This window comes from Antechinus flavipes, chromosome 4 (assembly GCF_016432865.1).
Source record: "Antechinus flavipes isolate AdamAnt ecotype Samford, QLD, Australia chromosome 4, AdamAnt_v2, whole genome shotgun sequence".
Taxonomy (NCBI): Eukaryota; Metazoa; Chordata; class Mammalia; order Dasyuromorphia; family Dasyuridae; genus Antechinus; species Antechinus flavipes.
The window spans coordinates 132,853,584-132,914,531 of NC_067401.1; the positions used below are offsets into that span (position 1 = coordinate 132,853,584).

General features: G+C 34.7%; 2 protein-coding genes across 2 annotated transcripts; both read left to right on the forward strand.

Annotated features, from left to right (window-relative positions):
- The first annotated feature begins 25,700 nt into the window (after positions 1-25,700).
- Positions 25,701-43,075, forward strand: KRT20 (keratin 20). Its single transcript, XM_051994532.1, has 8 exons — positions 25,701-26,153; positions 31,027-31,109; positions 34,708-34,864; positions 35,063-35,224; positions 35,320-35,445; positions 37,560-37,780; positions 39,371-39,408; positions 41,812-43,075. Exons 1-8 carry the CDS (start codon positions 25,755-25,757, stop codon positions 41,907-41,909), a joined length of 1,284 nt encoding a protein of 427 aa, XP_051850492.1. The 5' UTR covers positions 25,701-25,754; the 3' UTR covers positions 41,910-43,075.
- Positions 43,076-48,541: 5,466 nt separating this feature from the next.
- Positions 48,542-60,510, forward strand: KRT12 (keratin 12). Its single transcript, XM_051996625.1, has 8 exons — positions 48,542-49,162; positions 51,384-51,466; positions 52,239-52,395; positions 54,211-54,372; positions 54,453-54,578; positions 54,928-55,148; positions 59,161-59,231; positions 60,407-60,510. The coding sequence occupies exons 1-8, from the start codon at positions 48,542-48,544 to the stop codon at positions 60,508-60,510; spliced, it is 1,545 nt and encodes a 514-aa protein (XP_051852585.1).
- The last annotated feature ends 438 nt before the right edge of the window (positions 60,511-60,948 follow it).

Genomic DNA, 60,948 nt, shown 5'->3' on the forward strand with positions numbered 1-60,948 from the left:
GTACTAAAGAAAAGAAATTGAGAAAAAGAATAACTCAATTATTTTTTTTAAAAAAACAGATTAGTAGAAATTTTACAAGAGTTGATACAACTTTCTAAATCTCTGCTTCCTCATAAGTGTTCTCACATCAGAGCTGGAAGCACTTAAACTGCTGGTAGGTGATGACCACTTGAATACAGGGGTAGGTGAGGAGTAAGACGGGAAACACCAGGAAATGTAATATGGACAATGTGTTTGTCAGTTGAATTCTTGGGACCTTGCATACAGAAGTGGATAGTATGAAGGACATAACTAAACCTCTGGTATCCAGTGAACTTCAGGGTTCATGCATGTATTGGACAAGAAGTGACCGCTATCACTAGATGAACAAAAAAGATAATAATTCTCCAGCATTTATTGACTTTTTTACATATCCTCTGTAAATTTAATTTTGCACAATGGAGGTATGCCTGGTAATTGTCCTTTGAAAACAGCTTTTAAGTATGTCTATTCTTTCAGCGGAAGTGAAGAACTCAGATCTTCAAGAGTAGTTGTAACCACGGAGAAGGGGAGATTTCAGACCTTCAGCAGATGAATAATGCTTAGAAGTTTTAATGTTTTATGCTTTGTTCTCAATTTCATTCTATAAATTCTCTATATGTGAGTGTGTAATTCATGCAAGTCATAAGAGGTAGGAAAGAGTGGAATCTCAAGAAGAATCAAGGCAACTGAGACAAAGAATTTTATAATAATCTTTATATCATCATTTATATAGAGAGGCAAGATAGATGTTGGGTCACATCATTAGAAAGCTAGAATTCAAGTCACTCCCGTTAGCTCAGTGGGTTAGATAGTAGCATTGGGAATCGAAGAGAACGAGATGGGGTCCTATCACTTGAGCAAAGGTCCAGGCTGGCAAGCCATGGATGCATTGCCATGTGTGACAAGGACTCAGTATTCTTCCTCATCCATCTCCTTTTCTGATTTTTGTGCCATATATAAGACCCAACTTCTTGTATGAGAATTTCCACACAATTCATGAAGTAAATATAAGTTATGATGTCATGTGATAATCTAATATGAGAATTACAACCATAGTTTTATGAGACATGGAGAGAAAAAGAGACCATTTATAGCCGGGAAGTTACAAAAAGGATTTATGGAGAAGAAGAGCCTGAACTGGGCCACGAAAAAAGGGAAGTATTTCTTTTCCTTTTAAAAATATTTTTATTTTTGTTATTATTCTGGACTTGACAAGCATAAACATAAACACTTGCATATACAAAGAAACATAGAAAAAAAGGATTGTATATAATACCAGGAATATCCATCACATACACTTTGATTTTTTGAAGTATTGAATAAATTTTGCACATTAATTTCAGAGCTATCTTGTTTGTCTGGGTCTCCTAAAGACCTTCCAGGAAAAGAAGGATTTCAGAAAGTAAAGATATGAAGGGAGAGCATTCCAAACATTTGGTACAGAATCTGCAAAAGCATAGGTGAATTAATCAAAGTATTAAACCTACTATGTGCTTTGGATTGGTCTACATACTGGGAACATGAAGATAAAAGTAAAACAGTCCCTGACTTAAGGAAGTTTAATTATGTGAAGGAAACAATCTATCTTTATCCAGGAATACTGTTGAAAGGGGGCAAAATTAAATCAGATAAATTAAACCAGTTCATTTGGCTGCAATATAGAGATTCTTAAGAACAGTATATAATAAAGAGTATAATGAGCATCCAGATGGCACAAGGAATAGAGTGCTGGGTCTGAAGTCCAAAAGAGTTATCTCACTGATTTCAAATCTAGTCTGAGACATGTAGAAGGTATGTGAACCTGGACAAGTCATCTAATTCTGTTTGCCTCACTTCCTCATCTATAAAATGAGCAAATTACAAAGTACTTCAGTGTCTTTGTTAAGAAAACTTCAAATGGACACAGAAAGAGTTGAATATAACTGAACAACAAAAATAGTATATAATAATAGTAATAGTACATAATAAGACTGGAAATTTGGAAACATATTGAGGGGGTCTTGAATGCCAAGTTGTAGGGATTTAATTCATACTGTATCAGAAGGATAGAATTTGTACTTTTCTTTGTTATCGTAGACTAGATGAGATTTAAATTGTATCACTTTTCTTGTCCTTGCAGCAACAACTCAGTGTCATCTAAGAGAAAATAAACAGAACTTAACATAGAAAATTAGGCACTTCTCTGATGTCAGGTTAAATATGTAGAATAAATGCAATTTGAGATTAAATCACATACTACATAAAATATTACACCTTTTTAAATGCCACCAGGGAAATCTTTAATAATAGTCACACACAAGAAAGAGAAAAATGAAGAATGAATATTAAGGAAGAAATTCCACTAAGAAAGTGAATTATGATCAGGAATTATATAATTAATTTTCTTAGTGGATTTTTTCCCCTAGACATAAGTTTACAGACTTAAATTATGTGAATGGGCTATGTTCGTTCTGGATCATAATTCACTTTCTTAGTGGATTTTTTTTCCCTTTGACACAACACACTAAATGAATTATTGGCATAGACCAAGCTACTCAGAAACACCTTGGACAAAAATTGATGTTGTTTCTACAGAGCCAATATAACTTTGTCTCAGTGTCTGTAACAGACTTTTAAAAGTATCATTCTGGTTGACAGCTTATTATGAAAAGATACGTTTGCTCTGTATAAATGGACTTTATCCTATTCCTCCAGCACAGTTAGTCAGGAATTCTTATCTTTTTTTTTTTTTTTTATCATGAGCAGCCATTTAATTCATTCATTTTTTTTATTTCTTTAAGTTTTAGCTATGCTTTTTTATTTTTTCACTATAGTCATTTTTTGATATTTTGACACACCCCCCACACACCCTTAAGCATTCCTTTTGACAGAGTAAAACAGTTAAGCAAAACAAGCAACACAGAGAATTATCTGAACACAAATGCAATATACCTATAACCCTCTACCTCTCTTTGCAGTGTTGGGCCTAAATTTGGTTATTACAATTAATCCAGGTTCTGATTTCACTGTTTTCATTTATATTATTGTAGATTTTTTGTAGATCATTCTCCTTGTTCTACTGACTTCACCCTGCATCAATTCATATATACTTTCCCAAGATTTCCAAAATCCTCATATTTGTCATTTCCTACAGTACAATGCTATTACATTAAATTCATATATGGTAATTTGTTCACCTATTCCCCCCACTGATAAATACCCACTTTGATAAGCACAAGCTATTATTAACACATAAAGTATTGGAAGGGTAACCAGATAGTGCAGTGGATAAAGCACCAAGTCTAGAATTCAAATCCTTCCTCAGATATTTATTATATAACCCTAGGCAAGTGACTAAACCCTGTTTGTTTCAGTTTCCTCATCTGTAAAAGGAACTGGAAAAGAAAATATCAAACTCCTCTAGGATCTTTGCCAAGAAAATTCCAAATGGGTTTATAAAGTGACTGAATAATGTCTGAACAACAAAGGTACAGGGAATCAATTTTGGAAGAAACGAGCCCTTTCTATATGTCAAGGCTTAGAACTCATCCAATCAATAAAAAATGACTTCTTTCTAATTTTCATTCATGGCTTTTACATGCGCATATGTTTTACCTTCTTGAAGGACTCTAATCTTGAAGCATTTAGGAGACTAATGATAACGCTAAAGCAGTAGAAATCTTGGTGAAACTATGAATGCTGTCAAAGAAAAGAAAAAAGAACAAAGAAAAGTTGTGTGTTTGTATGTGTGTGTGTTCAAACTGTACTCTGTGGCATAAGTCTGCCTAGCATACTTTAAAAATTAATTTTATTACTCTGAATTCAAGCATTGTTCTATTTGATGTCTTGATACTCAAAAAAATTAAATCAAGTCTCGATTTGTAGCATTTGCCATTTCTAAGGTGTAAATGATTACACTGAAAATTTAACAACCAGTTCTCTCTAGCTAGCATATATCTGTCAGAGCCTACAAATATAAATAAGCAATCATAATAATAACAAAAGTGGTTAGCATTTATATAATGCTTTAAGGCTTCTTAAACACTTCACAAATATTATTTCTTTTTATCCTTATAAAAAACTTTAGGAGTTAGGTACTATAGCTTTCCTTATTTTATAAATAAGGAAATTGGGTCACACAGCTAATAAGTATCAAATGGGGACATATACATATGTATTCATATATATATATATTCAAATGTGTGTATGTATATGTACTTACATGGTACTTTGCAAAACTCCAACTACTCAATGAGTAAATGACAGACAGTTATTATTAGCTTTCCCTCTATTTTGCATTGTATTTTCCTGTGTCCATATCTTCCCACACTGCCTTCCCTGTTCATCATGAAATATAAGTAATCTTCTTGAGGGCAATGACAGTGCCAATTTTTTTTTAAATTCTACACTCCTTGTACTTAGCACAGTCCCCTGCACACAGTTGGTGTTTAATGAATGTGAATCAAGGTGAATTGAATTGAATGCTACAAAATGCTATATTAATTCAAAAGAAGGGAGAGATTGTTTCAGCCTAAGCTTATCATAAGTTTGTAGATGTGGAGCATGAAGGAACTTCCAAGGCCCTCTGATAATGGTATCATGGATTTTGAAGGATGGATAGTATAATTCATAAGAGGAGAGACAGTGTAGTCTCAGAGAAGGAATCAGAATGGGGAAAGTATACAAACACTGAATGCAATCAGGTTCATATTTATTGAACATCTGCCAAGAATATTTAACTTTAATCATGAGAATGCAGGATGCTTAGAGAAAATTAGTGAGAAAGTTGGAAAAATAAATGAGAAGTCCCTAGAGGTTTTTAAATATTCTGTGAATAAAGGAATAAGGACTATTCAGTCAAGAGTATAAAACCATTGACAGCTTTTTAAACAAAAGAATTGTGTGACCAGGGACTAGGTTCTGACTTCAATCATTAATTCATTCATTTGCCTATTTTTTCTATTCCAAACTCATGATTCCAGCTCTATTTGGCATTGTTAGCTCATCATTATTTGTGCCTAGTTCATAACTAGTATGAAGTTTATAAATACTCATCCTGAAGCCTATGTTTCACTTCACTATTCAAAATTAAAAGTTAAATGAAGCGTCTTTTTTCACCATTAATTGCATTATAAGTTCTATCAGTCCCTTGCAGCAATCTTTGCATATGTGTCTAGTGCTCTTGCTTCAACCAATACCATGTTTTATGTATTTCATCGATGGATATTTCTTACTTAAATGTGTGAGTATTAAAATATAATGAAGTAACATTCAACAGGCCTAAAAAAAGAATCTGTAGATATGCGTGCATTTATGTTTGGAAGCTGAAATTAATAAAACATTTCTTCTACTCTTTTCATGTATTTTAACACATGGTGTTTTACCACATAAAATATTCTGACACTATTATTTGAGTCCATACACTTTTACCAGAGGGAAACTATGAGTATACTGCTGGGGATAAAAAAGAAAGAGCATGTCCTTAGCTCCAGGGTAGAACATAAATCACATATGTTTTGTATGTTAGCTTTTTTTCCCCCAGCAGCTACTTATTCTAATTGTTGTCCTCTTTCAACACAATAATGATATTAAAGCTACAGTATTGATTTCCTGGGTCATAAAAAATTGATTGAAATGCACTTTGGACAGCAAATATTACATTAATCAGAAATTAGTATACCCAGTATCATTGTTTGAAGAGTTAAATAAACCTTTGGATCTCAATATCCAGAAATGCATGAAGCAAGGAAATGTATGCCCTCCAAAGATGTTCACTACTGTTGCAGAATCCAAACGAAAGAGAAAATTTTTATATCTTTTTTGTGACAAGTATTCCATTGACAGTCTAGTGAAATTTACAGACCTCTTAGCAGAATGTTTTCAAATGAATAAAACAAAACACATAAGATTACAAAGGAAACCAACTTATTTATAATATCAAATTATTTTTAAAAAGTTGATAGGCTCCAAATTAAGAATCCTTGCTAAAGGTTGCTGAGATCTTTCAGATGCTTTTATTTATATTGTGTATTATGTTGATTACATTAAGCCCTAGATCACAAGGTTTTTTCATTAAGAACAATTCAAAAGAGTTCAGATAAACAGTCTTCACAAAAAAAGGATGAGCAATATCTACTGTCCCATCTTATATACATTTTGGTGCATATTCCATTGAGTTGCTCTACCAACATGAGTATCTTTGACAGTTATTAAAGAAAAGCAGGGGAGATAGATGATAGAGTGCCAGCACTGGAATCAGGAAGACTCATCTTCATGAATTCAAATCCAGCCTTGGACACTTATTAATTATATAACTCTGGGTAAATCACTTAATCCCATTTGATTCAGTTTCTTCTTCTGTAAAATAAACTGGAAAAGTAAATATCAAACTATTTCAGTATGTCTGCCAAGAAAACCCTAAGTTGGGGCACAAAAAGTTGAACATAACTGAAATGACTAAACAACAAAGAAAACCAGTGAGTTGTAATACAATAAATGAATAGAAAATCAAATATGTTGGATCACATATGAGAAATTATAAAATGCTTTAAACAATTCCAAGTAGCTGTCTGACCCAAAAGAGCCAACTTTTAAAACACCAATATTCTCCCAATGATGCTACAGAGGACCAAATCATGAAGTACTTTGATTCTTAAAGGATCCTAGATAAACTCAAAGGACAATGGAAAAATAGATAGTAGAAAAAGCTAGACTGCAGACTATAGTCAACGATAACTTGTGCTCAAGAAAAATACTATATCCAGAAAATGTGAAATCATAAGAGAATAAAGACTAGTCATGAAACAAGATAAAGAAAAAATAAATGGTCACAAATGCTATGCTGAGTCAGAATATTTAAAGATCTAGAAGATTTCAATCAATCAACTAACAAGAATATTAAGTAGCAAGTAGATGAGAGGAAAAAGCATGTTGTCTAGAAAAAGAATCCTACAGAAGAGATAATCAGCCCCAAAGCCAAGACACAAAACAGGAGCGGTCTGGTGGTGCTATCTGACCAACAGAGATGTTATGTTCAAGGGCAGCCATGTGTGAACACTATGAGAAGAAAAAGGAGCCCTACCCCACCACAGATGTGATTTTTCCTTCCTCATGAGTCTTCCCTAAGGTGTGGCTTTCCAAAAGAATGTTCTATATATGCCTACTCTTCCCACTAATTCTGTATGTGTTTGGGGAAGACTATAATTTAGGTTTATGAGGGAACTGGTTTTTAACACTTCTTACTTTGCCATTTCACTAAATAACTTTGGTTAGAGTTAACTCTGAAGTTATTAAAGTTAAATTTGTTGGTTTTTTTAAAGAAAAAAATTAAAAGTTGATTTTTAAGTTCTAGTTTTAGGAGTGAATATTCAATTCCTGAACCTGAGACAGCTGAAGACCAAATATGCAAATGGCAAATGGGAGAGGGTTAGCCACAGAGAAAGAAAGCTATATGCAAGTTACGATACAAATATAATTACTGATAAGGTTATTCACCATTTTGATCCTCTAGGAATCATTCTAGCACCTAGGAAGATCATAAAATTCCTCATATATAAAGTAGCACTGTCTAAGTCTTGAAAGAAACTGAGTCTAGGAGGCAAAATCAAAAAAGACAGGACAAAGGCACAGAGATGGGAGAGAGCCATATATAAATAAGAGGACAAAGCTCAAAAGGTTGGTTGGGATTAGTTTATGAAGTGGTATAAATGTCAAACAAATCAATTTCTGTCTAGTTCTAGAGGCAATAAGGAATCATTTAAGTTTATTGAATTGCAGAGTAACATGATTTCATTTATCTTTCAGGAAAATGCCTTTGATAAATATGTGCAAGATATGAAACCTAAGACTTTAAATAAGGGTGGGAGAGTGCATGTTTGGGTAAAAAGAAGAAATGATATATGAAATGACAGGACTTGAAAACTTATTGGAAGTATAGAGAGAATGAAAGGAAAGAGCCCAGGATTAAACTGAAGCTATGAACCTGGTTTACTGGAAGGAAGATAGCACTCTCAACATTAATATGGATTTCACTTTCATGGGGAAGATAATGAATTTTATTTTGAACATGTTGAGTTTAGATGCCTACAGAACATCAAATTTGTAATTCCAAATAGTCCATGTGTAAAAATGCCCGGGAGATCAAAAAAGAAAATAGAGTGGCATATAAGTTAAAGATTATAAAAAGAAGATAGTAGATGCAATTAATTGTAGGAGATGGGAGGCATTGAGGGTGATATGTTGCAAGTTCAGTCTTGGTAAAAAGGAAGGCCATCCCTTCAACAGAGATTATAATGTGTGAATAAGAGATGATATTAAAAGCCTTTGAGATAAAGAGAAGGGAGAAGAGGGAGCTAATGGTTAATAGCTTCAATATTGCCAGTAAAAAATTAAGTAGAGCTAAATTCCTCAGCTAAAAGGGAAAAGGTATGGCTTGAAAAAAAAAACAAAGAGTTAAGAGAAAACAAAGTTTGGAAGTTCCTCAATGGAGAGTGAGGTAGAGGAATAATTAGGAATAATAGAATAGCCTTCATTTATTTCAATCTCTGATATTAAGGTGCCCCTTCCCTTGCAAAGAATTAGCCTTCTCTATAAATGTTCCTGATCTTATCCCTTCCCATCCCCTCTAGCAGACTGACACTCTCAATCATCCTTCCTTGCTAATCTTTCCTAAATATTGGATCCTTTTCCTACTACCTTTAAGTAAATTTTTGCCATCTTAAAAAAAAAAAAAAAAACCTCTATCTCGATCTGTCCCTCCTTTCAAGCTGTTGACCTATATTTCTCCTTCTTCTACTGGAAATACAATAAGCTTTAGAAGAAAAAGACCTCATAATTCTTGAGATCTTTTCTTTATACATCCTAAACATTTCCCAATGTATTCCTTTTCTCTCCCTCAAGAGAGGAGAAAAATAGGGGCAGCTAGGTGGTGCAGTGGCTAGAGCACCAGCCCTGAAATCAGGAGGACCTGAGTTCAAATCTGATCTTACTTACTTATACTTACTAGCTGTGTGACCCTGGGCAAATCACTCGATCCCAATTTCCTCAGGCAGAAAAAAGAGAGAGAGAGAGGAGAAAAATAACAGCAAAACTAGCAAATATATCTCCTCCAAAATTCCAATATTTTATGCAATACCATAGTCACCTCCTTACCTCTGGGAAGATGCATGTCCTTTTTCTGGAATCAAGCTAGGTCATTATAATTCACAACATTAGTTTTGGTTTTCTGCTGTTGTTCTTTCCATTTATATTATTACCCTGGTTCTGCTCACTTCATTTTTTATGTTCATATAAATCTTCTCATAATTTCCTGTATTCATCACAGTCATCATTTCTTACATCACAATTCACTTATATATGTATAGTTTTATTGTCCTTTGAGCATAGTTCCAGATGGCTCTCCAGAATGGTTGGATCTTTTAAAAACTCCACCAACAAGCCATTAGTGTCCCAGTTTTTCCATGCCTCCTCCAATATTCATCATTAATTTTTCCTATCATCTTAGCCAATCTGAGAGATGTGAGGTAGTACCTCAGAGTTGTTCTAATTTGCATTTCTCTAATCAATAGTGATTTAGAGCATTTTTTCATATAACTATAGATGGCTTTAATTTCAAAATCTGAAAATTGTTTGTTCATATACTTTTACCATTTCTCAATTGAGGAATGACTTGTATTCCTATAAGTTTGACATAGTTCTTAATATATTTTAGAAATGAGACCTTTATCAGAAACATTGGCTGAAAAGATTTCTCCCCAGCTTTGTACTTCCCTTTTAATCTTGTTTCTGTTGGTTTTGTTTGTGCAATTTTTAAATTTAAGGTAATCAAAGTGGTCCATTGTGCCTTTCACAATGTTCTCTAGTTCTTCTTTAATCATAAATTCCTCCCTTCTCCTTCCCCTCTCCTAATTTGTTTATGGTATCATCCTTTATGCCTAATCATATACCTATTTTGACCTTATTTTGGTATGGGATGTGAGATGTAAGTCTATGCTGAGTTTCTGACATATTATTTTCTAATTTCCCCAGCAATTTTTGTCAAATAGCGAGTTCTAATTCCAAAAGCCGGAGTTCGGGAATTTATCAAATACTAGATTATTACAGGCCTTAATTATTGTGTTATATGCATCTAATCTATTCCACTGATCCACCATTCTATTTCTTAGCCAGTACCAAATGGTTTTGATGACTTATGTTTTATAATCTAGTTTTAGATTTAGTACTGCTAAGCCATCATTTTTTGTATTTTTTCATCAATTCCCTTAATATTCTTGAACTTTTGTTCTTCCAGTTTTTTTCTAGTTCTCTAAAATAATTTTTGGCATTTTTATTGATATGGCACTGAAGAAGTAGAATAATGTAAGTAGAATTGTTGTTTTTATTATATTAGTTTGTACTACCCATGAGCAACTAATATTTTTCCAATTATTTATTTGACTTTATTTGTATGAGAAGTGTTTTGTAATTGTGTTTATATAGTTCTTAAGTTTGTCTTGGCAGGTAGACCCCCAGTATTTTATTTTGTCTATAGTTAAATGGAATTTCTCTTTCTATCTCTTGCTAATGGGTTTTGTCAATAATATGTAAAAATACTGATGATTTTGTGAGTTTATTTTATATCCTGAAACTTTGTTAAAGCTGTGAATCATTTTCAGTAAGTTTTTGGATGACTTTCTCGGATTTTCTAAGTATACCAGAATATCATCTGTAAAGAGTAATTTTATTTCCTCATTGCCTATTCTAATTCCTTTAATTTCTTTTTCTTTTTTTTTATTGCTAAAGCCAACATTTCTAGTACAATATTGAATAATAGTGGTGACAATGGGCAGCATTGTTTCAGCCCAGATTTTATTGGGAATGCATCCAGTTTCTCTCCATTACAAATAATGCTTGCTGTTGGTTTTAAGTAGACATGGCTTATTATTTTAAGGAAATCTCCCTTTATCTCTATGCTCTCTAGTGTTTTTAATAGGAATGGGTGCTATATTTTGTCAAAAGCTATTTCTGAATCCATTGAGATTATTATATGATTATTGTTGGTTTTGTTATCGATATGGTGGATAATGGTAAAACTTTTCCTGATATTGAACCAGCACTGCACTCTTGGTATAAATCCCACTTGGTCATAGTGTATCATCTTGCTGATAAGTTGCTGTAATCTCTTGCTAATATTTTATTTAAAATTTTTACATCAACATTCAACACGGAGATTGATCTGTAATTTTCTTTCTCTACTTTGGCTCTTCCTGATTTAGGTATCAGTACTATATTTGTGTCATGGAAAAATTTTGTTCTTTAAATGTTTGATTCACTTGTGAATCCATCTTCCAAGAGAGAGTTCATTAATGGCTTGTTCAATTTCTTTTTCTAAAATGGGACTATTTGAGTGATTTATTTCCTCTTCTGTTAATCCAGGCAATTTATATTTTTTGGTAAATATTCATCCATTTCAGTTAAATTGTCATACATATATCAATTGGACAAAATAGGTCCTAATTATTGCTTTAATTTCTTTTTCATTGGTGGTAAGTTCACCTTTTTCATTTTTGATACTGGTGTTTTGGTTTTTTCCTTCCTTTTTCTAATCAAATTAACCAAAGGTTGATCTATTTCTCTGTTTTTTTTTTAAATAAAACCAACTCTTAATTTTATTAATTAGTTCAATAGTAGTAAGTGTTTTTTCTTTGTTCTTTTCATTTTAATTTTTTTTCCATTTCACACTATTCTGCTCAGTAGATAAAAAGTTGACTTAAAGTTAGGAAGACCTGGATTCAAGTCCTTCTTTGCTGCACACTGACTGTCGAATTTGGGTCAAGTTGCTTAACTTTTCAATGTTTTAGGCAGCTAAGAATGAAAAGAAAGCACTTACCTGCATCGGGAAAGAAAATTGCCTCATTCTAAAGTTCCTTGTTCCCTCCAGACCCAATTCCAGTGATTATTTCATTCATAATTTTGAAAAAGGAAAAAATAGTTACCTCCAGTATTTGGGGAGGAGGGGGCTTGTCCCTTCTCATTAGAAGGAAGGAAACAGACATTTATCAAATCACTATGTGCTTAATATATTTTCTCACTTGATTCTTATAACAATCATGAGAAATTCTTATCCCCAATTTACAGATGAGAAAACTGAGAGAAGTAGAGGGTAATTGATTTATACAAAATCATACAATTAGAAAGTGTCTAAGAGTGTTGTTATTACTCTTCATTGTGTCTAACTCTTCTTGATCCTATAGGGGTTTTCTGAAGTGGTTTGCCATTTCCTTCTCAAGCTCATTTTACAGATGAGAAAACTGAGGCTAACAGGATTAAGGGGATTTGCCCAAGATCACATGATTAGAAAGTATCTGAGGCCAGATTTGGACTCAGAAAAAGAATTCTTTCTGATTTTGGCTGGATACTCTATCCATTGTACTACCCAGCCCAAGTGTCTAAGAATATCTGAATTCAAGTCTTCCTGATTCAAGGCCGAGGACTCTACTATGTTACTTAGGAATCCAAATTCATCCTAATTCATGAGAAGGTTAGACCAGTTGGTCTCTAAGGGTCCTTCCAGCTCTGTCAGTCTCATAAACTTAAAGTTAATTACTATTCAGATGGAATCTTAATATCTCTGTTATAGATTATGGTACTTTAATAGAGTATCCCTAGATAATATTTTCCACAACCTTTTAGAACTTGTCAATGAATCCTTAAAACATTAAGAATGGTCAGAATAATTATATGATCACAAATAAGGCAGCACTAATGGATTTAATAATGACAAAGTGGTCTGGAGAAAGGCAGCCAAGAGACTTGGATTTGATTATAATCTGCTCTATATATCCTTGGTCCCAATCAGTTAATCACTGAGGAACTTGGTTCCTTTCTTGAAAATATGAGGAGTTTGATTCTAGATTTGTGGCACACATATAAAGAATATTAGAAATGTGATAATGATTTATACATGAGGGATCATGGGAGAGTAAAAGATACTAGAATTAGGCCTAGAGTTCAAATCCAGCCTCAGACACTAATTTACCAGCTATATGTCTCCAGGAAAGTTACTTAATATTTGTTATAATCCACTGGAGAAGGAAATGGCAAATCACTCCAGTATCTTTGCAAAGAGAATCCCATTGACAATAAGGTCCATGAGGTCATAAAGAATCTAACATGACTGAATAAATGAAGAGTAACAAGAAAAGAACAACAGAAATCTCACACATTTCACTCTTCCCTTTGCCTTCTCTCTCTCTCTCTCTCTCTCTCTCTCTCTCTCTCTCTCGCTCTCGCTCTCGCTCTCGCTCTCGCTCTTTCTCTCTCTCCCCTGGGTCTGTGATTCTCTTGGTGGTTCTCTTGAGAAGAGTAAATGCTTGAATTCAAATCACTAACAATTCTGACATAATTACAACTGAGGAGATGGCAGGCTCTTGCAATGAACTATTGGGAGAGTCTCAATATTATATTTTATCATCTTTCTATTTCTTATGGTAAAGAGAAACTGGTGGTACAGTGGTTAGAGAACTGAACTTAGAATCATGCAGTCTCATCTTCATGAGTTCAAATCTGGCCTTAGATATTTACTAGTTATGTAACAGGACAAGTCATTTAATCGTGTTTGCCTCAGTTTCCTTATCTGTAAAATGAGCCAGAGAAGGAAATAGAAAACCATCCTAAATCTTTGCCAAGAAAGTCCCAAATAGGATCACATACTGAGAGATAAAATGACTTGGTGGCTAATACTAGGTTAATACTAGGTCAGAGACAGGTGTTCCTCACACCATGGTCACTTTATTCTTGTACATGAGGTTTCTTCTTCCCCACCTGAAAAGCATTTTAGCATAGATTTAGAGCTGGAAGAGGCTTGATAGGCCACATTTTACAGATGCATAAACTGAGGTATAGGGAGACACACAAATAATGACCATAAGAGGCAAGATTTGAATTTATAACTAGAGTTCTCTTTCCATGCATTCATGCCGCCTTCTCTTATGAGTAAGGATTAATCAAATATGGATATTTGTTGTTGTTCAACTCTTCATGACCCCATTTGTGGGTTTTTTGGGCAAATATACTGAAGAAATTCACCATTTCCTTCTCCAGCTCATTTGACAGATAAGGAAACTGAGGCAAACAGGATTAAGGGATTTATCCAGGGTCACATGGCTAGCAAGTATCTGAGACTAGATTTGAACTCAGGAAGCTGAATCTTTCTGACCTCAAATCTAGCATTGTATCCACCACACCATCTAGATGCCCCAATATTGTGTACAATCTCATTTAAATTAATTCCTTAAAATAAAAAACTTTCCCAAAATTGAGCTTGACTTACTTTGATATTTCAATGGATCTAGATCTTAATCAAACTATATACTCCCTCTACTAATATAGATTGTAATCCAGCACTTTCTCATTTATGCAGTTCTTATCCATGATTTTTCCTGAATGCTCTAGAGTTGCTCTACCTAGAATGATGGACATCTTTCTTATTTTGTGGGTTGTCTAGTGGAGATTAGTAATCCATTATAGACTGTGCTTGTTCATCTATTGTTATTTTCATCTTTACCAAATGATGAACTCTTTGTGACTTTTTTTTGCTTATTTTATGGAATTAAAAATTATTTATAGAATAAAAAGGAATCTTCATAACAGTATAATGAAAAAGATGGTTGCACATGAAACTGAAAATTTATTATTTTCCACTTGCTATTCCTTTTAAATATATAATAAAGCTATGTAAATTCCTTTTCTTCTTCCTTCCCCCCAGACATGACTACTATCCTACATAAGTTATTCTATACATACTTCCATTTATCTTGTGATAAATATGTAACTTTCTAGTAATTATCTTAGATGTTTTTAACACCATTTCTCATTTGCAAGTCATGTTGTCCTCTACATATGCATTATTTGCATGAGTCTTCCTATAGTCTTTTAGGTCTTCTGAAATTCTGATTCCTAGATTCTAAATTTCCATAATTCATGGTCATATGGCATGATGCTAGTGGATAGAGTTGTCCTTAGGACTACCAGTATAGGTCAAAATTTCTTTGTAACATATAGATTCAAAGAGATATTTAGAGCATAGGTTATCTAAGTGCCTTACCCATCCACAGCCAGTATATATCAGGGATGTGTCTGGAATCCAGCACAATAACAGCAAGAATCTATTAAGAATTTATTAAGTCCTGGGCATTGTGCTAAGCAGTGGGAATACAAAGGGGAGCTTATATAACAGTTCTTATTCTCATGGAGCTTCCTGCCTAATGAGAGAAATAACACAAATAACTATGTATAAACAAGATAAAATAGAGAAAATTTCAGAAGAAAGACACTAGTGTAAGGAGGATCAGTAAAGACTTCTCACAGAAAGTAGGAGTTTAATAATTGAACTAGAAGGAAGTGAGCAGACCAGAGACAGTTGAGGAGGGAAAGAATTCTAGCTATAGGAGATCATCAGTGAAAATGTAGAGAGTACAGAGATGGATTGGCTTGAGAGAAAAAGAGAAAGGATGTCAATGTCATTTGATCACAGAGTTGGGGGGATAACATGTAAGATCAGAAGAGAGGGTGAATTATAAAGGATTTTGAATGTCAAACAGTAATAATTTGATTTCTAGTGGTGATGAGAAATCTCTGGGATTTATGAATAGAGTATAGGGATGGGAAAAGTGACATGATCAGAATTCGGTCAGATTTCTTTAGTAGCTGAACATAATGGGAAGAGACAAGACAGGCAGAGTCCACAACTGGTTACTGCAATTATTCAGGTGTAAAGTGAGAAGGGTCTACAACAGGATGGTGAGTGTCAGAGCAGAGAAAAAGGCCTGAATAAGAAACATTACAAAGGTAAAATTTTAAAAATTATTTAGTTTAATCTTATCCTCCTAATTATTTCTGGGCCCAGATCATTTTCCACTTGAAAATACCTATTCAAGATAGGAGTTTTGATGGGCTAAGTCAATGGGCTGCCAATCTACTACATGTCAACAATTTTTAAAGCAACTATTTCCAGATACAAAGAAAAATGATTATAGGTGAGACTGAATTTCTATTATGCATTGTTTAGTTTAATTATATGATAAACTCAGCATGTTACTTTCAAAGCTATAATAATCAGTCCTGCTTCACATAAATCCAATTTACTTTCAAGTCAAGACATAAGTCAATGTCATTGGTTCTTCTCAAGAATGAAGGACAAGCAACAACAATAATAGACACAATGCATTAAAGTTTGCAAAATTCTTTACAACAATTATCTCATTTGATCCTTACAAAAATCCTAAGAGGAAGGTACAGCTATTATGCCCATTTTACAGAAGAGGAAATTGAGTCAAGATCATCATCCCAAACCTCCTATTTTATAATTGAGGGAACTGAGCCCTAGAGAGAAGTGAGTTGCTCAGGACCATATAAGTAGTAAAATGGAAATGTCTTGATTTCAACTCAGGTCATCTGTCTCCATTGCATTTTCCACTATATTGTGCCACACAGAAGTGACCAATCATTCATTTAAATATTATTTATGAAGTCTTGATAATGAGCATCACACCCAGCAAGGCAATGAATAAGGATCCTCCCAACACAACCACTCCCACAATTCCCTCTCTATGGCAGGCACTGTTAAAACCAGAACAAGACAGTTTGCATCTGATGATGTTAAATTCAACTCCACTGAGAACGTATGAAAGGGAAGTGTCAGGTCAAAAAGCACTCAAAATTATTGGTAATTCTTGATTTTCTCCTCAACTATTTTGTAAAAGATTTATCAGGATATTCTCCTAGTTCTAGTATTTGGTAGAACACATGTTATCATTCTTAGTGAGTCACACAGCATCCTAGTTAATTCTCTAAGATTCTACACTTTAGAGAATATGATAACTTGCAAATGGTAGAAGGCATTTCCTCTCCAGGAAATACTCCATATCAATAAAATCACAAGTTCAATCTCCATTTCTCTCATGTTTACTGATGTTTTTAATATTTGATGACTAGGAAAATGGCCCTTAGGGATATGGAGTAGTTAGGATAGAAAATGGATTATGGACTATGAATTACTATCATACTCATAGTAATTACCAATATGAGTTAGAGAAAGAAATTAGAAAGTGCTGAGAATACCATGCTGAGAGAACGAAAGTCAATTCATGTACATGTGTCTGGGGAGAATCTGTCAATTTGACAATTTATGGATATGTCCATATATGAATCCCCAGAAGTTTTGAAAAGGTAAAGATCCCCAATATATTGTGTTTATTTGGAAGAAAAAGGGGAGAATAGGAATTAGAAGTTATTTTTAGAGTCACTGTAGCTCTCTTTCCTCTATGCATGACAGATGAGGTTAAGTATAAATTAGAACCTGGTGTTTTGTCCATAAAGCAATTCTAATACAAGGTGAGCATGAAACCATGACTGATTGCAAGTGCCTTTTTGAGTTTCTAGGAGCAGTTCCTATGTAGAAAAGAAAGTGACCAGAGATAGCCTATTAGGGTGGATCTGAGAGTGTGTGCATGACTTCCTCAATAAATTTCATATCAGAACTTCATGTGTCATTCTTCTCAATAGATAATAGAAAAGTAACCCACTAAATAAGATAGGAAGGGGAATAGCCCTGACCCTCATGCCCATCCCAGTTCAAAAGGACCAACCTTATTATGAAGCAAAGCAATGAATAGCCCAAAGAAAATGAAAGATTTTAATCTAGCCTGCTTATAATTTCCTACCATATTTGACATTAATCATTAACATGAACAACAAAGTTTACCCTGAAGGTCAAAATACAACTCTATTACTAAGTGCTGTTTTATCTACCTGAAAGATTCAGTAAATATTTATGGAGGTTGGTATCTAAGCAAACAGTAGGAAACTTAGGAGCTCTGAATTCTACCCAAAGTTTTGTGTGTGGTCAGGAAGCAAACAGTAGAGTTCTCAAGGTATGGTTTGCTATTAAGTAATAGTGAACATGGCTTCTTCCCATTCCAATGCCAGAAGACATAAAAATCAAATGAGAAAATAATGTCCTAGAGGTTTCATTAGAAAATATATAGGAACCAAGATGGCAGCAGAAAGATAGGAATTCACCCAACCTCTCCCCCAAACCACTTCAAATTCCTTCAAATAATGACTCTAAATACATTTTATAGTGTCTGAATACTCATTTTCCAGCTGAAGACAATTTAAAAGGTCAGACTGACAAAGCCCTAGCCCCACACAAGTAAAGTAGGAATGAGTCTAGGACTTCTGAATCAGCACTAGTATTGGCAGAAAAAAGTCTGTGAGAGCCCAACCTGCAATTCCAATGCAAGTTACACCAGTGTGACCCCAGTCCCAACCCCAGTAAAGGAGGCTAGATTAAAATTTGTTATTTTCCTTTTGCTATTCATTGTTTTGCTTCATAATTAGGTTGGTCCTTTTGAACTGAAATGGGCATGAATGTAAAGGCTGTTCCCACCCTATTTTGTTAGTGAACTACTTTTCTATTATCTATTGAGAAAATGACCCATAGAGTTCTGATATGAAATTTATTGAGGTTATGCACCCACTCTCAGGCCCACCCTAATAGACTACCTCTGATCCCTCTCTTTTCTATGTGGGAACTGCTTAGATAACTAGATCTTACAGCTACAGTGGGGTGGAGACATTCAAAACACTTCTAGAGCAGAAACGATCCCTAGAAAGACTCTGTAGTTGCGCAAAATCCCTGACGCTTGGAATAGTGCACCCTTCACTCTGGAAACAGCACCCTACTTTAGCAAAGAATTAAAAGCTGAGTAATGGGCTAGGAAAATGAACAGATAAAAATTTCTGACCATAGAAAGTTACTATGGTGACAAGGAAGATCAAAACGAGAATTGATCTGTGGCTATGGAAAAGCTCAAAATAGATTGTGAAAATCGAGCAAGAGAGATAGAGGAAAAATTAGGAAAAGAATTGAGAGTGGAGCAAAAGAAAACACAAAAAGCTAATGAAGAAAAGAATGTCTTAAAAAGCAATGTTGACCAAATGGGAAAGGAAGTATAAAAAGCTCATTAAGAAAAAATAATTCCTTAAAAATTATAATTGAGCAAATGGAAGCTAATGATTTTATGAGAAATCAAGATACAATAAAGCAAAACAAAAAATGGAAAAATATGTGAAATATTTCATGGAAAAACAATTGACCTGGAGAAAAGATCCAGAAGAGATAATTTAAAAATTTTTGGTCTACATAAAAGTCATCATAAAAAAGAATAATAATAACCTGGATATCATCTTTTAGGAAAATATCAAGGAAAATCATCCTGATATTCTAGAACCATATGGTAAAATAGGAATTTTTAAAATTCACCTATCACCTCCTGAAAAAGATTATAAGATAAAAATTCCCAGGAATATTATAGTCAAATTCTGGAACTCACATTCAAAGATAAAATATTGCAAGCATCCAGAAAAAAATAATTCAAGTATAGTGGAACCCCAGTCAGATAGCACATGATTTAACAGCTTTTATCTCAAAGGACTAGAATCTGGCTTGGAATAAGATATTCTAGCGAGAAATGGAGATAGGATTTCAACCAAAAATCACCTACCCAGCAAAACTGAGTATAATTCTTCAGAAGAAAAAACAGGTATTCAATGAAATGTAGGATTTTCAAGCATTCATTATGAAAAGACAAGAGCTGAATGGAAAATTTGATTTTCAAATACAGGACTAGAAGAAGCATCCAAAAGTAATCAAAAAAGGGATATCATAAGGGATTTAATAATATTTATGTTTGCATTCCTACATGGGAAGATTAGACTTGTAACTCATTAGAATTTTCTCATTATTGTGGCAGTTAGAAGGAGTATGTATAGACAGAGAGCATATGAATATGAAGGGATAATATCTTTAAAATGATGAAATTTAAGGGTAAGAGAGTAATGTGCTAGGAGAAAGTGAAAGGGAGAAGTGAGATGGTGTAAATTATCTAAAAAAGAATCAAGGAAAAGCTTTTACAATGAAGGGAAAGAGGGAGAGGAAAGGGTGAATGAGTGAACTTTACTCTTAACAGAATTAGCTCAAAAAGCAAATAACATACACTCAATATAGGTATAGACATCTATCTTACCCTGCAGGAAAAAAGAAGAGGAATGGTTGGAAAGGGGGAAGGGAGCATATTGAGAGAGGGAACACTCAATAGCAAAATACCTTTGAGGAGGGACAAAGTGAAAGGAGAGAAAGAATAAAACAAATGGGGGGAATATAGTTAGCAATAATAATTATAAAAAATAATTTTGAATTAAGTGTCTCTAATAAGGCCTTATTTTTCAAACATAGAGGGAACTGAGTCACTTTTTATAAAAATAAATAAATAAATGAGAGCCATAGACCAATTGATAAGTGCTCAAAAGATATGATCTATATCAAAGGGCAACAAATTCATCCATATCCTTTGATCTAAATACCACTAGTAAGTATGAATACCAAGAAATTTTTTTAAAAGGCAAAGGATCTGTACATACAAAGATATTTGCATATGCTTGCTTCAATAACCCATATACAAAAATATTTGTAGCAGCTCTCTTCTCAGGGCAAAAACTTGGAAATTGAGAGGATGTCCATCAATTGGAGAATGGCTGAATAAATGGTGGTATGTGATTGTCATGGAATACTGCTGTTCTATGGGAAATGATGAGCAAGATGCTCTCAGGAAAAAAAAAAAGCTGGAAAGCCCTCCATGAGCTCAAGTAAAATGAAATGTACTGTATACAAAGTAATAGCAATATTCTGGGATGATCAACTATAAATGACTTTGCTATTCTTAGCAATACAATGATCCTCAACTACTCTGAAGGACTTAGGATGAAAAATTCTATTCATACCCAGAGAAGAAACTGATTGTATCAGAATACAATTAAGGTATACTCTCTCTTTTTTAACTTTATTTTTCAATTAAGGTGGGAAATCTATGTTTGCTTTCATAGTGTGACTTTTATGAAAATGAATTTCACATGTGGTTTCTTAATGGGGATTGAGTATGAGGTTAAGGGAGAGAATCTGAAACTCAAGTTTTAAAAATAAATGTAAAAAATTGTTTTAAATATAACCAGGGAAAATGTTATATAAATAAATATAAAATAAAAAAAGGCAACAAAAACAATTGGGGAAAAAAAGGAAATATGTGAAATCCAGGTGAGATTAGGACTAAAAATGAAGTGAATGAGAGTGGGAAGGAAGAAAAGAATTGATACCCCTCACAAATAATAAGAAAGTCTCTGGCTCATCATAATCCTACCTGCCTCATTCACAATATTATCCACAGAGGGGTCAGTGAGTAGAAGAGCACCACCAAAGAACCTGGAAGACTACATGAAATGTTCATATTACAACATGCTGAGTCATTTGAACAAAAATTATTGAGGATGTGGTTCAATGGAGACTATTTGTATTTCTCTTTCCATGAAGATCAGACCAAGTGGAGCCTTTGTCAAGCACTTATGTGTGACCATATCTTTAAAAAAAAGTCACTATATTTCAAGGACCATAGGCTCTCTGGGTTATCCATCCATTAAATCCCTTTTGAAAAACAATTATTGATTTGTCAATGGACTTTAGGTACTACTGAGTGAATGATTCATTATCCATTATCCATATCCATTATCTAGAATTGTATATTTGGAGTTGGGTAATTCAAGATAAGCCCTCATATAAGAGGGTGAAGGCCTGAACAAGAGATCTGTTGTTAAATGAAAATGGTATTTTCAAGATTATGCTCACCAAGCTCCATCAGGTTTTAGTACTCTTCATTAATGATTCCTCTAAAGGTTGATATCTTTAGTCCAACCCCCAATGCTCTACCTTCTCTACCCCCAATGGGGTAGAGACCAATGGGTCCCTGCCTGTGAAGACCAGGTTCCTAAACTTGCTGTTTTTCCTGCTTCATGCATGACTCTGCCCAATACAAGGTAGACATATGCAACTAGACTTCAGTACTGATTAATTATGCAATAAGGGATACCTTGGGACATAAGGATGCTGGAAAATCTTCTCAGTAGATTGAACATTGAGACCCCATGACTGGCAGGTGAGAGAATCTTAGAGTAAGGTCTTCATCCTTTATCCATACTGATTCCTGATTGGGAGTTATTGGAAGTTATGATATGGAAGTTCTAGGTCCTAGAATAAATGAAACTAGACAATCAGGATCCTTTGGGATCAGGACCAATGGAGAGATCTTCCTGAAGCTTCTTTCCAAATACAGTTGTTTACGGGGTATGTGAGTTCCATCAAAGATATTATATGTTCTCTGCCGAACTGAACAATCCGTTTGACTCCCTTGTGAAAGTAAGAGTTTGGGAAAGTCATCGTTTTCAAATGGATATGGAGCCATGATGCCATGTTATGGTAAGCACAGGACTGGATGACTGCCTAATCAAAGTTGAGGCAGTTACTGCTGCTCAGTGATTCTCCTCATGCTAATCAAAATATTCATCCCCCGAAGACCAGTATTACATAGTGAAAAGGATCTTGAAGAGCATCTAGCCTGATCCATATCCCAATAAGAATCATCACACAACCTAAGAGATGAGTAGTCATTTCACCTTTTCTTAAAGATGTCAAATGCAAGCAGATCCACCACCACTTAAAACAGCCTAATCCACTGTGGGTTCACTCAAATTGTTAAGAAATATTTCCTTACATCAAGATTAAATTGCTCCAGAAAACTGGGAAACAATTTTTACAGTCAGTGTTTCTGATAAAAGCCACACTTCTAAAATATATAGAGAACTGAATCAAATTTATAAGAATATAAGTGATTCTCCAATTGATAAATGGTCAAAGGATATGAATAGGCAATATTCAGATAAAGAAATTAGTCATCTATAGTCATATATAAAAATGCCCTAAATCACTACTGATTAAAGAAATTCAAATTAAAACACCTCTGAGGTACTATCTCACACCTATCAAATTGACTAAGATGACAGGAAAAGATAATCATAAATGTGGAGAGGATGTGGGAAAACTGGGACACTAATGCATTGTTGGTGGAGTTGTGAACTGATCCAACCATTCTGAAGAGCAATGTGGAGCTATATCCAAAGGATTATAAAACTGTGCATGCCCTTTGATGCAGAAGTATCATTACTGGATCTGTATCCCAAAGAGTTCATAAAAAGGGGGAAAGGACTCACATGTACAAAAATGTTAGTAGCAACTCTCTATGTGGTAGCAAAGAATTGGAAAATTTGTGGTTACCCATTAACTGGGGAATGACTATAAATTATGGTAGATGAAAGTAATAGGAATTATTATTCTATAATAAATAATGAATAGGCTAATTTCAGAAAAACCTGGAAAAATTTACATGAACTTATCCTGAGTGAAGCAAGCAGAACCAGGAAAACATTGTACACAGCAACAGCAATGTTAGTTCTTCTCATCAATTCAATGATCCAAAACAATTCCAATAAACTTCAGATAGAAAATGCCATTCACATCTAGAAAGAAAACTATGGGGACTGAATGGAGATGGAAGCATAGTTTTCACCTTTTTTGTCCTTCTGTTTTTCTTTTCTTTCTGTTTTTCCCTTTTGTCCTGGTTTTTCTTTCTCTAAATGATGGAAATATATAAAAACTGAATATACATGTATAACTTAAAAAATTAATTTAAAAAATTGAGTTGAAAAAAAGATTAATTTGCTTCTTTTCATTTTCTGTCATAGTCCCTAATTTTACCCTTTAGGGATAAGAAAAACAAATTCAATCCCTCTCATCTGAAAAACCCTTCAAAAATCTGAAGACAGCTGTTACATCTCACTTCTTCCCAAACATGTCTCTTCCCTAAGATAAACATCCGCAGTTATATCAACCAGTGTTCATTGTGAACTTTGGGAGGAATATAGACCATGCTAATCTGGTGGTTCTCCTGGGAAGAATAAATGCTTGAATTCAAGCCACTGACTATTCTGACATGGTACCTGCAACTGAGGGCTCTGGCAATGAGCCATTGAGAGAGTCAAAATATTATTTCTTATGGTAAAGATATATTGGTGGCACAATGGATAGAGCACCAGACCTAAAGTCAAGCAGATTCAACTTCCTGAGTTCAAATCCGGCCTCAGACATTTAATAGCAAAGTGATACTGTGCAAGTCACTTAACCCAATTTGCCTCAGTTTCCTCATCTGTAAAATGAACTGGAGAAGACAATGGCAAACCACTCCAATAACTTTGCCAAGAAAACACTAAATGGGGTCACACATTGGGGGTAAAATGACTGGCCCTTGGTGACACAGCTAGTAGTACTGAATCAGAGACAGGTCTTCCTGACACCATTGTTAGTTTACTCTTGCATATGAGGCTTCTCCTCCCCATCTGAAAAGCATTGGATCACAGATTTAGAGCTGGAAGGGGCTTCATAGGCCTCATTTTACAGGTAAAATTTGAGGTATAGGGAGGTTCAGTAACTTTACTAAACACCCCAAAATAGGATCCTGAAGTGTTGCACATGGCTGGGGTAAAAAACAAACAAACAATTTGAGTAATAAAAGAGGTTCAGAGGCAGCAAGGCATCTTGGAAACCTGACAGGGAAAGGAAGATTGGAGTTCAGTTCCTCTATCACTGCATATTGATTTGAGTCATCTTCTCTCCAAGACACTTAATTTTTCAGTACCTTAAAGAAGTCCTTGTGCCCCAGGCATTGATTTACCCTGATAAAGAAAGTTTTCTTTTTTCCCCCCAGTGAGTTTTCTTTATTAATGAAATTACAATTCAAAAAATTTAAATGTGTATTAGATTATAATGTCAATGACTTTCCTGTTGGATGACTTGGGGAAAAGAGATAAGTCTTTATGGCAAGTGAAATATGTTATACCTGAGCTCTTTTTAAAGATTGCCTTGTTGTTTTGGAGGGAGCAGGGTAAGTAGTATTATTTGCTTGGATTTTTTTTGCCTTCATTTCCTCAATACTTAGCACAGTGATTGATTTCTATAAAGTACTTAAAATGTTTACTGATTGACTAGAATAAAATAACAGGTGGAAGCAGAAAAAGCCAAACTTGTGATAAGTTTATGAAAAGTTATATGTGAATTACTGTTTCACATTTTTAAAATTCTAAATTGAGCTGAGAGATCTAATCTATGATGAAAACTGCAGAGAGCAGGTGTTTATTGTGCTTAAAGCAATTTCCTAATTATAATCCTATGCAAGTAGAGTAAACTTTCTACTTCCTCTACTCACCTTTACATATAGGAATCAAAACTTCATTATTATAAAATTAATAATAGTTCACATCCACGTAGCACTGTATTTAAAGGTCAGCCTTTTTAAATCACAAACTATTCATGAAACTGGTAAATATGTCCTATCTGTACAGAACAGTAAAAACTCTGCCAAAGCAGGTGCAAGGACAACATCATTCATTGAATAGTTTATGCCTTTAACCAATTTGTTTAAAATGTATATATATATACATATATATATATATATATATATATATATATATATGTATATATATATATATATAATATATATATATATATATATATATATTATATATATATATATTATATATATATATATCCTACCTGGCCCCCACCCCTAGGAGAAGATTGACTGGGGTCATCTCTGAGTTGTTTTGAATTGACAAATTCAGGATACTTGTAAGGAGTGGATCGTGGGGACAACAGGAAGCCAGCTTGTCACAGAGGCGGAGTCCATCCAGTCTATAAAAGTCCTTATCTCCAGGAGGCAGATTTCATTCCACCACCAGAGGTAGCAAGAGGGTCCTGGTGTCTGTCCCCAAAGCCAATCATGGATTTCACTCGTAAAAGCTTCCATAGAAGCAACAGCTCCACTAATCAGCCCGGTTTAGCCATGAGTGGGGTCGCAGTTAGGAAGGGGGTTATGCAAGGTTTCTCTTCTCCCAGTGTCTATGGTGGGGCTGGAGGTCAGGGTACCCGGATTTCAAGCACCAGACATGTGGCTACTTATGGACGTAGTCTCAGTGAAGATTTCTCTGTTGGCAATGAAAAAGTCACAATGCAGAACCTGAATGACCGTCTAGCCAGCTACTTGGAAAGGGTACGGTCTCTGGAGAAGACCAACTCCCAGCTGGAAATACAGATCAGGGAATGGCATGAGAAGAGCTCTCCCATCCTGAGCCGGGACTACAGCTCCTATTTCAAAACAATTGAAGATCTCCGAAAACAGGTGAGAGATGCTGGATGGCTTTTAAAAGAAAAAGCCTCTCCTCTGTTTGTCTGTCTCCCTAAATCAATCAATCTCTCTCTCTCTCTCTCTCTCTCTCTCTCTCTCTCTCTCTCTCTCTCTCTCTCTCTCTCTCTCTCTCTCTCTTTCTTTGTGTGTGTATCTGTCTGTCTCTCTGTCTGTCTCAGTCTCTTTCTGTGTGTGTGTGTCTCTCTCTGTGTCTTATCTTCCCCCTTCTCTTCTCTCTTCTCTCTCTCTCCCATATCTCTGTGTATGTCTGTTTCTATGTCTGTCTGTCTTTCTGTCTCTGTCTCCCTGTCTCTTTCTCTCTCTTCTTCCCTCTTTCTTTCTCTTTCCCTCTCTCTTTCCCACTCTTTCTCTTTCTGTCTCTCCCCCTTTCTCTGTCTCTGTCTCTCTCCCATATCTTCCTGTCTTTGTCTCTCTGTCTCCCCCTTCTCTCTGTCTCTTTCTTCCACATTTCTCTCTCTCTCTTCTCTCTCTCTCTCTCTCTCTCTCTCTCTCTCTCTCTCTCTCTCTCCCCCATATCTCTCTCTGTCTCTGTCTCACCCTCTTCTCTTCTCTCTTTCTGTCTCTCTCCCATATCTCTCTGTATGTCTGTGTCTGTGTCTGTCTGTGTCTGTCTCTCTCTCTCCTTTCTTCCCTTTCTTTCTCTTTCTTCTTCCGTCTCTCTTTCCTACTCTCTCTTTCTGTCTCTCCCCTTCTCTCTGTTTCTGTCACTTTCCCATATCTCTCTCTGGCTCTGTCTCTCTGTCTGCCTCTTCTCTGTCTCTCTCTCATATCTCTGTCTGTCTGTCTGTCTGTGTATCTCCCATATTTTTATCTGTCTGTCTGTCTCTCTCCCATATTTCTGTCTGTCTGTCTCTCAATCACTCAAATAAGGGTTAAGTGACTTGTCCAGGGTCACACAGCTAATAATTGAGGTCCAATTTGAGCTAAGGCCCTCCTGACTCCAAGACCAGCAGTCTATCTTCTTCACCACCTAGATTCCCTGTGGTGACTTTTTAAGGCAAATCAGATCCATGGGATTTCTCAGAGAGATGGATAGAAAGCAATAACAAGAATCATAGATCTAAGACTAGAAGAGACCTCAGAGACCATCTAAATCCAATACTTTCTTTATATAGATGAGGAAATCAAAGTTCAAAAAGTGACTCCTGAATCAACATGTTTTCTACTGTTTCATGCTTTTCTTTTCCTATATTGTCTCTGATAATGACAAGTTAAATTCAATCTATTATTATCTCCCTATTTTGTCAGTAACTTCTTACATGGCTTTAACTCCTTTGGCTTAAATGAATAGGACAATCCTCTCTCGTGGACCTACATTTTGAAAAACATGACAGTAGCTGCCTCTTAATTACCTTGTTCACAATGCTTTCCCCAATAATTTCAGAGGCTTCCTTCATTCTCAGAAACCTTATAAATGAACACCGACACATATTGAATATCCATATACATGAAAACCAATATGTAATGAACATTTATATAAATGAACACCTATATATAATGAATACCCATATATCATGAACACCAAATATATTGAATATTCATATAAATTAATACATGTATATATATATATGAATATCAATATAATGCACCAGATATGAGTTGGGAGAATGGAGAAAAAAAGGATGGATAATGGTTAGCCATTGTTGGAAGAAGACTCAATAATACCTGAATTTATTTTAAGCCTATTATCCTATCCTAGTTACCATTACAGATCTGTTAGGAGTTTTTTCCAGCAATATTAGGTAGGAAGCATTGACTCACAGTGTCTCGAACCTGAGATTCAGATTCAAATCCTATCTCAGATACTTACTGGCTTTATGAATATTAATCAATTATATAATCTCTCTGAGCTCTAGTTTTCTTATCAGTAAAACAAGAATGATGTTCTACTTTACAGGCTTAATTGTGGCAGAAAGTGCTAGATAAACAAATTTTTAATAATAATAAAAATAAACTGTTATTACTATAAATTAATGTTGTATTTTCTCTATTCTTATTTTTTGCTAATATATTAACAGCTCTAGTGTTAGATAAAGCCTCAGAAATCGTATCATCTATATTCATTTTCAAATAGCAAATCTGAGGTCCCATGAAGATAACAATCCCAAGGTTCACACAAGCAGGAAGCTGCAGAAGTAGGATTAACCTCAGCTTTCTGAGTCAATATTTCTTCTACCTATGATATTTCCAAATTCCATCCTCAAAATCTACAGTACACAGGAAAAATGGGGATCTCCCTCTCCTTAAAATCTTCTTTAGATTTTTGTTCAACTTCTTTAGTTGGACAAATAAGTAACTAACTTCTCAGTGGCCCATGGTAACTCTAATTATAGGCATTAAAAAGAAATTGCTGGACTACTTAAGTGGAAGAAACCCTAAAAAGAGCTTGGTCTTGACTAGACCTTCTATAATTCTGGCAGGAAGTCTTTGCCTTTGCAACACTCTATTAGCAAATCAGAAAATTTCCTTTCATTATTTTTTTCCTTTTTGGGAATAATTGTTTCTTATAGCAAAGATTATTTATCAGTGAGTCAGTCGACTTCTCTAAACATATATCTGACATCAGCTAGTTGAGTCACTTGGCCCAAGTATAATAAAAAAGTCCTATGAGAGTCCAGGTGGGGACTCAGGACTCCTCCCATAGCAGGCAAAGGCATTCTTATTTTTGTCTCTACTATCAGGTCACTGTCTCCAGGATTCTTATGAAAGGATACCTTTATTTAAACAATTAGGATAAGGGAAATCATTCATCTCTCCCAAATCCCTCTTTCCATATAATTTTTTGAATGAACTTTGTAGAGAATCCAAATATATAGGCTAACTCTGATCTATAGGACTTTTGGGAGATTAAATTGGATTCCATAAGGAAGGCTAGAGACAGACAGACAGACAGACAGACAGACAAAGACAAAGAGACAGAGACAGAGAGACAGTGACAGAGTGAAACAGAATGACAGAGACAGAGTGAGACAGAGAGACAGAGACAAAGTGAGACAGAGAGAGATTCAGAGTGACAGAGAGACAAAGAGAGATAGAGTGAGACAGAGTGTGATAGAGAGACAGAGACAGAAAGAGACAGAGACAGAGAGAGAGAGAGACAAAGACATAGAAAAAGACACAGAGAGAGGACAGAGAAAGGTACATGGGCAGATTGATAAATATAAATGAAAGATACATGGCAAGTAACAATGGAGAGATATGCATATTTATATGTGTTTATATATGGAGTATCCCAAAAATCTTAGAGAATTTTAATAGTTTAAAACTGTATATGATAGCATAGCATTAAGTATTGTGTGTGTGTGTGTGTGTGTGTGTGTGTGTGTGTGTGTGTGTATAATCTTTGGGGAATAGGGAGTGACCACTAGTGACTTCATTAGTTTATGTAAATTTCTTCTACCTGAGTAGTCCGGCAATTCCTCTTTATTTTATAGTCTTAGAGTTTCCATGGATAACCAAGAAGTTAAGTTATTTATTTGTCCAATTAGCATTCACTGAGTGCCTACTCTGTGCCAGGTACTATCTTAGACACAGGGGTTACAGAAACAGACCCATAGTTACATAGGTAATTTGCATTCTGGATAAGATCTGAGCTCAGGTCTTTGCCAAACTATATCTCCAGCCATTATGGATAGAGATGTGATGGATGGTGGGACAGTCTCATCATCTATCAGAAAATCCTAGGTTCCAGCCCTGCCTCTGATTTACTTAGTTTTATGGACATGAGCTTTTCAGGGCCATTTGGTAAGCCCCAGTGAGTTGCTAATAGTAGGTAATGAAATCTCAGGTTTGGACCAAGATCAATTGACAAGTATTTATTAAGCACTAAGTATGCACCAGACGCTATATTAAGCACTAAGGAATGAACAGAAGGGAAAACATAGCTCCTGCCCTTAAATCTTTTACTTTATAATATGAGACAGCTTGTAAATAACTATCAACATACAAGATATATTCAGAGTAGCTGGAGGAACTGAGACAGACTTCCTGAAGAAGGTAGAATTTAAGCTATCTGGAAAGAAGACCTGGAAACTGGAAGGTGGAGGTAGGGGAAATGAGAAGACCATTGCGAAGGCACGGACAGCCAATGGGGAATCATGTTGGAGGAACTGTTAGGCGGCCACCATGGCTGGACCCTAGTATGCATGGAGGGGAGTTTGAGAAAACTAGAAAGTTAAAGAGTCAGGTTGTCAAGCTTTTTAAATGCCAAAAAAGAGGTGTTTATGTTTGATCGTGGATGTAAATGGGAGCCATTGCATCTCTTTAAGCATTTGAAATAAGGTATATAGCTTTAGGTTTGATATTTTATGATGGGAATTGATGAATTTTCCTAACTCCAGTACTGTGCACTATGGTACCACTTAGCTACCCAAAAACACTGATATATATATATATATATATATATATATATATATATATACACAGACATAGACATAGACATAGACATAGATATAGATATATCTCTATATCTATATCTATATCTATATATCAGAGGCAGAATTTGAATCCAGGTCTTCTTTCTAGCTTTGATGCTAACTATCTACTAGGACACATTACCATTCAATAGTTCAGACCAATTTCCTTTCACTTTTTTTTTTTTGGGGGGGGGGTAAGGCAATTGGGGTTGTGACTTGCCAAGGATCATACAGCTAGTAAGTATTAAGTGTCTGAGGTCAGATTTGAACTCAGATCCTCCTGAGCTGCTCCCAATTATTTTTTTTAAACACTTGATGTGATTATTGTCTCTAAAATAACAGGCTCTAATTTAGGGTAATTATATTTTAAATAAATTTAGCTTTTGGAAGTTTCTAACCACTTGTCTATTTCCCTCTCTTCTTTTTTTCAGATTATAGATGCCCAAAAGGCCAATGCCTTTTGTATCCTGCAGCTTGATAACTCTAAATTGACCTCTGATGATTTCAGAATGAAGTAAGTATGATCACAACTGTGAAACCTTTCTAAAGAATTTTTTTTGAAGCAGTTGAGATTAAGTGATTTGTCCAGTATTACACAACTAATAAGTGTCTGAAACTGGATTTGAACTCAGATCCTCCTGATTCCAGCTCTATCCACTGTACCACTTAACTGTCCCAAGAACTAATTTTTAATGAACAACTGAGCGCATTGGGTTTATGAGAACATTGTGTAGAGTCTGTTTTAATGAAGTTTGTTTCCTCAAACTTTCATACAACTGTTTATCTGAAAAGACAAAATCTGAGTTAGAAGTGACCTTATCCTTCATCTAATCCAATCTTTTACCTATTTCAAAAGCATCTCATATAGTATTCCTGGCAATGGGTTATCGAATTTGTACTCTTAGTAACAGGTCGCTCACTCTCTCAGAAGTGCAACCATTTTCTTAATGGGCAGCTCTAGCTATTAAAAAGTTCTTTTTAAATTATATTAAAAGGTACCTTCTTGTCATTTATACCCAACTGACCACAGTCTAGATTTAAAACTCTTCTCCATCTGTCTAATCCTGACCAAATCATAATCTCAAAGCCTTAAGTTTCTCAAAAGTAAAATAGAGAAAATAATACTTGCTTCATAGAATTATGAGGAAAGATTTCTATGGACCTAAAATATTATCAAATCTGAACTACAAAAGGAGGAAGAATGAGGGAAAAACGTGTACAACTCTTCATGACCTCATTTGGGCAAAGGTACATTTCCTTTGACATTTCCTTTTCCAGCTTATTTGACATATGAGGAAACTGAGGTAAAAGGGTTAAATGATTTATCCATGGGCAGACAGCTGATTTGAACTCAAAAGATGAATTTTCCTAACTCCAGGACTGTGCACTATAGTGCCACTTAGCTACCCAAAAACATTGAGGAAAAAATACTGAATTTCAAACAAGAGAACAAAAGTTCCCCCTAAAAAGGGCAGATTTAAAGATTTAAGAACTAGCTTACAGTTATTGAACATTTAGATTTCCAAAGCACTCTCCTTATAAAAGTAATGCATATGTAATTACCCTCCATTTTTCAAATGAAGAAAGTGACACTCGGAGAAATTAATAACTTTCTAAGAATCACATAGTTACTAAGTATTGGAATCAGGGCTTTCTTTCTACTAGACAGAAAAGCACTATCTAGTGCCTAGCTCTAAAGAAATGCTCTCCCTTCCCTTTTTATTAATTTGAAAGTTGACATTAATTAAAATTTTGCTTTAATGTGGGCCAAATTTATCTCAGAATTATCTTGGAATTATTATTATAGTAATAATATTAATATAATATGATTAATGTAACATTAATTTTATTAATATAATATTAATAACATTGATATTATATTAATATTATTATAAGAAAATAGGACATAGTGGATAGAGAGCTGGCATCAAAACCAGAAAGATATGGGGTTTAAGACCTAACTCTAACATGGACCATTTAAAATGTGACAAGTCATTTAACTTCTCTTTGGGGGCAATAGGCAACTCTCTACAACCATCAGTCACAGAGAAAGTGATAAGCTTCAGTGGTGGAAACAATTTCCTCAGTTGGGAGTTACTTAAACCGCTGAAACCACAAATCTATTCTCTATCCTTGTCCCTAAGAATATTATAAGTATAAATAAGTGACTTAAAAAATATCTTCCAGGACTTTAGAAGTACTAATTGACTTTTTAAAAAATCTGCATATTAGTACAGAACAAATCATTTTTATCTGTTTGTGAAACACATTTAAAGAACTATAGGGCACCAATCCTGACAGCCTTTACCAGTAGAGATTTTACTATAAGCAGTTTGTGAAACTGTATTTCCCTTTTTTATTTTTAATCTAATTTATTTTATTACTTCTATTGTCATGCTATATTATACTATGTGTTATATTATTAATACTATGGTTTTAATTTAATGTTTTAAAATTCTGAACTAATTCCCTCAAAATTAAGTATTCTCCTAAATGTAAAAAAATACAAAAAGAATTCCAAATGAAATCACAGATCTCCATTTCATGCTATTAGCTTTTCTTAAAAGTATATAATAAATTCCACACATTACTTTCAAAATTATGCTGCTTGCCTGAGTTCTCTGCTGAATTTTCTTCCATTATTTTCTGTGTATTTCAAGAAATACCTGAGTAGACCTTCTTTGGGAGTATCAACATTACCAACTGCCCTCTATTTAAAATTGTATTTCTCCTTTAAAAAAAAGTTTTATTTATTTTATTTTTAATTTATAGAATAAAGCAAGTATTTCTATAATGTGGCACAATAAGAAAAGATGACTGCAAATGAAACTATAAACCTATTACATACATCTTGTTATTCCTTTTAAAATATAAGTTATCATGTAACTTTCTTTTTTCCAGAAACATAAAAGAGTTTGTAATTCAGAGATTTTGATATTTGAGATCTTACCTTCCCCAAATAGTTCATATGGGAGAGATTTCGCTATGAAAATCAAACCATCTTTCCTTATTCACATACATCATCAAACCACATTGTATTAGAGATTGTATATTAATATAGTAATACAACTGATTGCCATTAACTTGAAGCCTTATCTGAGAGGCCTTCACAGGGAGGACAGATTAGAAAGTTTTGCTAAAAAAAATGGGTAAAAGTTTCAAAGTGGCAAATTTAACTGAATGTAAGGGAAATTTTCCTTAACAATTATCATTAGCCCAACACAGAATGTTGTCTTGGGAAGTAGAGAATTCCCCCTCACTTAGGGGCTTCAAGCAAAGATGATATGAATGTATATATTAGTGAGAATTCTTTTTCAGGAACAGGTTGGATGAAATGAAAACTAACATAATAATAATAATAACAACAATAATGATTTATAAAGCACTTACTATGTGCCAAGCACTATGCTAAGTATTTTTTAATTCTCTTACCTGATTCTCCACAACACTGGGAGATAAATGCTGTTCTCCCCATTATACAGATAAGGAAACAGAGGCAAATAGAGGTTAAGGGAAATTGCTCAGGTTCACACTGCTAATCAAGTATCTGAGGTGGGCTTAGAACCAGGTCTTCCTAACTTCAGGCCTAATCCACTATCCATTGCACCACACAGATACAGGGGAGCTTCCAAAAATAAAAAGCCTCATTACTTTATAGTTGAATCACAAAGATAATAACCAAAAAAGGAATTGACTTTTGCATAACACTGGTTTTTTTCAGAGCCTTAACTAAGACAAGGCAAGAAGGTCTTTGATTCACAGTACCAAAAATTCAAGGATGTTGAAAGCACCTATACCTTCAACAGGTAGAAACAACTAAGCTCATCAGCAAGAGTAGTTAAAATAGGAAGCTACTATATTTCTACATCCTTCCCCACTTTCCCCTTGCAGTAGCTCTTCATTAGCCTATACCCGTCAGCAATTACTTCACAATCCTCCATGGGTCAATGTCCCTATATTTCTTTCCTGTTGGGACCCAAGGTTTGAAGTCCATCTTTAGTGTCACTTTCCACCATATTCTTCCACTCTCCCTTTCACAATTCTCTTATAAAAGGACAAATCGCTTACCCCAGCTGCCGTAACTGCCGATTACAACTCTGCTTATCTTATAGGTATGAAACTGAGCTTGCAATGAAATTGACTGTGGAGGCTGATGTCAAGGGACTGCATAAAGTCTTTGATAATCTCACCCTACAGAAGTCAGACTTAGAGACACAACTTGAAAATCTGAATGAAGAACTGATTTTCCTTAAAAAAAACCACCAGGAGGTAAGAAAAAGATCAGAAATGTGACCCAACAGAAGAGATATTGGGATCGATAATGTTTCTGTTTCAGTCATTTTGATCCATTTTTAGCTTTACATCTAATGTGATGAGGTCTTTAGGTCACTGGTTATCATCTCAAGCTGGATAGAAGTATAAGAATAAACTTCAGAACAAAATTGATGGAGATATTGTTTCTCTTAGGAGACCGCTAACCTGAAAGGACAATTGGGTAGCACTGTCAATGTGGAAGTGGATGCTGCTCCTGGTCATGACCTTGGAACCATAATGAATGAAATGAGACAGAAATATGAAATCATGGCACAAAAGAATCTTCAGGAGGCCAAAGAACAGTTTGATAAAAGGGTGAGAAAAAAGATCACATTTCCAGGTGGTTCCTCCCCCAAAAAATAGAGCAACTTAAGTGATTTTCTTTTTTTCTTTCTGCTTTTTACTTTTAGATTGAAAGTTTGCAACAAGAGGTCCAAGTGAGTACCAAGGAGATAAAAACCAGTGAGGTTCAAGTGACGGAACTGAAACGCAAGTACCAGACCTTGGAGATAGAGCTCCAGACCCAGTATAGTACGGTAATGTGCATATGACATCATATCATGCAACATAATATAATCTGGTATATACAAGTGACTTATTTTTCTCTATTTTGTTTTTGTTATTTTCATTTCTGGTCTGTTTGTTTGTTTGTTTTTGAGAGGCAAGGGGGATTAAGTCACTTGCCCAGGGTCACACAGCCAATAAGTGCTAAATGTTTGAGGATGGAATTGAACTCAGATCCTCCTCATTCCAGAATTGGTGATCCATCCACAACACCATATAGCTGTCCATAGTAACCTATTTTTGTAGTTATTGTTCCAGACCTATTAAGTCATTAATGTGAGTAACTCCTAGTATGCCCTCCACCAATGCAGGCGGGCAACTCATCTATAATTTAGAGACAGACTTGCTTACCAACAGCTACATGTCAAAGGTAGGGTTTGAACTCAGGTTCTCCTAACTCCAAGACCAGCCCTCTCTCCATTACACCATCCTATCTCTCAGGCTAATAGATAGATAGATATATATGTTTGCATTTGTATACATACATATATATATATATATACACATACATACATATGTATATATTTGTATTTTCTTGGCAAAGATCCAGAGTGATTTGCCATTTCCTCTTCCAGCCACTTTTACAGATGAGGAAACTGAGGCAAATAGGATTTAAATGACTTGCCCAGAGTCACATAGCTAGTAAACATCTGAGGCTGGATTTGAACTCATGAAGATGAGTCTTCCTGATTCCAAGCCCGTGGTCTATTTGCTGTGCCACCCAAATGTCCTATATAATAGATCAGGGCTTCTTAAACTTTTTCCACTTGTGACATCTTTTCCCCCAAGAAATTTTTACATGATGCCAAGTATATACATATAAAAGGTATCCCCCCATTCAGTAACATGATGAAAAATAGGGTAGAGACCCATAGTTGAAAAAGTTTAGATGAGTCATTTATAATTTATAATCTTAGAGTGTTCCTTGAGGCAATGAGAGATTAAATGATTGGCCTATGGCCAGGTACCATATGTCAGAGTCAGCACTTCCTGATTCCCAAGTTCTCTAAACTATATACCCTATCTCTCAAGACATAATATAATATAATATAATATAATATAATATAATATAATATAATATAATATAATATATTGCTTATAAGTACAATCTCTCCTGGCTCATTTTAATGATCTGTATTAGCCCATATCTTCATATTTAACCAATTGAAAGAGGTTTTTATTATTTAAAATATTTATTTTTAAATTACTTTTAAATAAATCTCAATAATAATTAATACCATTGCTGATAATTAAAATAAACAATTTTTGTTATTTTTCAAAAATTAAACTTTTTTAAAAACAAACTTTAAAAAGCCCTCATTCCAAGAACCAAGTCTTATTAAATGAGATCTTAATTTTTTTTAATGTCACAGATCTCTATGGAAGCCTGATAAAACCTACCAACCCTGAGAGTTTGCCAATTATATCACACAAACATCTATAGATAGGAAGACTGAAATCATGTGAGCAATTACTCCCTCACTTAAATCTAACTCACTTGCATGTAATAGCATTACCTCCCTGATGTCATGGTTCTTACAACAACAAGAAATGGGTCTAATAAACACAGTAATTTCAAAGTAGTGATGAGGATAAATGATATTTTGAGATATTTTCAATAACTATAACATGATATGAAAATATTTGTGATTTCTACTGGTGACAAAATCAGAGATTGTTTTTAGAACAATACAGTATACTACACAACACACACAATAGTGGTTTGTTGCCTACATTCATAACTGAAGGAAGCACTAGTCTCAGTTAGAGGTTAATGAATATAAAAATGTATTTTTTTTTCATCCAACTTCACAGACCCTCTGAAATTTATTCAGATCCCTCTGTGGATCCCATGAGGAAAAAGTATTGGCAATAATCAAGAGATCTAGATTAGAATCCTAACACTGTGATTACTGATTATGTGACCAAGGGAATTAACTTTCTTTGTGCTGCCCAACTGCCCCATAGCATAGATCAGGGCTGCATAAGCTACTTTACAGCCTTATTGTGCAGAAAGGGCTTTGTCAACCTTAAAGTGCCAAGTATGTTATTTGGATTAAATCCTTTATTTCTCCATTGATTGTAGAGAGCATCTTTTGAGCACGCCCTAGAAGAGACCAATGCTCGTTATGGTGCACAGCTGACTCAGATTCAAGCATTAATAAGCTCTGTAGAGGCTCAGCTGATGCAAGTTCGGTCTGACATGGAACGACAAAACGAAGACTATAACGCCCTTCTTGATATCAAGACCCACCTGGAAATGGAAATTGCCACTTATCGCCGCCTCCTGGAAGGAGAGGATGTCAGGTTAGTCATCACATCTGGAATCAATATCCTCTGTAGCAAAGGAAACTGTCTTGAAGTAGCTGTACTTAAAAGGCAAGGAAGAGGACTTCCACTGACTTAAAGTCTTGTCAGACCCAGCACAATTTGGGACATAGATGTCTTAAAGCTCAGTTCTGAGGAAAACTGAGTATCTTGGAAAATTTAACACAAACCATTTTCAAGAAAACTATTGTATCTAAAAGCAAAAGAACTATTGAAAAGACATTAAAACCAATAGTCTCCTATCCCTGCCCCTTTACAGATCCCTGTTATACTCTCACTTTCTCTCCCAATTTTCTTCCCCCTTTCTCTATCCCTTTCCCTTTTTCTTCCTCTTCTCTTCCCTTTCCTTTTTTTCTTCCTCCTCCCCCTTCCTTTTCTTCTTTTCCCCCTTTCCTTTTCCCTTTTCCACCTTTCCCCTTTCCCACTTTTGCTCCCCCCTTTCCTCTCCCTCCCTCTTGCTTTCCCCTTATTTTCACCCTTTCCCCTATACCTCACCTCTTCTTCTTCCTCCCTCTCCTTTCCCTTTTCTCTCCCCTTCCTTGCTTCCCCCTTTCATCTCCCCCTTCTCCCTTTTTCTCACCTCTTCTTCCCCCTTTTCTCCTTTTCCTTTTCTTCCTTCCCATCCCTTTCCTCCTCCCCCTCTCTTTCCCTTCCTCCTCTTCCTTCTCCTCCCCCATTTTCTTCCTGCTCCTCCTCTTCCTCTCCCTTCTTCCTCTTTTTCTTTGTCCTCTTCTTCTTCCTGCTCTTCCTTTTTCTCCCTCTCTTCTTCCTCCTCCTTCACCTTTGATTCCTCCTCCTCTTCCTCTTCTTCCTTCTTCTCCTTTTTTCTCCTTCTTCCCCTTCTTCTTGTTATTGTTGTTGTTGTTGTTATTGTTCTTCTCCTCTTCCTCTTTCTCCTCCTCCTCCTCCTCCCTTTCTTCCTCTTCTTCTTTTCTTCCTCTTCCTCCTTTTCCTCCTCCTTCTCCTCTCTCCCTCCTTTTCCCTCTCTCTCTCCCTTTCCCTCTTCTTCCCTCCCTCCTTCCCTCTCCCCCTCTTTCTCTCCCTCTCTCTTTGTCCCCCCGCCCTTTCTCTTTTACACATCCACACCCACATATACAATTTAAAGTCTTGGAAAATATTGCTAAATTAACATCCTAAACCAGGGATTATGAAATTTTAAGTGTGTCACAGACTCCTTTTAGCAGTCTAATGGAGGCTAGGAACTCCTCAGAATAATGTTTTAAATGCATCAAATAAAATACATACGATTATAAACAATTTTATTGAGGAAGAAATATGATTTATGTTACTCATCCAAGTTCACAGACCCCCCCAAAAATCTATTTGAAAACATATTATGACTCTGTGGACCCAACTTCAGAAATGCTGTCTTAAAGAAAGGTCATCAATATGACATTCTGTTTAGGACAGAGCAAAATGTGTTTATAAAATTAGGATTAGTGTAGGGGAACATCATATCTGGGGTTACTTAAAAATATTCAATAATTTCAAATGTAAAGGGTAAAAGAAGAATCCATTGTATGGATGATGCTAAACTTGTTTTTATTTCTTTTTATTTCTTCCAAAAAGATCTGAGAATTTCCAGTTAGCCACTATGGATGAAAAAGGTAATTATTCTACATTCTACTTTTTACATGCATTACCTGTAACATTGAATTCTAAAAGGAAAACTATCCTAGGGCAATTAGGACTTTTACTTTATCTGGGTTGAATTAGCCATGGTAGTCCTCTGGTCTTCAGGACCTGTGTAATACTATATTACCCTAAGGTCTGGCCCCGGCACAGAGCTCTGCCTTTCTCTACCCTGTACTCGCTGTTTGCAACAGCCTTTACCTTGCCTCTTCCCAAGGTCTGAAGGATAGAGTCGCAAAATTCATTGGAATCTGTAGCCAAACTCTAAAGGAAATGGGCCATCTCCTCTCTCAGTGAAAGTCCTATCAATCAGAAAAGATTATCCTCTGTGACACCTACCCTCACAAATGAATTTTCCCTAGGCGTCAGATTTTCTAGTTATGGTTCTACTGAACTTTTAATTGTGGAACATACAAAGATCCAGGAAAAATGCAGCTCAATGTGAAAACAGCTTGATTCTACTTTGTCAAAAAATGACATTTTAAAAAATAATATAAAGAATACTCCACAGTACCCCACTGAAGAAAATTTACTTCTCCTTAAAAGAAGTGGAGAAAAGAGGAAATTGAAAAGTATACATTAGAACTTTCTATGATTCTGAAAGGAAATGATCAGGTTGGAATATGTATTTTATTCTCATTATTATAAACCTAAGAGGAGAGTTGGTCTATAAAATTCAATAACTTGCTGCAATTTTTTGCCTTCATCTATAAAACTTTTCCATTAAAGTTTTATGCTGGGGGCTCATTTTGGCATGCAGGTGACCATAGATTCTCACAGACTAAACCACTGGATTATAAACTATGGAAAAGTTTAGACTAAAGCCCAGTATAAACTAAAGCAGTGTTGAAGGACTCAATACCTGGGTTGCTGTCAAGAGATGGATTTCTCAGGAATAGCAACGCTCTAAGACTCCAAGTCTAAGGTGTGGAGGGTTGCAATCTGCAATATCGAAGTAATTATCCACACCAAGGAAATAGTCTATCTTTAAAATATATGTCTAAATCTAACCTGTTGATTTCTGTGACAATTTTATGTTTATACATAACTATGTATAACATTTATGTTTATGTCTATATGTGTGCATACATATGTATATTGCCTGTTATAAATACCTGTATTGTGTATATATGCACACATGTGTACATTTTTATTTATACATATTTATGTGTAAATGTGTATACGTATAGTCAAAACTCTCAATAGATAGAAATTGCATTTAATTTAAATGCAACTATCTTTTCAATTCTTGCTCATAAAATACCTAGCATTATTAAGATATAAGTAAATAGATTAGGCAGACTTGGGATTCCTCATATTAATTAGTAAACAGATGGAAGGTTTGGGCATAGTCATTATGTAGATGGAATGGTAATTAATTGGGTGATACATTCAATTAGGTTTCCAAAATTAGTGAAATGCTATTCTTTGTAGCAACTAATTAAGATCATGTAATTACATGAATTAAGATGATATAAAACTAACTGGGTGAATTGGAATGGTAAATTAAAAACTCTTTTAAAGGAGTTTGTTGTTGCTGAGTTGTTTTACTCATGTCCAATTTTTTTGTGACCCTATTTGGAGTTATTTCCTTCTCCAGCTTATTTTACAGATGAAGAAACCGAGGCAAACAGTTTTAAAAGACTTGCCCAGGGTCACATAGTTAAGAAGTGTCTGAAGCCAGATTTGAACTCAGGAAGAGGAGTCTTACTGCGTCCCAGCCTGAGCCTCTATCCACTGTGCTAACTAGCTGCCCAAAGTTTTAAAGAACATTAATACAAAATAATGTTAGCTTAAAATTTAGTAATAGAGTTGGTGAGAAGAGGTATAGCATAGTGGATGGAGGAGCTAACCTTGGAATTAGATTTGAGTTCAGGTCCACTGCTAACAAATACTATGTATCCTGAGCAAGACATATCCCTCTCAGTGCCCCTAGGCAATTAGCATGGTGGAAAGAGCTGGGTGTAAAGTCAAGAGTTTTGAGTTTAAAATTTTGCCTCAGATGCAGCATTAACCTCCTTAGTTAGTGGAAGTTAACCACTTCAGTTTTCTCATCTGTAAAATAAGACAGTTGGAATAGATGACTTCTGAGGTTCTTCCCCAGATCTATGATCCTAGCACAGTAATTTACAGAGGAATTGTCAATGATCTGCTTTGGTGGAAGGAATTTTGATAGCAGGAATTCCCCAACATTAATAAAAGAGAGAGAGGCAGAAACAGAGAGAGAATGGCAGAGGAAGAGGAAGAGAGACAGAAAAAAGAAAGAGACAAGGAAGAGGGAAAATGGAAAAAAGAAAGACAGATACAGACAGAGAAATGTGAATGACTCTATCTACATGCATGAATAAAAATCAAGTCCATCTGTGTCTTTCATACAGATATGAAGAAAACCAGGAAGATTAAGACAGTTGTGGAAGAAGTAGTAGATGGCAAGATTGTGTCATCTCAAATCAAAGAAATAGAAGAGAAGATATAAGCAGCTACCAGAGGAAAGCGGGTTCAACAAGTTGGAAAAATTTGATCAAACTTTACAATGCTCTGTTAAGAAACTCCCTTTTAACAAGCTTGGTGAATGTTTTATGGTAACAGGAGATAAGAAACTCATTAATCATACACTTCTATGAGATTTTTTAAAATGCCCTCCAAATACTTCATTCAAAACATTTGCAAGAATATTACAATATAATTATTAGTACAATCAGTTCAAGGAAATTTAAAAGCATCTTTATTGACTGAAAGTTAAAGACCTTCTAATCACAAAAAACCCTCTAATTTTGTAGATGCAAATATAAATGAAAGACAAATCTCTCTTTCATTTTTCCTCCCAAAATTCATATTTTAAGAATTTGACTCATTGTACATGTCTACGTGAGAAATGATTTATTTGGACCCCTATTCTATTCTAACTAGTATTAATCAATTTGATAGAATCATATCAAATTTCTTATATAAGGGCCCAGAGGTATGAACTGCAGATTCAAAGTTCACTTGCTTTACTATAGGAAGTTAACTAAAGGCCCTCCACCCATGTTTTGCCTTGTTTTAATGACCAAGCCCAGTATGGCAGAGGTGAAAACTACATGGAAAGTCCCCCAAAATATATTTGCACTTCCAGATCAATTCCTCATCCAGTAGGAGCAATCACTCTTATCTGAGGTCACTAATTGTGATAACTTGTACCATTTCCTCTTGCCCAACCTAAGGAGAAGCCTGCCTATCTTGAATGAAGATAATCCTTACTTCACCCAACTTGTGGTCCTGCCGACATATTACTTTGCTTATTTTAGCTTAGGTATCACCTGTCAATCAATAACATTATGTGTGTTTGCTATCATTGTTCTTGAATGATTGAACATCTAGCCCTATGAAAATAAGGCTCCTGGAAGGAGAAGGCATATCAGATATTGAAGAAGATTTAAGGTCCACTTCATTAGAAGAGATCATGGACCATTTAATAAAGTGCCATGGGCTCAGAGCTCTGTCTCACTATTGTAGGGGTGATAATTTTAATCTCCCCATCTACAAATGCAGCTCATCATATTTGGAATGAGCATCTAAGAAATTATCAAAGACTTCAGCCTTTCACAAAGTAAAACAATAAGTTTCTTTATACTCTTATCAATAAACAGTATGATTCAGTGACTCATGATTATCTTGTTTTTGAACTGAGTGTATATATTGTTACCTTTTCTTTTCAATGTTTAGAGGTAAGTGGTATGATAAATAAATAGATTAGATGCGCTGAGAACTCCTTGTACTATTCTGTAACAAACAGAAGGTTTGAGGATGGTCGTTTTGTAGATGGTGCATTTGTGTGGGCTTCAAAGATTGGTAATGTCCTTTCTAAATGGAACTAATTTCATGCAGAAACATGTTGATCCTCAGCTGACATTAACCTGATATTATCTAACATTGATCATATATAACCAGGGGTTAACATTTTCATTTACCTCTAATTATCCACTTATCAGATACACTCCTTTACATCCTTTACTAGGGAAGTTGATTTTTTGAGCCTATGTTAGGCTTTACATTTATCCCTAATAAATTTCCTATTATTAGATTCAGCCAATTCTACAACTCAATTCTTTTTCACCATAGCATAGGTTTTGTTATCATTGTTTTTAAATTATGATAGCTAGTTTCTCTAGTCTTAATTTTCAAAGAATATGTCCAAATCTGCAAAGAGATCTAAGAACTAGATGAGAGAATTTTGATTTCCAATATCCACAAAAGATAATGGGGGAAATATGATTTTATTCATTTACTCTTCTTGCCTCATTTATTAAAAAAAAAAAACCTTTACCTTATTATTGCTTAATACAGGTAGATATGGCTATAGGTTTTGGCAAAAATTCTTTGTGATTCTTGAAAATAAGAAGCTTTGAAATTCACTATGGCTACTATTAAAATATTCACTTGTTTTATGCTAATTAATCTTTTTGGAATCCAGAATGCTATATTCATGTCTAGGCTACATAGAGGAAAAGGAGAATTTTTCTGCCCCACTTTGATTCTGAAAAATACAATGATATACAGATCCCAGCAAAGGAAGAATGAAAACCAATAATGTATAAAATTGTCCACCATCTTTAAAATTAAAATACATAAGTAGACATTTCATCCTCAAAATGGCTGACCAGTTTTATATACCACATAGATAAATTCTGGAATGATAAAAAAATTTGATGAATTTGCCATTAAATGAACTGGATTCAAATTCTGATTTCTAAATCACTCATTAGCTATTGACCTTTAACAAATTGTTTCACTTCAATGAAACTCAAGGTCCACTGACCTTTCTATCATATTATCATCATTATCACATTAACAATTTTCTCTAATTAGGACAACATTTGCTCCTAAGTACAATTTTTTCATAAGTCAAAGACTATGTAAGCTTTTGAAAGAAGCTATGGATTCTCACATTAAGTTTACTGCTCCCCTCTGTAAATCCAAGACAAGTCTTTCTTCCATTTAAAATTCCACCAGCCTGTTGCAATAAACATACAAGCCTGGAGTTGTCAAGTTGTCAGAAACAATTCTTTTCCTCTCTTGAAGCTGCAAAAAAGAAACAGCTAATTAATTTATATTATGCAAAACTACTAGCAAAGGAGGTTTCCACTGACATTTGCTTTATGGTTGTAATGAGTGAGTCTATTCACCGCACATAATTGGATTCAGAACAAATTTTCATCAAAATGTCTATGGTGTCATCTTTATTAAAGTTAAATGAATCTGTGAAAACATATTTAAAACCACTAAGGATTAAGGGAAAATAAGTGCTGTCAAGTCAAATAATTTCAGAAGCAGAATGCAAAATGTTAATCTCAAATGTATTTGTATGTATATGTGCAAATATTCACATATGCATCTTTGGTACATGCATATGGATGTATGCACGCACCTGTACACATATTGAAAAATGGGGCCAAATTTTTGTATTTTCCTTTGAAAAATACTTATGTATTTTATGCATAAACTCAAATATTCAATAGTCAAATGGAACTATTATGAGAGTGATGTGGATACTCCTTCAAATGCCTAACCATTCTGTGAACACTTTTCCTTCCATAAGTTTTCCACAAAAAGTTTATTCATTATGCCATGGGTTTTCTAAGTCTTTGGCACAAGGCTACAACTAACTCATAAAAGCAATACACTTGTGTTGTTCTTTACTTGGTATAAGTCTAATTTATTCTCTAGTCATAAATTTCTTTGAAGACATAAAGTATAATAATACATGATAGAATGATGGAGACAGATTTGAGGCTGAGATGCAATATTTCCATTAGGGAAAATCAAGGGAAATTTCATATGTATGAGCTGAGCTTTGAAGGAAGAGAAGGGCTTTAGCAGCTTAGGAAAAGGAGAAAGTAGATTCCAGGAATTGGAGATGGCTAAACTTCCTAAGCTTTTCTTGCCTTGACTACTGCAGTAGTGAAGGGAAGGGAAACTGGCCAAATTTAGTTGTTTAAACATGATAAATGTGGGAAAATGTTTGGAAGAATTGCACATGTATAACCTGTAATGGATTATTTGCCATCTAGGAGAGGTGAGGAAGGATGGAGAAAAAATTGGAACACAAGATTTTGCAAAGATAAATGTTGATAACTATCCATGCATGTATTCTGAAAAATAAAAAATTATTTAAAAAAACAAATTCAGTTGCCAAACTGAATAAACAAAGAATTATCATTCTTAACCAGTAGGAAAACCAGAACAAAAAAGAAAAAAGGCAAAGAAACCAAGATGATGATCAGGTCATGAAAGACCTTGATATGGTTAATTTACTAGCCTCCTATCAAAAGATTCTTCTTCCTCTGGGCAAAACCCAAGTCACCAGAACAATGAAATACAAGAGATTAGAGAAATGATTAGAAGGAAGCATTCAAGACTGAGAAGGAAAGTATCCAAAAGACCTTCTCTCTGCATCATGAAGACAAATTACTCTGAGTTCCTAACTCTCCAATAATGTGACTGTGATCTCTTGTGAGTTATGACAGAAACAAATTTAGAAAATCATTTAGCTAGACTAAGATTTCTAGCTCATGGAAGGCCAAAATCTGGAAGAAACTGAGTATAGCCATGAAATCATTATTTTATTTGATTTGGTACAATAAATTGATATATTTATTTAATTGATTCTATACCTATGGGTAAAAACTTTATACATCAAGTGTGTTTTTCTATGTGGCCAACTCCATTGTGCCCCTATTCCTAACTAGGATTCAGTGAAATACTGCCATATTAGAGAAGAATGTTTCTGCTAAGATAGAACTTAAAAGCTGTACTGATTGGAGACTGTTGTTGCTGTTGTAGTTCATCCTTGTTCCTCTTCAAATTGGATAAACTCACACTGACCATATCCTTTAGACCAGGGGTAGGGAATATTTGGCCTGAGGGCCTTATGTGAATCATAAAATAATTTGCTAAGACAACAGCAGGAGATGATGAATTGAAAGCTGGATACAACAACCTCCAAATGCTTGAATTCTCTAAGTTGATAATTTTGTATGATCCACAAATGATATTATAAATATCCAAATGGTCCTTAGCAGAAGGGCCCCCACTTTAAACTATTGACTGAGTGTGTCATCCATAAATGGGACAGAATTAGGGGATAGAGTTCTACAATCATATGGGAATCATGGAACTTGGTGAGTATTTTCCCAGAGTTCTCCCTAGTGCTAAATGGAGTGGCTTTCCCTAGCACTTGATTCTTATTGTAAATAACACATGGCTAATGGCAAGTGATGCATCCCACTGGTTAAAAATATATGGAGGCAAGAGATGCTATGTCAACTTTAGGAATCAGCTACCTGGTCTTGCTGGTTGTAGAATATATGAACTTAATTGTTTTGGGGAACAATGGAAGTAAAGAGATAGGAAAAGGATTGAGAGACATTATGGAAGTATTTGCGGTGAAAGAGAAGATCAAAGATCACTACAAAATTTTGAAATTAAGTTATTAGAATTATAATCTATGCAATTAACATAAATTGGGAAGTTAAGGATGGTCAAGTTTTGGAAAGAACACCAAGTACAGGTTTAGGTTCATTTGTAAACTTCCTGATAGCATGAAATGTTTTACTTTTCTTTTTATCCCCAGATCTTAGAACAATGTCTGACATACACTAGATACTTAATAAATATATTTTGGCTTGATTTAAAGTTGACTATTTCATCCTGACACAAATTCAAGTTACTTCAAAACATTCAATAGCTCATTTCCTTTGTACACTATACATTCATTCATTCATTTAAAAATTGCATATTAAATTCCTATTTACCATATAAAATAAGCTATGCTTAGATCATCGAGTAGATCATCAAGCATTTAGCTCTTTAAATGTGTGAGCATTTTCTTAAATGCTGAAAATAAAAAGATGGACTTTAAAAAATAATCCTTTGCCCATTAATTGGGGAATAGCTGAATAAATTGTGGTATATGAATGTAATGAAATACTATTCTTCTATAAGAAATGATGACCATGCAGATTTCAGAAAAATTTGGAAAGACTAACATGAACTGATGCTAAATGAAGTAAAGAGAACTAGGGGAATATTGTACACAATAACAGCAACATTGTGTGATGATCAACTATGATAGAATTAGTTTTCTTCAGCAACATAGTGATCCAAGACAATTCTAATAGACGTGTGATGGAAAAATACCATCCTTATCAAAATTAAGAACTATGAACACTGAATGAAGGTCAAAGCTTATTATTTTCATTTTTGGTTTTCCCCTTTTGTTCTGTTTTTTCCTCAACATGACTGATATGGAAATATGTTTAAAATGATTGTGTATGCGTAACCTATATCAGATTGTTTGCTGTCTTGAGGAGTGAAAAGGGAAGAGAGGAAGAGAGAAAAAATTGGAACTTAATCTTTCAAAAATGAAAGTCAAAAACTACCTTTACATATAATTGGAAAAATAAAATGCTATTGAGAAATTTTTTAAAAGAAGAAAAACAAGGGGAAAAAAATCCCTGTTTCAAGGAGGAACCCAATTAAATTTAAAATTAAAATGGGCACAATAATGGAAAAATGTCAAAGTACATCCAAGATATATACACAGAGTAGATGGAAGACAGTATGGAAAAGAAGGAACTAGCAGTTTGGGGAAAATTGTGAAAGGCTTCTTGCAGAAGGTGGACTTTGAGGAGTCACTGGATCCTAGAATATTTATAGGGAAGCAAAGTGGAAGATGAATACTAGGAAGAGGGCAGGTTGTAAATGGGAATGAGAAATAGGCTTTAGTGATATTATCAAAACAACACATTGTCTCTATTAGGGTGAAGGGATGCCTTTTGACAAGCAAACTCTACCCCTCCCAAACTCTTCTTTGCCAAACAAATACCTAATAGGCATCCTTATTTTTGCACCAATAAACAATTTCCAACTGCACATATGATTTACCTTGGTCAGGGGATGCTCAGCTGACAAAAGAAAAATGAAAGGTTGAATTTTTATTGTTGTGTGCAGGTTTGGACTTGACAACTGAAACACCTACTTGATTAGATATAAAAGGCTACTCATCTTGGTGTATTTTGCCCCTTTGCTTCTGCATTTTGCAGTCTTAGCAATCTCTGCATTGATACCATGTCTCTCTCTGTCTACAATTCTGGGACCTCCCAACAGGCTTCTTCTCGCAGTGGGGTGGGAGGTCGCCGGCTCAGCCGGTTGTCTAGCACCAGTAGTGGAGGGGGCTTTGGTGGAAACATTTTTGGCTCTGGAGCAAGCTCTGGGGGTGGTTTTAGTGTTGCGTCTATGTTTGGTTCCAGTTGTGGCTTTGGGAGCACCTCCAGGAGTGCCTTTGGAGGAGGACTGGGCAGTGGTTATGGAGCAGGACTGGGCAGTGGTTATGGAGCAGGACTGGGCAATGGTTATGGAGCAGGACTAGGCAGTGGTTATGGAGCAGGATTGGGCAGTGGCTATGGAGCAGGACTGGGGAGTGGTTATGGAGGAGGACTGGGCAGTGGCTCAATGGGTATTCCATGTAGTAATGATGGAGTCCTTCTTTCTGGATCAGAAAAGGAAACCATGCAAAACCTTAATGACAGATTGGCTTCCTACCTGGCTAAAGTCCGGGCTCTAGAGGAAGCAAACACTGATCTGGAGAACAAAATTCGAGACTGGTATGAAACACGTGTGACTGGAGACTCTGCATCAGGAAATGATTATGAAAAATATTACCCATTAATAGAAGATCTTAAGAATAAGGTAAGAATATTTTTGCTATTGCAACATTTATAGTAATAGTGGCTATCCAGAGCCCATGTAATTTTAATCTGACTCCTGACGTGGACTTATAAATGAAAGACTGAAATAATTCAGTTTTCATTTTAACCTTTTACTAAACTGTGATATGTGTTCAACATAATTAATTTACTTGCAATATTCTTCAAATGATAAAGATTGATAGTTTCTTCTTGTTTCTGTTATTGCTGCTGTTATTCTTTTTATTTTATTTTTATTTTTGATAAAGTTTTTTTATTTTCAAAACGCATGTTGTTGTTATTCTTGTTCAGCTGTGTCTGACTTTTCATTATTCCATTTAGGATTTCTCAAATGGGTTCATGAAGGGTGATTCACAATAGAAAATGGCTCAACAACTGGGAAAAATTCTGGAGTGGTTTGTCATTTCCTTCTCTGGTTCATTTTGCAGATGAGGAAAATGAGGCAAACAGGGTTAAGTAGACTCACCCAGGATTATACAGCTAGGAAGTGTCTGAGATCAGATGTCAATCCAGAAAGATGAATCTTGACTCCAAGTCTGGCATTCTATCCACTACCTAATTACCCTTGTTAGTGTCTATTTAATTCAAGAAATAATTTATTCATCATCTACTATGCATCATGGACTGTGCTAGGTTTTAGGGTTACAAAAAAAGCAAAAATGAAAATGGTACCTAACCTCAAGAAATTTACATTCTATGTATTTCTTTTGAGTCAGAGAAAACAGTGTTCAATTTGATAGATACAACTTACTCCCTATGTGACATTGGGCATGCCACTGAAACTTGATAGTTTTCATTTCCTCAGCAGTAATTTATAAGAATTGTACTATACGATTTCTAGCTTAACTTGAGAAGCAACCTAATGTAGTGAGAAAACCATGAATTTGGTTTAGAACCTAAGTTCTAATCCTGGTTTAATTTAAGAAGTTGAAAGTACTTTCTAGTCGGGGGTTTGGGGAGACTCAAATGAAATAAAAGATGTAGAATGTTTTGCAAACCTTAGAGTACTAAATAAATGCCCATTATCATTATCATTAGCCTATAATCAAGAGGGGAACAGCTAAATGGTACAATGGCTAGAGTTCAGGAGCTGGAGTCAGTAAGACCTGAGTTCAAATTCAGTCTCACACACTTATTCATTGTGTGATTCTGCATAAGTTACTTAACTCTATTTGCCTCAGTTTCCTCATCTATAAAATGAGCTGGAGAACGCAATGACCAAGCATCTCTACCAAGAAAACCCCAAATGGGTTCATGAAAAGTTAAATATAATTAAAAAACAAATGAATTACTGAAAAGTAACCAGGCCCACAATTTGGTGATGACTTCATTCCCTGTACCTTCAATTGCATTCCTTCTAATCTCCAAAGCTATTTAGAGAACATTATAGATGTGTGATAGTAAAGGCTTAACAATTGGGATGGGAGTTTCTAGAATTATACATACTTTAAAAAAAAAAAAGTTTAACTTTTAATTTTATTTCTTAAATCTCCACTAGTGGAGTCAAAAAGAAAGAAAGAAAGAAAGAAAGAAAGAAAGAAAGAAAAGAAAAGAAAGAAAGAAAGAAAGAAAGAAAGAAGAAAGAAAGAAAGAAAGAAAGAAAGAAAGAAAGAAAGAAAGAAAGGAAGGAAGGAAGGAAGGAAGGAAGAAAAGAAAAGAAAAGAAAAGAAAAAGAAAGAAATGGATTTCTGTAGTCTTCATATTCCCTTAGAAAAATCACAAATTAGCATTATCTGTATCAGTTTGTAGTTTTTATTTATTTTGTTAAACATTTTCAATTTTTAGTCTGATTCCAGCCCCATGAAGGAGTTTTCTATTGTCTTGCAGCCTGCAACAATGAGACATTTCTGGTTAAGACCGTCAACAAGATAGAAAATTTCATAATAGTGCCAGCTTTTTGAGCTGATTTCAATATATCTCTGCTCTCATCTCCAAAGTCTATAATCCTTAGGAAGGAAGAAAAGCAGGAATGTAAGAGGAAAGGAAAGAAGGAAGGAGGGGGAGGGGGAGAAGAGGCAAAGGAAGGAAGAAGGAAAGAGGGAGGGTTTTTCTTAGCATATGATTTTTTTTTTAAATAAGCAAATTGAAAATCTGGCAGAATCTAAAATGATATCATTTATTACTATATCTCCGGGCAGTTATAAAAGAATTCCTCAGCCTATCCCTCAGTGCTTTTGAAAATATTTTTTTCTGTACTTTTTCAGATTATTTCAGCTACAATCGAGAATGCCCGACTCATTTTGCAGATTGATAATGCAAGACTGGCAGCTGATGATTTCAGGATGAAGTAAGTCCAAGCCTAGCAGATTCAGCAATAACATTTTATTACTTAATCCTTCCTTTTTTTTTTATTTATAATGAACAGAACTTACCATATTTCAACATAAAAGTGTATCTGCCATTAAATCATGTCAGTAATTCCCTTCCTACAATGCATATAGCAATTTATTCATGTTGCCACACCCATGAACATCTACACTACATCTATATCTATATCTACATCTAAATCTACATCAGAAGTTCACCACACAGGAATATACCTAATATACAGAAGACTTTTCTTTCATTCATTTCCCTTCTTCTTCCCTTTCCTTCCCATGAAGTAGCCAAATATCTGTGGGAGCAAAAAAACAGGAGTAGAGGTAGATTATTACAGGAAATATGATATCATATTAAATAGTGATCCTTTTTTTCCACTTGAAATTTAACCTAAATATGTAAGGGGGTTTTCATGATAGGGAATTTTCAGTGCAGAAACTCCCCCTTATCAACAATCCATCAGTAATTTGGAGATTTAAAGAATTTCTAAGGACACTAAAAACTTAATGACTTGCTTTAAACCATACAGCTAACTGAGACAAAGCCTAAATTTAAACCTTTGTTTCTCCAAGGGTAGCTCACTATGTCTTAGGTCATCTTGCTTCTCAATCCTGAGATGGATTGTCATCCAAAATACTCATGCTAATTAATGCCTGAAACAAATGATTTCTTCAGGTGGGTTTTGAGTTTTTGGTGTCTTATTTTTGATCCCCTAAAACATACTGTTATTTGCTTTTAAGGTATGAAAATGAGCAGGCCCTACGTCAAAATGTTGAAGCTGATATCAATGGCCTCCGCAAAGTGCTGGATGAATTGACCTTGGCCAGAGCTGACTTGGAGATGCAGATTGAAAGCCTGATGGAAGAGCTGGCTTTTCTTAAGAAGAACCATGAAGAGGTGAGGGACATCTGTCACCTCCATGTTCTTCCTCCTCTCTTTCTCAACCACTTCAATTTACATTCTTATTAAGTTAGTTAGGAGAAGAATGAAGGGGTCTTCTTTTATTGACTTCTGGGAGGTTTGTTTGGTTGGGGCTGGGACTGGGGGTGGGGGAGGTGGGAGCGGTGATAAAGTTTGCTTATAAAGGAAAAACAGATTCACATATAAAGAAAAAAGAATGGAATCCCTGGCTGCAATTGGTACATTTATTAGTGTCTTTTTCTTAATTTTCACTTTGACAATGGGTTAATAAAATCAGTTTAGTGGTTCTGATACTGTCATTCTTTTCTAAAAAGAGAATGAACACAAAGCCATAGAATTTTAGGGCTGAACAGTGCCTTAGAAATAATTTCATTCAATCCCATAAATAGAACTGCTTATTAACAGAGAATGGTATCTAATAATTGCTAGTATTTTATAGCACCTACCATGTGCCAGGCACTATATAAGCACTGTTTTAAAAAAATTGTCTTAAAGCAATTAAAGCAAAAAATATTGTCTTCAAAACAACCTTGGGCAGTTGAGATTGCTATTATCTTTATTTTATGGATAAGGAAACTGAGGCAAAAAGAGACTAAGTTATGTGCTCAAGGTCACATAGCAGTAAATAAATGTCTGAGGCTGGACTTGAATTCGGCATTTCCAGATTCTGAGCCTAGCCTTTTATTCATTGTGCCCCCAACTTCCCCTACCACTTAAAAGATTCTTGTCTTCAACAGAGGCCTGAAAAGCTTTCTACTGTGTTTTCGATGCCTATTAAGTGACTTGATGGGGGAGGGGGGGGCGTCACATATATCATTAATAAATGTTTAAGGTAGACTTTGAACTTAGGTCCTTCTGACTTCAAATTCAGGGCTTTATCCACTACTCCCTAGTAATTTCATTTCTCACCCCTTTCAGCCCCTCTAGTAAATGAAATGGTTTATAAGTACAATGGCACACAGCTGGTGCTTGATAAATATTTATTTTGAAGAGGGAAGAAGGAAAGAAAAAGTGAAATGGAAGGAACTGACAAAAAGTACTTATGGGGTTTTGGAGTGGATTCACTGAAATGTAGAAAGAATCACATAAAATAGGCATTGAGATTTAGAAGTAATTGTTAAGCAAATCCAATTAGGTGCATTGATATTCAATTATTAAACACATAGTAGGTGCTATAAAATGCTAACAATTATTAGATAACCATTCTCTGTTGGCTGGCAGTCCTATTTCTGGGGTGGAATGAAATTATTTCTAAAACTCTGTTTAGCTCTAAATTTAAAAAATAAAATATGAATCCCCACCAAAAAAAAGATGATACTTTAAAGAAAACCAAATGTTCTAGAGGCAAGATTATTGTTTAAGGTTTCAAGGATTCATGGGTTCAAATCCTAGAGAAGTCCAACTTCATTTAAGGAAAGGCAATGGAAAGAGTGCTGGATTTAGACTCAGAATTTCAAATCCTGATTAGGCCTTATTCCACATGTGATCTTGTCCCATGCCTCTCTGGGCTTTAGTTGCAGATTTAAATAAATAACACTTTTGATATCCTATGAATCTGAGAACACATAAGCCTAAAGCGCTATCTAAATGGTGATGATAATGAACCATGTTACGTTAAGTTAACCAGGAAAAATATTCCTGACACATATGTGGTCACTCAATCCAACAAACTACCTATTATGTGTCCACTAACTGACTAAGTTCTGGGGTTACAAAAAAAAAAAAAAAAAAAAAAAAGGAAAAATTCAGGAGAAAATCCATACATGTGTTATTCTTTCTTGCTGTTCTTAGGAACTTCAAGCTATCCAGGCTGGGGGACCCGGCCAAGTTAGTGTGGAGATGGATGCTGCTCCAGGAATCAACTTAACCAAACTCCTGAATGACATGAGAGAGCAATACGAAGCTATTGCCGAGCAGAATCGCAAGGAAGCCGAAGCTTGGTTCGTCGAAAAAGTAAGTAGAGGCAAAGTGTCACCTTGACAAATGAACTGCAGCTTTTCCATAGGTTGGCTTGGTACCTTCTTCTATTTCAGAGTGGAGAACTCAAGAAGGAGATCAGCAGCAACACCGAACAGCTTCAGACGAGCAAGAGCGAAATAACTGACTTGAAGCGCATGCTCCAAAGTTTAGAAATTGAGCTCCAATCTCAGCTTGCTATGGTAATGGAAAAATACTTGGGAATGATGTTTCTAACAAAGAGGGCAATGGGATGGATAGAAAGGAAACATTGATTGTAGAGCCAGGGGACCTGAATTCAAGTTTTACCACTTATATGATCTTCAGTTCTCTTGGCGTCAGTTTCTCCATTGTAAAATGAAAGTGTTGAACTAAATGAGTTCGGCTCCTTTCAGCTCTCAATTCTCTGATTTCTATGCAATATTCTAAGTTAAAAAAAAAAAAAAGATAACAAAACAAAAAGAACTTTGCATACAAACCCGGTTATTCTACTCTAAAGCCTCTTTCCCCTTCCTCATCATTGAATTACCATCACTCTTTATTGATATGCAGAGAAAGTCCTTTGAAGATACATTAGCTGAAACAGAAAGTGGTTACTGCAATCAGCTCTCCCAGATCCAGCTCCAAATTGGCAATCTGGAGGCCCAGCTTTGCCAGGTGAGGAGTGATATGGAGCGTCAGAATGCAGAGTATGAACAACTCTTAAACATCAAGACCCGGCTGGAGATGGAGATTGAGACTTACCGGCGTCTGTTGGAGGGAGAAGGTGAAGGGTAAGTAAGAAATTTGAAATGGAAAAGTACATTTTCAATATATTGGTTCATCAGTGAGGACATTAAGATTTCTGCTAGAATGTGAAAAGAAATCATAATGTTACATTAAAGTACTTCTTATCCGTGCATGTTTTGTACAAACTACATCTATCAGTCAACAAACATTTATTAATAGGTAATATTTATAGAGTGCTTTAAGATTAGCAAAGTATTTTATCAAAAAAAAGTATTTTACCCTGAAGCATGGGTGCTATTATGGTCCCCAATTTGTGCATATGGTCTTTTCCTTCAAGTAGAGAAAATATTCTATTTAGCATTAAGGATTTTAAAAAATTATTATTTATTCCTTTTTGATATTCTTTTCTTTTTAAATTTTGAGATACAAATTCTCTTCCTCCCACCACTCCCCCTTCTACTGAAAAGACAAGCAAAATCATATCAATTGTACATATAAAATCATGCAAGATTTATTTCCATATTACATAGAAAACAAAGAAAAATACAATTAAGAAATCAAGAAAACTATTCTTCTATTTGCAGTCAGAATTCATCAGTTCCCTCTCTGAAGTTATATAGCATTTTTTTCATCATGAGTCTTTTGGAATTGTCTTGGCTTATTGTATCCATCAAAGTAACCAAGTTTTCACGGTTGATCATCATTTCAACTTTGTTATTGCTATGTATAATGATCTCTTGGTTTTTTTTTTTCCACTTTATTTTGTATTAGTTACATAGTTCTTATCATGTTTTATTGTTTTCTTTTTTGGAAACACCTCCCCCCTCCCATCATTTCTTATAGCACAATGTTACTCCATCAAAATCAAGCTATAATTTGTTCAGTTATTCCCCAATTGAAAGCATTCCCTTAATGTCCAATTCTTTGCCACCAAAAAAAAAAAAAAAAAGCCTCTATTAATATTTTGTACATAGTTTTTTGGGTTTTTTAAAAAAATCTCTTTGGAGTATAGTCCTAGTGGTAGTATTGCTGGAACAAAGACTATGCAGTTTTACAGCCCTTTGGCATAGTTCCAAATTGTTCTCCAGAATGATTGGACTAATTTACAACTTCACCAATAAGTTATTAGTGGATATATTTTCCCTCATCCTCTCCAGTATTTGTCATTTATGATAAGTGATAGGTGGTACTTCAGAATTGTTTTAATTTGTATTTCTTTAATCAATAGTGATTTGAACTTTTTTCATATTACTATGGATAAATTTGATTTCTCTTTCCAAAAAGAATTGGTTTACATTCTTTAACCATTTATCAATTGAAGAATGATTCATTTTCTAAAAAATTTGACTCTGTTCTCAATATATTTGAAAAATAAGACATTTATCAGAGGAACTTCTTTGAGATCCTGTTCCTAATCCCCCCCTCCAACTTTCCTGCTTTCCTTCTAATCAGTTTGTTTATGCAAAAACTTTTAAATATAATGTAATAAAAATTATTCATTTCATATCCCATGATCCTTTTTATCTCTTGTTTGGTCATAAATCTTTCTTTATCCATAGATCTGACAGATAAAATTTTCCATGCTTCTCTAATTTGCTTATGATATTACCCTTTATGTCTAAACCATGCTATTCATTGGGATGATTTACTATGGGATATAGTATGAGATCTTTGTCTATAACTAATTTTGATAAGATATATTTCTATGCCTAAGAGTGTATATATAATTCTTTCTTTGAACCAATTCTGATTTAAAAAGAGGTATTGCCCATCCTTTCATTTCCCCCTCTAAAAGTTCTTTGCATGTTTTCTTAATATTTGAAAACTTTCCCCATTCTACCTCTCTTTCCCCCATTCTCCCAGTGTACCCCCTTTTCTTACCCTTTTATTTTGTGGGGAAGGACAGGGGAGAGAGAGACATCATCTCAACATAATTCACACCCATAGTATCTGTCTATATGAACTCCTAATTGGCTTATAATGATAAAGTTCTTAAAAACTTTACATTCTTAACAATACATGCATCATCTCCCATGAGTTCTTTAAGGTTTTTTTTTTCCTGATTTATTTTTTTATGCTGCCCTTGAGTCTTAAGTTTGAATGACTACTCTGTTCTGATATTTTCATTAGGAGGACTTGAAAGTCTTCTATTTCATTAAATATCCATTTCCTCCCTGAAGGATTGTACTGTTTTGCTAAGCATGTGATTCTTGGTTGTAATTCTCTTTTGCCTTCTGTAATATTATATTCTAATCCCTCCTCTCCTTTAATGTGGAAGCTGCTAAATTTTGTGTAATCCTAACTATGGGTCAAAAATATTTGAATGATTTCTTTCTAGTTCTTGCAACTTTTTCTCCTTGACCTGAGAATTCCTGGAAGATTTTTTAAAATTAATTAGCATTTATTAAGTACCTATGATGTGCTAGACACTGTGAACTCAAGTGTAAAGCCTAGATATAAAGAAAGGCCAAAAAATAAAAAATTGGCAATTTTTTTATCCAACTACAAAAAAGCTTTTCTGTGATTGCATGAAAATCCATATTTAAACATTACATTCATATTTTTTTCAGGGAGTTTACTACAAAATGTATGATATTATTCAGATGAACATGACCTCATTTTTCATTTTTAATGTTAGGTCACTCACATATTTCAACATGTCAAGGAGCTGTGGTTCCATATGTAGGGACACCCTCCGCTGATGTATAATTTTTCTGTCTTAGTAGATGGTTTGGGAGAATTGTGACCAAATTACTTTTCACAGAGCAGTTAGTATGAGATTTTCTCAATTGAATTAGTTCATTTCTGAGCCTATAATAGATTCTGTTAGCAAATAAGAAGGCAAAGCCAAGATGCCACAGTACAGACAACAATCTAGCTGAACTCTCCTAATATCATCCTCCAAACAACTTTAAGTGATTCTTCAAATCAAATTTTGAAGCAGCAGAGCCAACAAAAAATCAGAATGAGATGTTTTTCCAGACTAAGACAGTTTAGTATATTGGCAGGTGAGATCTGTGACAACAGGATGGGAGCTAGTTTGGAGTTCAGGAGCTATATCAGCAGTAGGCCTTGGAATCAGCAACAACATAGCTACAACAATAGTAACCTCAGAAGCTCTTAGGCCAGAAACCATAACGGAGTCAGACAATTGGTCAGAAAGAGATCACAGAGAACCCTTTGCTGGCACTGGGTGAAATTGGTACTGATTGATGGCTCTATTGCCCATAAGGAGTTCTGGTTGCAGTTCCAGGGTGAAGATAAGTGCTTAATTAACTGAGTTAATTTTTTCAGTATTGGTATCCTTATTGTTTTAGGCTGGATTTAGTGAGGAAAAGGTACAATCTCTTGAGCCATAACATTAAACTATAACATCCTCAAACAAGAGAAAAAAGACACTATCACCATTTGGTTAGTCCATTATGGATAATTGCCCCTTAACTTCAAATTACATATTGATCCTGAGTATGTGTGAGCCTGCTAAAGAAGCCAAAGCATTTGAGCTGTGGGCCAGGAGCAGGTGTATGTGATAGGTCAGAGGCCAGGTCCCAGGCTGTTTCCCATTCTAAGTTGCCTGAGGCACCATATACAATCAAGGAATTTCTGAGGTAGCCTTGTAAAGATGCCTTGAATTATTTATATATAACTCTAATAGCCAGTTATATTGTGTTTCTGCATTTCTCTTTGTTGTGTATATTTCTGGGGAAATCTTGTGTACTGGGCTATAAGCTGCCTGAAATATTGGGTACAGAGAACATTTAAGGGTCTTGGAATCACTGAGCTGTCTCACAAAATCAGCAATAGTTTTGTCTTTGATATATATATATATATATATATATTTTTGCCTTTCCATAGCACTTTAAGGATTATGAACTGCTTTATGTGTAATTCATTTAATCATGACAGCTACCCCATAAGGAAAATATTACAGATATGATATACACCCATTTTATGAAAGTAAAACTTAATACTACAGAGATTGCATGCATATCAGAGGCATGACACTTGATCCTAGAAAATATGAATTGACAATTATTGTTCCTCTTTTCCATGTAGGAATGGTGCTATTGAAAGTTTAACTGTGCCAGAATCCAATTCTCAAGCACAGTCAATTGATTCTTCGAAAGGTAGGTAAATTCCCTGTAAATTCTACTTCAAAATCTAAGACTATCAAATACCAAGCCATAGAAACCAATTTGGCATCACAAGGTCATAGATACATTTATTCTTACCACAAAATTAAGCTATAACATACATATTATTTAACATTTTAATAATGCATTTATATGTAATACATTTCCTTTGTAATCTTATCTATTTTGTATCTTTAGAAATACATATTATATATATATATGTATATATATATATATATATATATATATATATAATACATTTCCTTTGTAATCTTATCTATTTTGTGACTTTAGAAACTATACTATACTTCCACAAGAGATCCATGACACACACAAAAAGTTATATAGATGTTGTAGAGAAATGTGGTCATATACGATATACCAGGGCAAAATTCAACATAGGTACTATACATTCAAATAAGCTTTTCTGGATATCATATCATAATATTGATTCATACTGAGCTTTAAAAAATTTAGATATTTTTCAGACGAACTGTTGTCTAGCCATGTTTCCTCTCTTTTATATGTGCAAAGTCAATTTCGTGAATCCAAATGTAAGACTTAATATTCACACTGATTATATTTCATTTTATTAGATTCAGCCCAATTTTCAAGTTCACCAAGATTTTTTTAGGTCCTGACTTTGTCATCCAATGCATTAGTTATTCTTCTCAACTTTATGGGATCTAAAATTTGATCTATACTTTTAGCTAAATCATTGTTAAAAATATTAAGTTGTGCAGGCTCCCTGAAGAAATTCTTCTAATTTGATACAGAAAAATTATAATATTCTTTGAGCACAGCCTTTAAATCAGTCCATAATAGTACTATCACCTAGTCAACATCTCATCTTTTCTTTGTATCTGCTAACCATTACTGTCTTCCTACTCAATTGATCATTTTTGTCTATTGCCTAATATATAGTAGGTGCTCAATAAAATTTGTTTAATTAAATTTATTGTTCAACTACATCAGAGTATTCATATATTGGGGCATAAAGTCTTATTTTAAAATAGCTTATAAGAATAATCTAACAATAATTTATATTTTACGGGTTGTCCTATCTATTACCTTATTTTAGAGGCCAAACTTGAAAAAGAAATTTTCATATTTTAGCACATTTTAAAACAATTACTCTATTTTTAAAAAATCTACCACTTTGCCTTTAGATCCAACCAGAACAAGAAAAATCAAGACAATTGTGCAGGAGGTAGTGGATGGAAAAGTTGTTACTTCGGAAGTTCGGGAAATTGAAGAAGAAATTGGCTCTTGAATCAAGAAAAGAAATTCACAAGAAGAATCATTATCATTCTGAAGCTTTTGGTTTTTAATTGCTAATTCATTCTCTGTATCTTTCAGTCCTTTCCCATAGGTTTAAAGAAAATAATTCCTATTCTCCTTTGGTGCCTTCTTTTAGTCTTTTATGGTAAGGAATATACTAATAGAAGCCAATGTGACCTTTTAACAAAATGGATGTTGCCTTTCAATCTTCAGCATTCAGAGAAGTCCTTTAATGCACAGATTTCTGATAGCTAGGAAACATAGTAGAGGAATGAATGTTGAAGAGGTGAAGAAGAAACAGTTTAATTCTCTGATGCTGTTATTTCTTAAGCTATATAAAGGTAAACATTCGCAACTTCTTTAGAAAAATCATTATATAAGTTTGTGAACTGATTTTTAAAAGTAATGCTAATTTTCATCTTTGGTTATT

Excerpts from the sequence above, each read along its gene's own strand:
- KRT20 (XM_051994532.1), top strand. The coding sequence starts at position 25,755 with ATGGATTTCACTCGTAAAAGCTTCCATAGAAGCAACAGCTCCACTAAT. Across the intron at positions 26,154-31,026 it reads TTGAAGATCTCCGAAAACAG|ATTATAGATGCCCAAAAGGC; the intron begins GTGAGAGATGCT and ends TCTTTTTTTCAG. Across the intron at positions 35,446-37,559 it reads TCCAGACCCAGTATAGTACG|AGAGCATCTTTTGAGCACGC; the intron begins GTAATGTGCATA and ends CATTGATTGTAG.
- KRT12 (XM_051996625.1), top strand. The coding sequence starts at position 48,542 with ATGTCTCTCTCTGTCTACAATTCTGGGACCTCCCAACAGGCTTCTTCT. Across the intron at positions 55,149-59,160 it reads TTGGAGGGAGAAGGTGAAGG|GAATGGTGCTATTGAAAGTT; the intron begins GTAAGTAAGAAA and ends TTTTCCATGTAG. Across the intron at positions 59,232-60,406 it reads GTCAATTGATTCTTCGAAAG|ATCCAACCAGAACAAGAAAA; the intron begins GTAGGTAAATTC and ends CTTTGCCTTTAG.